The 53,935-nt window shown below is 32.6% G+C and overlaps 1 protein-coding gene across 2 annotated transcripts; it reads left to right on the top strand.

The window, feature by feature from the left end:
* The first annotated feature begins 20,939 nt into the window (after window positions 1-20,939).
* Window positions 20,940-26,741, top strand: LOC129902739 (uncharacterized). Of its 2 annotated transcripts, none has more exons than XM_055978119.1 (5): window positions 20,940-21,079; window positions 23,366-23,653; window positions 23,824-23,920; window positions 25,133-25,241; window positions 26,492-26,741. In XM_055978119.1, exons 1-5 carry the CDS (start codon window positions 21,056-21,058, stop codon window positions 26,568-26,570), a joined length of 597 nt encoding a protein of 198 aa, XP_055834094.1. In that variant the 5' UTR covers window positions 20,940-21,055; the 3' UTR covers window positions 26,571-26,741. The 2 variants fall into 2 exon arrangements, with proteins under 2 accessions (XP_055834094.1, XP_055834103.1); XM_055978128.1 differs by having other exon boundaries at window positions 20,959-21,079; window positions 23,332-23,653.
* The last annotated feature ends 27,194 nt before the right edge of the window (window positions 26,742-53,935 follow it).

Genomic DNA, 53,935 nt, shown 5'->3' with positions numbered 1-53,935 from the left:
CAAAATCATCAAAATTGCATTCTAAGGTTTTTTACCTAAAGTTTTGATCGAAGTGAACTATTCAAATTTCAAAAACTCCAAAACATAGAAACTTCCATAAAAATCAAACAAACGACCATGTGACTGAAATATCAGTCCTAGCAAGTCATAAATGACTTGCGATCATTATAGGAAAGTTCTAAATGCCAAATATTAAAAAAAATAGAAAAACTGACCAAGAGGGTCATTACATGAATCTAGTCTCCAGAGGTTCAAACAGTTTGTGATACCGACCACCGTACAAAAGTTATGGCCATTTTATTAGAGACTGCATGTGTGGAATTTTTTACAACAACTTTAGCTTTTTCGTATTATTATATAATAAGAGGGAGTTTCTGCTGCTTGCTTGAGCACTTTGAGAGTATTTTTATAATTTATCGATAGTTCTTTCATTTTAATTTGTTAGTATTATTTTTTAGTTTTTTATATATATTTAAAAACTATGTAAAAAACAGTATAAATCATGATAATTGACAATTTAAAATATTTAAAATATATATATAAAAATTTGATTGATTCGTGAATTTATTTTATCGGTGTCACATAGACTAGGACAAAAAAGTAACATGTAACTAGTTAATTTGGAAACTACATAAAAATTATTGTAAATCTCAATAATTAACAACATTTGATTGACTCTTGAAATTCTATATGTGCTACATACATTTAGACCAAGGGAGTAATATATATTATTTGAAAATTACGTAAAAAAAATACTATAAATCACAATAATTAACAATTTTCGAGTACTAAAGCAGGCAACAGGTCAACATGACTGCTTGAGCACTTTTTTCTTCCATTTTAATTTATTTTTCTTTTTTTTTAGTTTTTTATATATATAAAAACTGTGTAAAAAATATTATAAATCATGATTATTGACAATTTAAAATATTTTTATAACAAAAAATATAAAAAAAAAATTAATTGATTCTTGAAATTAATCTTTTGGTGTCACATAAAGTTGCACAAAAGAACTAACATGTATTATTTAATTGAAAAACTACGTAAAAAGTATTGTAAATCTCTATAATTAACAACATTTGATTGATTCTTGAAATTTTATTTGTGCTACATACATTGGGACAAAAAGAGTAATATATATTATTTGAAAATTACGTAAAAATATTATACATCACAATAATCAACATATTAAAATATTTAAAAGATATATAAAAAGTTCAATTGACCCTTGAATCAGTGCCGCATTAATAAGGGTAAATGAGTAACATATATTATTTAAAAATAACTTAAAAGTAATATAGATCACGATAATTAAAATTAAAAGACATATAAAAAATTAAGTTGATTATAAAAAATTATGTTGATTTTCAAAATTTTATCAGTGCCACATAAATTGGGACAAAGGGAGTAACATATATTATTCAAAAATTACTTAAAAAATTACTATAAATTACAATAATTAACAACTTAAATATCTAAAGAACATATTAAAATTTAATTGACTCTCTAAATTTTATCTATGTCATATAAATTGAAAAAGAAAAATAGATATTGGGCCCGTACTAGCACGGACACGTGTGTCTAGTTCTCCTTATAAATACCAGATTTTGTAATATATATTCATTCTTCATAGTTTTGGAGATTTGGGAGCTCGATTTTGAAGTGTTTTGACTTAGATATATATCTCCACACTTCGAGTAAGTGATTACAACTTGAGTCTATAATTATTTCATAAATCTAACTTTACATTTTAGCATAAAATCAAAGATGAAAGTTGAGGATTTTCAGATATAGATCAAGAATCACCCAAATTGAGTTTTGATATTCAAATGGACTCCAAAGGAAATTCTAAGCATAGATTTGGACACGTGTGGTTATGAATACCATGTATTTAAGTCTTAGAATATCTAGATATCTTATTTGTGAATTATTGTTTATTTATTTGATAAGATTGCTTACGAATTGATGAAATTTTGATAGTTTTCACAATTTATGAAGTTTTTATGTTTATAAAAAAATGCAACTTAAAAATTCAACTTACGACAAAATTTAACTTCATATCAATTTAATTTCAATTCATGATTTCATATTGTATGTTCAAACGGGCCTAATATTATATCCCAAGTGGTAAATCAAAAAAAAAGAAAGTAAATTTTACCTAAATCTGATTCTTGTCAATTACACTATATCCCTATTTTTAAAAAAATTATCCTAAATCCCTTTTTTTTTGGTCACGTACGTCTTGATACATCACGTAAAGTGATGTATCAGAGGATAAGAGAGAGTATGAATTTTTATAATTTTTTTAAATAATATTATTTTTTAGAGATTATAGTAAAATAAGTTATATATTTAGATTAAAAAAAAATTAAAAATGAATATAATCACTTGACAGGTTGAGGTGACAAGGAGCCCGTTTGGATGGGCTTAAAAAAATAACTTTTATGTATGAAGTGTTTTTAGAATTTTGAAGTGCTGAAAGTTATTTTTATAAATAAGCAGTTGAGTGTTTGGATAAAAGTGCTTAAATGAGGAAAATAATGTGAATTTTAGGGTTAAAAGAATAAAAAGTGTAGTTTGGAAATTTAGTTAAAATATTAAGGATATAAAAGTAATTTTCATGGTCAAAGAAAATGACTTTAAGCACTTAGAAAAAAAAAGTTAGGAATCCTAACTTTTTATTTTTGACTGACTTTAAAAACTTTATGGCTTAAAATTAGCATTAGGAAAACACGTTCAAAAGTTAAAAAGGGACTTTAAGTTGGTTTAACGGGCTCAAGATGTTGGTCCTTTGGGCCATATTTTGGTTTGTGTACCCACTCTGTTGCAGCTGTATTATTCAAGTGGATTGGAAATCACACGTAGTACCTTTTGTGCTTTGATCTGCTGGTATCACCAAAAAGTTCAATAAATAGATGTATCAGTTAGTTCTAACTATCTTGTTTCATAAAAATTATTTAATTATAATTTTTTACACAAAAAATATCAAATTTTGAGTATATTAACACAAAAAATCACATAACTTAAATATACTAACTTTTCGATGAATAACTCATTTTTTGCTCTTTTTTAAAAATCTAATAAATAAAAAACTAATTTAAAAAATTCGAAATCCAAAACTCAAGGACAAAAAAATTGAGTAAAAAATCATCAAGAATATTAGAAAAAGGCACCATACAAATTAGGCGCTCAATTTGCAAAGGAATTGGGCATAATGCTAGATGTCATTATAAACACGGAAAATGGTTTAAAATATCCTTAAATTATGTGAAATGAACAAAAATATTCTCCATTTATAGTTTGGTCCAAAATTGCTCCTGTTGTCAATAGTTTAGTACAAAAATGTCCTTATTATTACTTAATAGTCAAAAATGCTCATTTTCCAAATATATATATATATTGAACACACAATTTTCCTAATAATAACTTTCTATTAGCAAATCATTTATACTACTTCTATTCGGAAATAAATTATAATATAAAAATATTTCATAGTTTATTAAAATTATTTTTTATTGTTATCTAAATAAAAATTAATAATGGGTTTATGATCGTATATATATGATATAAATTATCCGTTAACATGGTACATACAATTATTCTATTTTAATTGATAAAATGAGATTAAGAAGAAAAAAAATTATTTCCTACATTTTTATCAGTTAAAATGGTTTTACAAGAAAAAAAAACAAGAATAGAGTTCTTGAAAATATTTTTTTACTTAGAACAAGATGTGTTTAAAATGAAAAGAAATAATATATTTATTCAAAAAGGATATTTTTGAGACATTTAGTAATAATAGATGACTTTCTGAACCAAACTATTGACGGCAAAAATATTTTTGGATCATAATATTGACGGTAAGGACATTTTTGGATCAAACTATAAACGGATGACATTTTTATTCTTTTCACATAGTTTAAAAGCCTTTTTGGACTATAATATTGACGACAAAGATATTTTTAAATTAAATAATAAACAAATAATATTTTTATTCATTTCACGTAATTTAAGGACATTTTAACCATTTTCCCTTATACATATGCAAAAACAACTTCCTCTAGCTTTTCAAACCAAGAATTGCCTTTTCAAAATTTAAACCAAGAATTTACTCCAAATCAAAATCAACGAGAACTTGAAGGTGACACTTGGGAGCACTATTAAAATCGACGGATTCCGTCTATCTTTCAATGATTTATTTGATTTTTTTAAAAAAAAAATCAATGGATGTTCATCGGTTATATTTTCAGTAAAATGTGCGAAAATTATAAAAAGATTTTTAAGAAAATCAATTGAGTTCCTCATTTTGTTATTTTACAAAAATCGAGGTACTTCATCATTTTTTAATTGCACTATTGCAATTGGGGAATATAAATAAAGATAATAGAAGTATTTCATCAAACAACATGAATGATCTACTGGGAGAATTATTTATTGTCATAATAAATATCTGATTTAGTTCAAAGTTGGTATTTTTTAAAATATATATTTCTGAAAAATCACGGATTCCATCGATTTTTTTGATAATTAATAGACTTGGTTACCTTGAAGAACTACCTAGCATTGTTTTGAACCAAAAATGACAAAATGGTAGGGAAAAGGGAAGAATATGAAAAAGGTTCTTCACTTTCTTCATATGGATTTTGGGTTGAATTGGAGCTTTTAAATTGAATTTTGATTTATTAGATTTTTTAAGTAAAAAAATAAAAAATGAGTTATTCATCAGAAAGTTAGTATTTTTCAAGTTATGTGAGTTTCGCGTTAATATACTCAAAGTTTAATATTTTTGTATTAAAAATAATAATTAAATGATTTTTATATTTAAAAAATATTAGTAATTACCTGACCATCATCAATTAGTTGAAGCCAATTTCAATGGGATTCAGTAGTAATGTCACACTAATTTATTTATTTCCTTTTAGCTCCATCTGACTAACAATGCAGTTTTAACTGCCTTTTGATAAAAACTAATTTGGTGACTTCTTACAAGAAATTATTTCCCTTAAATAGCCATTTTCGACTCATTTTCTGCCTTCTGACCACTTCATTTATTATGTAAAGGGTTGTAATAAAACCCTACTCTTTAGGCATCTCCGACCCAAATACTAAATTTTACATCAAATTTGGTATTGTGTAAATCAACTTTAATCACTGCACCAAATTTTACATCAAAAGATATTTTTTTTCGCTCTTCATTATTATATTATTATTTATTATCTTTTATTTCATTTATATTTTCTTATTTCATAAAAACAATTTTTTTCTAAAACATTCACTATATATAATTTTTATATTGTTTTAAATCATAGTCGTTTAATATAAAATTGAGGGAAATAGCGGTTTTAATCTTTGTGTTATTGCATAATTCCAGTTTTAGTCTCTGTGTTATTTAACTATGCATATTTAACCTTCAATTATTTGAAGTGTACGATTTTGGTAATTGGAGTTAACAAAAGTTAATTATTTAACAAAATGGATATTTTAAAATATATAAAATAATATAAATTGAAGGGTTGGTGATTCTAAATGCTTGAAGAATTATGGGGAAAAAAAATTAAATTCAATAAAAATTAAATGTTAAATTTTTTAAAGAGTGAAAGTTGTTAGAACACCATTGATAGTCATAAAGAATCTGTCCATCTACTAAACCCTCAAATGTAATCATATTTGACCTTAATTAGTAACCATTGAAAAAGAGAGGAAGAACGAGTCGCTAAAGAATAAAACAGTGCATAGAACATTTGAATAAAATAGAGCTAATGAATAAAATATAATTTTAATTTTATATACATAATTCTTTAAGCATTTAAAATCACCAACCATTTATTTTATTTTATTTTATATATTATCAAATAATCATTTTGTTAAACAGTTAACTTTTGTTAACTTCAAGGACCAAAACCGCATATTTCAAATAATTGAAAGTTAAATGTGCATAGTCAAATAATATTGTGACTACAACTGTAATTATGCAATAACACAGAAATTAAAACCTCTATTTTATCTATAAAATTCTTTTATATCATAATTTTTTAAATAATATAAATTGCTAGCAAATATTACATATTATACATAATAATGGATAACACAAATAAAAGTGAAATCATTAACGAAATATAATTAAATAAATATTACACGATTGAAAATTTTATTCTAAGTTCTACGTGAATATTCAACTTTTTAGATCACTACGGTGCTCCCGTAAATGCTCTATTAATGCATATTTTTCCACCAATTTATATTTTTGCATATTTAATTTTTGTGAAGGTTGATTGTAATTATATCCAATTCAAATTATAGTAGAATTAACATAAATTTAATTTTTTTTAAAAATTTAAGTAAAGGAAAATAATTTATAAGAATATTACGTAAAAATAATAAAATGTTTTAATTAAAACATATAATTTATATAATATTTAGTTAAACGTATTGTATAATAAAATAATGATAAAATATTAAAGTACAATTGGTGTGATGAATAGTTTAACACCAAATTTGATGTAACACTATTCACACACCAAATTTGGTGTAGGCCGGAGTAATTTTACACCAAATATAGCGTTTAATGTAAAATTTGGAGTGAGTTGGAGATGGTCTTACATTTAAAAAAATATTAAAAGAGTCATTTGATAGCCGGTTAAAACTCAACCTAATATATGAATAACAAACCAATATATGAATAGCTTGTGTTAATTTTATACATTGTTTGATTTGTAAATAAAATAAAATTATTTATGTATTAATTTTATACAATATTTGGTTGGTAGGTTTCAAATATTGTATAAAAGTTATTTGTGTATTAATTTTATATGGTATTTATTTGTGTTTTAGTAATTCTACATAATTAATACTCACATAATTTATAAAAAAATCTATTTATAATTTTATGCGAGATAAAAGATGGAATAAATTATGTGGATATTAGTTATAGGTGGATTAAAATTACATATTTACTCCTATCATTGCTTGCACAACGAAAAACATTTTAAGTAATTGCGGAAAAGTCGGTACCAACTTCTGGAACGAAAATTCGTGCCCATAAAAGGAATTCGGCAGGAACTATTACTCCTATCAATTTACTTTTAAGGGTAGATTGATTTACAACAAATTAAATAATTATTGCATGTAAAAAAAAAAAAACTACCAATTATTTTGTTTGGATTTATTGTCTTATTAGTTGCTTTATTACTTTTAGTTTCTTTATTTAATTTTTTGTAATTATTTTCTTTGGCGGTAAGATAGTGGCTGTTAATTGTTTTCTTGTTAATTATAGGTAATTTCTTTGCGACCCACTACCAATACATGTATTAATTTAATTTTAGTTATTTATTATTTACTTAAATTACTTAATTGTTTAATTCTATTCAATACAAATAACTTAGTTGCTTTTAGTTATTTGTTGTTTACTTTATTATTTTTAGTTATTGGTATTTCTTTAATTTTAATGTATTATTTAGATAGTTTTTTTTAATGAGTATAATAAATATTAGCTCACTAAATAATTTTGGAATTAAAAAATAAAAATTAGCTTACTAATATATTATAATCTCTACATAACTAATGTTTAACTAATATCTACATAATTAAACCTTCCATAACTAAATCATGCATAACTAATAACTGTATAACTAAATCTTACATAACTAAATCCTACATAACTAAATCTTATTCTTATCTGACTTCTTTCTTATTTGCTTTTACTGAGCCGAGGGTCTCTCGGAAACAGCCGTCCTACCTTGGTAGGAGTCAGGTCTGCGTACACTATACCCTCCCCAGACCCCACGTTGTGGAATTTCACTGGATCATTATTGTTGTTGTATTTCTATTATTTATTTTTCATACTATTCTAGATTGATTTATTTTTAAGCAAAGAATTTATCAAAAATAATTTATCCACGGACTATACTTTCTAAGGTAAAGATAAAGTCTTCATAATACTCCTTTTTTTCAAATCTTTCTTTATGGACTTACGTGGAGTATCTTATTGTTGATGGTCGTAATAAAACAATTTTGATATGAGTGTAGTAGAGATCGCTGAAAATTATATAGATACAGTCCTAGATTTCCCAACTTTAGGCTAGTTATAAAAAGCATTTGTATAGCAGCCCAAGTCTAAAAAAACATTTAAAATTGTTATAAAATAAACTAACTTAATAAAATAAGGAGGAGAGAACAAAAGAAAGAGAGGAGCAGAAGAGAGAAACGGTATTTGTGTATGTTTTCATTGTAAATCTTGGCTATTTTATAACCATGAGAAAAAGGACAATTAGTTGGCAACTTGCCTAGTGGAACATCCACTTTGGCCAACTTTCAGAACACTCCCCCTTGGATGTTCACATGTAAAAAAAAAATTACAAGAAACAATATACATAGTTATCCTGAATACCCATAAATGTTGTGTCTCGTTTAAACCTTAATAGGAAAAACCCAGTGAAAAAAAGTCTAGTGAAGAAAAAAGAGTACACACATCTGGTAATACGCCTTGATTGCTGCCTCATTAAAAACCTTATCAAGAAAACCCAGTAGGACAAAACTTTGGCTAAGGAAAAAAGAGTATAGCGCGTATTTTACTCCCCCTGATGAAGACATCATTTAATATCTCAAAGATGACACATTCCAATCTTGTATCTCAATTTCTCAAAGGTTAAAGTTGGGAATGCCTTGGTGAACATATCTGCTAAATTATCACTTGAATGAATTTGTTGAACATCTATTTCACCTTTCTTTTGAAGATCATGGGTAAAGAAGAATTTTGGTGAAATATGTTTTGTTTTGTCTCCTTTGATGTATCCTCCCTTTAATTGAGCTATACAGTAAACCTTTTGTTTACTATGACATGTGATTCAACAGTACCAATATGTAACACCCCCAAAAATTTTTACTAAGATTCGGACCGTTCTTCGTGTACGTATAGGATCGTACTAGACGATTGTAAAGTGCATGCATGAGTTAGGATCAATTCCTAAGAAATTGGAGAGTGTCGGATGTGATTTAGGGTCATAAGGGATCCGTAAAACCAAGTCAAGTCCAAAGAACTCGTCTTGGCTAAGTTTCCAAATGAGTTTGTATAAGGGTCGACTTCCAACGACCTTATCTTTTTGAATATAACGAACTGGGTGGCCCATGACCTATTAAATTAAAGGTCTTTGAGTCTTATTTCCAACTCCACTAAGATTGCATTTTTTGGAGTTCAGAGTCAAAAGTTATGACTATCTTACGACGGACTAGTGCTGCAGGAATTTCAAGCCTGGACCATAACTGAGGAAAACCTGGGGCTTGGCGCCGCAGTGGCGCGATGCGCCACTATAGCGCCAGGAACAAGCCTCAGTTGTTTGGTCCTTGGCGCGACGCGCCACTATTAGATGTGCAGGGTTTATAAGCTCATTTTCCAGAACTCAGAAAATTTAGGCTTGGCGCTGCAAGGGCGCGACGCGCCACTATAGCGCCAGGAACAAGCCTCAGTAATTTGGTCCTTGGCGCGATGCGCCACTATTAGATGTGCAGGGTTTTAAGCTTATATTTGACTGGCGCTGCAGTGGCGCGGTGCGTCACTATAGCGCCAGGAGGGTTTTAGCGCATTTTTCTAGATTTTTGAGGATTGCAAATTGGATATTTTCCCTAATTATATATACACTGATTTGGTCACATTTTGGACCATTCCTTTTCAGTCCATTGCCTCTCCCAAAAATCTCTAATCCTCATCCTCTCTTCTTCCTCAATCCATCTCCAACAAAGATTGCCTTCAAGAATTTCTAAGATTCAAGCTTTCCATTGAAGACCTAACATCAAGGTTCCATCAAAGTCTTCACCAAGGTATGTAAGGCTACTTAAAGCATGGGTTGAGACCATCCATGTGCCCTACACCTTCTTTGAGGTTAAATGTTCATAAGAATGGAGTTCCTTGATAGGCTTATGTCCAAATGAGTCTTTTCATCTATTAACTTAATTTTTGTTATGTTGATGTTGTTGAGTCAAGAAATTGCTAAATTCTTCATGTTAGTATGAGTTGATTGATATGAGTTGTTAAATATACTTTGTTGATTTTCTTGAATATGTTGATTACTTTAAATATGTTAACTTTCTTAAATATGTTGATTTTCTTAAATTGTCTAATTAGAACCTTGGAGTCATGATGAGTCCCGGAAAGATTTACTAAATGAATAGAGGAATGATTAGATAGGATTGTATGATGTTATAAATGCATATTTAAACTACTCTTGAAAAATACGATTGAGATTGATCGGATAGTATGATTGGAAGAGGTTCAATTGTGATAGAATTGATGATTTGACAAGGTTCCAAATGAGACTTGTCGATATGATTTGATTGAGTTGATTGGATGGAGTTTTATGAGCATTGAGTCTTGGGAGGAGTATCGAGCACCGAATTGGGTAAGAGTAAGTAATAACTCGAATCCAATAACTACGTCACCAAACGTAGGAGGGAATTGAACCGTTAAAGTCGGATGCTTCCCAAATTATTGTCCTGACATGATAGGACTTGGTTGGATTTGGATCCATGATTGGTTGATTCGTTCATATCTTGGCAAGGTATGAACGGACGTGGCAACAACGTCGGCTTGTTGTACTATCACTGGCTCATAAGTGATGGTTGTCGGATAAGAGAAACTCCCATATAGGTCTTGATAGTACTCTGAGTCGGATTGGGTTGAATTGTATGTGATTGGTCCCGTCTAAACCATATTCTTGTTTAGACTTAGGACACTTGATTGAGTTGTTCTTTCTCTTGAGTTGAGATTTCTAGTTGATTTGATTCTTCCTTGATATTTGTTTCATTCGACCATTTTACATACTTGCACATTCCATGTACTGACGTCATTTGGCCTGCATCATTTTATGATACAGAGACAGGTACTAGAGATCATCACCGACGCACCATTGACGATCTTTTCACTTCCATCTAGTTGGTGAGTCCTCTCAATTTTCGGAGGATACCTAGATTATCTTTATAGCTTTGTTTTGTTCATTTATTTTGATTGTTGGTAGCCATGGACTTGTCATTGGCACCTCCTAGATTGTTGATAGAAGCTTCATAGACTAGAGCGTGAAAGTGTTGAATTGTTCATTTTGACTAGTTTTATTCTAGTTAGTTATTGATTGGATATGTGTTTGGCCTTTGGCCCTAAATTATGAATAGTATCCTTATGATTGAGTCTTCCGCTGATAGAACATGACTAAATGAAAGTGTGACTGACCAAGTGATTCGCTTGAAGGCCAAAAATGGCTTTCGAGTGCCCGCCACGTCTAGGGTACCCTCTCGGGGCATGACGCAATATTTGTATGGTACAATCCAGAAGAAAGTGCAGGTAATTTTTCGCGCACAATTGTTTTTTCGGTATTTATTGTAGTAATATAAATCTCTGGCAGAAATGCAAGGTAAGGCTGCGTACAACAGACCCTTGTGGTCGGGCCCTTCTCCGGACCCTGCGCATAGCGGGAGCTTAAGTGCACCGGGCTGCCCTTTATTGTAGTAATATAAATGTATTCAACCTTTCCTTCTTTCGCAATCTCAATATGATAGCCATTTTGACGAATAACTTTGAAACTTAATAAATATTTTTCTTTGAGACTTACTACAATACAATTCATTATCAATTACCAATATCGTTACTCCAGGTAGTAATAAGGCCGCTCTTTCAAAGCCTTCAATCAATTTTGTATTATCGGATATTGTATTGACATAGACCCTTTTTATAATCAAATGACAGAAATATTTCTTTTCTTTTAATATAGTGTGTGTTGTAGCACTATCCAAAATGCACATATCTCCATTACTTATCTTGGATCCAATTGAAGACTGAGAAATTTATTTATCTTCATAAAATAAAAATACATTATAAGAGATAAAATAAGTAACAATATTGCTAGAAAAACACAAGTCCTCTTTTTTTTTCCTTTTAAATAGATAAACGTAAAAATATGATAATCAAAAGTACATAAAACGACAACATATTGTAAATCATATAATGAAATTAAACATCAATTACAATCTCTAAAGAATTCTTCAACCTCCAAATGAGTAATATCATTGAGGTCATTAAAATCGTTATTCTTCAAAGCCAGATTTGCTTCAATATTATCATTATGCGAATGTCTTACCTCAACATTATTTTTAAACGCCAAATGTGACTCTATCCGAGCATTAAAAAAAGAGGCACCACCTCTATATGCCTTTCTTTTGAAGGAATTTTGATAAAGTCTTACAAAATGCTCAAGCGTCTAACATTCATTTTTTCAGTGGTCTTTCATGCCACAACGATGACAGTTACTTCTTGAAGGGCCACTTTGAGAACTCATATTGTTCTCCCTTTTATGTTAACCACCACCACGGCGATTATTATATCATCTTCTGCTATTGTCATATCCACACACATTATTGTGACCTTGATTTTTATTTTGTTTTCTTTCAGACTGGCCATGTGCTCCTACCACATTTTCTTTAGGTAACAGAGCAGTTTCAGTGGGCCGGACTTCATGATTTTTCATTAAAAAAACATTATGTTGCTCAACCACTAGAAAACATGATATCAATTCAGAGAATTTTTGAAAATCTTTTTTACGGTATTGCTACTGTAATATCATAGTAGAGGCATGGAAAGTAATTAGTGTCTTTTCCAACATATCCTTATCATTTAGTTTCCCCATTTAATTTTAATTGGGAAGTATTCTAAATACAACAGAATTATACTCAATTACAGTTTTAAAATCTTGAAATCGTAAGTGCATTCACTCATAACGAGCCCTTGGCAATACCGTTGACCTGTGGTGGTCATACCTCCCTTTTAAACCTTTCCACAATTCAAGTGAATCTTTCACTATCAAGTATTTATCACGACCCAACTCCGTAGGCCGTGACTAGTACCCGAGTTGGGCACTCGTGTACATATCTGTTAGACATCATCAAACTGAAACCAAACACAATATGGAGGCTTTGTGAAAATAAGACGTCATCTCAAGCGTTACATACATGTATCAGGGTAACCTGTCTCCTGAGGAATCACAATCAATTAAAACCTTATAATAAATGAGCCGACAAGGCTGTCACTACATATAAATCCCAAAATACAAGTCATATATGCATAACCGAACACATATACACAACCTACATATATGTCTACAGACCTCTAAGAGTATAAACAGTATCATATGGCGGGATAGGGCCCCGCCGTACCCCTGAATTAAACATATATATACATAAAAAATGGGTTTATACCAAAAGTCTAGGCTCCGAGACAAAGAAGCATTCCAAGATAGATGAATAAGAATCCTAGGCTGGCGAATCACCGAAGCTAGTACCTGTACCTGCGGGCATGAAGCGCATCCCCCCAAGGAAGAGAGTCAGTACAAGATATGTACTAGTATGTAAAGCATGAAATACAATAGGACAGATCATAACTGAAGTAGAAAGCCCAGGAGACAAGTATGATATTCAAGAACTCACTATACCTGTGCCTTACGAGCAAATCATGCATATCATTATCATATACCGTATCCAGACCATTATGGGATTCGGTGTCATAATCGTATCATCATATACATATACTATACTATACTCGGCCCTCTAATAAGGGACTTGGTGAATAAAGTTGTGTGCACGTATACCATACCCGACCCATCGTGAGACTCAATGCCATAACCATATCATTGCATCATCATATCACCATATAGCGTACTCAACCCTCTGGTGAAGGACTCGATGAAGATGTAATAAAGTTGTGTACAATAACATACCTAGCCCGGAATTCGATGAAAAAGGTAATAACAGTATGCACGAGTAGAATATCATGAGCAACCATATACAATTAGACCATCGTCTGAGACTCAATAGAATAATCAAAATGAACCATCATTTGAAAATCAAGATATTAGTCATCTCAGATACCTTTTGAATGTCACTATGGACCATATCAAATGGAGCCTCAGGAATCATAGAAATGTATCAAAATAATGCAAAACAACTTATGGAATTAGAGACATTTATCATCGTAGAGTCTTTAGGAATAAGGGCTTATACATCCAACTACTATTCAACATATAGAAGGCTCGAGGGTAGTAGCTCAACTACTTTAAGAGTTTTAACATCCAGAAGTGAATAAGGATCATGAATCATGTTCAGAACTTATGAATGGAATTACCCCCAAAGCTAATATCATTCATCACTTACTTCTAAGACATGCCAAAAGAAAGAAGAGATAGGCTTTACATACCTTCAGTGCTTATTCACAACACAACACGCATATGCTGCCCAATAGTGTCTCAACCTATATTAAGATTTCAAGAACTATGGTTAAGATATGGGAAGGTTTCAAAATGCACTCCAACATTAGCAGCTCATTTTTAGAAAATTAGGCGACATTTTCCTTATATTCAAATCAACTACATAACAACTAAGTCAACATCAACAACCATACATTCAAGTGTTATATTAAAGTTAGCCAAGGAAAGATTCAAGAATATTCCGAAACAGCCCGCACACTATTCCAAATCAACCCACACATTATGAAGTTCCATAATCCTTTAACATAACGACCACGACGTAATCAAGTTACTCTTAATAATCTACACCCACAACACTTCCTCGGATGACCATACAATAGTCCAACAATTACAACAACACTATAGCTTTAACTACTCTTAGTCCTTTAATTCAACAAGAACAACAACACAACAACCCAGATCGTTCTCAACACAATACAATTATAACTTTAAATATCAAATTCCTTCACTTTCATCATATAACCAATGGCAACAACAACCCCAACATTAATCGAAATTAATCCATCATCTTTAGATTAGAACAACCCCAATAATTATAACCATATAATGTATAATCGTAACCACACTTAATTTTTCAATTCAGCACAAACAACCATATGTTATAATTACAACTCCAACTTGAAATATCAAATTCTTCCATTTTCATTATATAACTCATGACAACAACAACCAAACGTTAATTAAAATTGATTCACCATTTCCAAATAAAACAGCTCTTACACGGCTTTAACAACATTCTAACGCCAACATACATAGTTTCATACCTCCAATTCACGTTTACACATTCACAACACGTCCAAATTCATCCTAAAACGTATAGAAAATGATTAATTCTTACCTTAACAACTTGGGTTCTCAACTTGGCTGAAACGTGTGGATTGCACGTTAGGTATTCTTGTTGCCCCAATGATTAATTCACGTTGTTAATTATCTTCAATTGATTGAAAATACCTTATAAAAGTAGTGTGCAGATCGGAATTTGGGAGTTTGCTTGTGCAACCATGGTCGTGAGTTGCCATGGCTTGAACTCTCTTTCTTTTTCTCTATATTTTCCTCAAAGAAGAATGAGCTAAAATGAGTTCATAGACTTTAATTTTTTCATTATATATACAACCCCTAAGAGTGACACATGTCCAACCTTGACATGTGTTCCATGGTCACCCATGGCAGCCCCTAAGAGTGACACGTGTCAAGCTTTGACATGTGTCCATTGTGGACGTGTGTCCTATTATCATCCACCCTCCAATCACATTCTGCCACGTGTATTGGTGGAGCCCACTTAGTGGTCTAATTAACTTAATTAATTCCTAATCCCCATTTAATAATCTAATCTAGACTAAATAAAATCTATAACCAATTTGTGTATTAATTAAAATCGGAAATAAAAATCTCTATATCGCATCCCGAAATAATATTGTCCATTACTTTAAGAAAGTAGGTGCATCACCTCCTTAATTTCTGCCACAAATTCGTAAGTAGTTGCATCACCTACTTGCCATTTTTTTTATTTAAATGCAGTCCACACATTCTAAGTAGGTGCATCACCTACTTGTTCTTTTTAGTAGGTTAGCAATTAGTCTTACCTAAAGAACCTGTGTGTTCCTTGCTACTTAAGCTAGACGTGTACTCAAGTAGCTTAATTATGTAAGACATCCAAACCAGTAGCTTAAGCAAGTAGGTCGATTACTGTGATAAATTATTTAGCCTCGAACCCCTTTCAAATTCTTCCAAACCTATTTCAAACCATCACCACTTCACATATAACTAGTATATGCAAGATATGGGGCGTTACATCCTCCCTTCCTTAGGATCATTTGATGACTTCATGGATAACATGGATCACATGGCAGCTTTAGAGAAGCTTAAAAACGTTTTGATGTACAAAAGTACTGAATATAACAGTATTCAACCTTCAGGCTTTCATCTAGATGATGACGAAGGAAAATCACAGCTTTCGCTTTATCGTGACTTAATGCTTTATTTCCTTCGATTATAACATCATCAAGACCCTTAACGGTAAGGTGGATTTCAGCATCAAGTACCCATGATAAATAATTTTTGATAGAAATATCAAGTGCCACAAACTCCAATTGAGATATAAATTAATTTAGAAATAACAAAGACAACTAAAATTAAATTTCTTTAGTAGATATACCTGATATCGAAGTTAATTTTTTTAGAAAAAAATTAAAGTCTCATACTAATAATGTGTTATAAAATAAACTAACTTAACAAAATACGGAAGATGTTTTCATTGTAAATCTTGGCTTATAACAATGAGAAAAGGGACAATTAATTGGCAACTTGTCTAATAAAATATCCACTTTGGCCAACTTTGAGAACAAAAATAAAATTATCATAATATGCCTAGAAAAAGTCCAAAAAGCATAAAGTGTTTGTCATGTCCAAAGGGAAGTATAATATTTTAAAGTATTCACGTGAAATATTTTAATCATGTGGGCCATTTTGGAATCAAAGAAAAAGAAAGTCACAGGCAGAGAGAGGTGGAACAGTTAAAGAACCCCGTGACTTGCCCATAAGCCACCAGAAGATGTGATTTTGATGGGAAAATTTGTCTCTTTCCCACATTTCAGCAGCATGCAACTAAACTCAACCAGAAGGAACTCATAACCAATATCGGTTCTCATAGAATAATCATTCATTTTTTATTAAAAATTTTGAATTTGAGTTTTTTTAAATATAAAATTATTTTTATTAGGGAATATTTTACTCCCTCAATGTGGGACTTTTTGGTGCGAAGCCAAATTTAGAGTTTATTTGAATAAGCTTATTCTAAGTACTTTTTAAGTTAAAATAATTTTTAAGCTCTTTTATGGTATTTGGGTAAAATGAAGAAAATGCTTTTGAACACTCATTTAAAGATAAAACAGCTTTAAAAAAAAGCTAAAAGTAAAAAACTGGGATTTCCAATTTTTTAAAAAAGCTTATTTAAACAGGCTCTTAATTGGACTCTAATGTGAATATTTGAATATTTTTTATTTGAATATTAAATACAATATATTATTATTATTATTATTATTCATTTTTTAAAATATAATATTCATTTTTTAAAAGAAGATCTTTTGTTACTCTTTCTTATCCTTGATTCCAAATATTTCTCTCAATTTAAATATTTAACTTATAAGAAAAATATGATTGTATTTAATAAATCAAGGATAAGAAAGAGTAACAAAAGATCTTCTTTTAAAAAATGAATATTATATTTTAAAAAATGAATAATAATAATAATAATAATAATAATAATAATAATAATAATAATAATAATAGTAATAATAATAATAGTAGTAGTAGTAGTAATAGTAGTAGTAGAAGAAAGATAACTAACAAACAAACAAAATAGAAAGAATAAAGAAAAGAAAATAAATGAGGAAAAAAAAGGGGAGGAGGTGGGAGCGTAGGGGAAAAAATAGAATTATTATACTTATTTCAAATTTTAGCTTATAAAAAAAATGCATTTTATTTTAAAAATTAAGAATAAAGAAGAGTAATTAAAAAATCTTCCATTAAAAAATTAATATAATATGTGAATTTAAACAAAAAAAATAAAAAGAATAAAGAAAAGAAAATAAATGAGGAAAAAAGGGGGGGGGGGGGGGAGGGGACATAGGGAAAAAATAGAATTATTATACTGATTTCAAATTTTAGCTTATAAAAAAAATATGCATTTTATTTTAAAAATTAAGGATAAAGAGGAGTAATTAAAAAAATTTCCATTAAAAAATTAAAATAATATGTGAATTGAATCTAAATAAAATTTGAGTTAAAATAGAGTTTTAGCTTCTTAACCTTTCTTATACATACTCCTATAATTATATATAATATTAAGCTTTCTTCTCTTTTTTTTTATTGATCAATAATTTTATTCAATAATATATTTACTGCATTCTTCATATCCTTCATTTTCTAGAAACTCTGTATGTTTTAATATTTTAATTTTTATATGCAGATGAGTGATAGTCGTATTACAAGCTAATGTTTTTGCTATTATATACAGGTTTGAATTGAAGTAAGTAATTTGTTTTGTTCATATTTTATTTGTTTGTGTTTTGATAACTTTCTATCGAAAATTTTAGTCAAACATTTTAGCTTTTTAAATGCTAACTCTCGTTATTATTTTTATATTATTATTTTATTAAAATAAGTGTTCATATATTTTTTTATTTTGGTGTGTGATGATCTATTTATTTAATCAGATGTTGCAAGAGATTTTGAATGAAGACAAGAAGATTGAGAAACTGGTAATTCAATAACTTTTGATCATGTGAAAAGTTTTTTTATTTATTATCTATTGACCTATTTAAGGTGTTTTTTGTCAAAACATCTACATAACCGATTTTCTATCTATTTTATTGATTAACAATGAATTTTTTATAGCCTATTCTACCCACACGTTGCATATGTAAGTAGTTTTTTTTTTTAAACTGAATTAATATGAGTGAAGTGTTTTAAAAAAATATATTTAACAGTACATAATTTGAAACTATATAATAAGTTTGTATTTAAATTCAAATTTTTTGAATTTTGATATTCTTATAAGATATATAGATCATTTTAAAACTTACCACTAATTTGAATTTATGTTTGAGTTATATGTTTGTAATAGATACTAAGTTGGTTAGAATTCTCCTAAAATTATAAAGAAAAAAAGTAAATTCCTCAATTTATCAGAAAAATAGTGTAGTTATCTCCAAAATAATGAATTCAATGAGCATTAAAATATAAGAATTTAAGTAACTTAAATTTAAACTCAACAATTTATATATTAAAATAAAAAAAATAAGAAAACTCAACTACTTATTACGTGTAACACACACACAAAAAAAACATTCAAAGTCAAACTAGCAAAAACTAATTAAAATATAGTAGAAAAAATATACGTAAGGAGGGGGTGGGGGTGAGGGGAAGATAATACTTTAAAAATATAATGAAGTAATTAGATAATACACATATTAATTGTCGATAAATTTTAAATTGAAAAAATATGAATAACAAAATAAAAATTCAAATTTTTTAGAAATTCAGGAGTAAACAAAATAACTAGATTTGATTGATATTAACAAGAAGTACTTGATAATTATATATTAACAATTTAAAACATGGTTCGTTGTTTCTATTTATATAGGTTTATTATGGGGCATAGGGGGTGGGGGATGAGGTGGGACATGGGAAGAGAGGGAGTATTTAACATGTCCGAACAAGACATCACAATCAAAAAAATTTAAAAATTATATTTTAATATTATCTGCGCATCACACGGAACGGGTATGTATACTAGCTCTTTTTGAAAATACTTCCTCCAATAATGCATATATAATATATATAAATAAAATAGAAGACATTATATATATATATATATATATATATATATATATATATATATATATTCTATCTTCTTTTTATTTTGTGGAATTATAATTAATGCTGCACCAAACTCCAACTTGGCAGGGGCAAAGAAATATACATGTAAAAATAATAATACCCCAGCTACAAATAATTTAAAATTAACGGATTTATATTGAATATATTATTAGTGTAATAAATGGTTTTAAATGACTTGCTAGGGTGTGGCAATCCATTTTGACATGTTAATCACAGGTAAAAGGATTATTTAACAACATTACATTTAAATACACTATTCCGATACTTCTAGAATATGTAAAAAATAATTAAAATTCCATTTAAAAGTTTGTTTACATAATTTATTATAACAAAGTTAACTTATAAATGAATTATTTTTAAAAAGTTAGAAGGTTATTTTAAAAAGACACGAGGGAATATATTTTATGTAATTACTACTACTATTTAGAAGTACTCCCTTCGTTTTAATACCTCAAAATATTTAAAAATCATATAAATTTTTTGATTGTCTCTCAAAATTCTATTAACGATACATAAATTAAGACAAAGGGAGTAATATATATTATTTGAACGTATATATTATTATAATGAACAACTTAAAATATTTTAAAAATATATTAAAAAATTTGACTAACTCTTTAAATTTCATCTATGTACTCTCTCCGTTCACTTTTACTTATCATATTTGGACTCGACACATTCATTAAGAAAACAATGTTTGATATGGTTATTTTACTATATTACCCCTATAAATTGATGTTAGTACTAGATCTTGTAAAAATAATATGAAAAATAAGTAATTAATGTTAAGAGTAAAACATAAAAAAATAATAAAAATTTATTTTTAAAATAATGAAAGTAAAAATGAACAAATAGGATAGTTATTCAATAGTATAAAAGTTAGTATTTGGTACTTACTCCTAAAAATAGTTATCCCAAAATATTTATCAATTGAAATAATCAAAAAAAAATTCATTATATTTTTCTAATTTTACACTTAGCATTAATTATTTTAGAATTAAAAATTACATAAAAATTAAAAAATTAATAAAAAATACATTAATCAAATAACACTCCTAATGCAAAACCTTTGCGAATGAAAATGAATAGAAATGTGATTAGAGGAGGTGAGAAGGGTAATGTTGTCCAAATCCAAGCTCGCATAGATGTTTGTCGTGATCATCAATGTCGTGATCAGGAGCTTTCCTGGCATATTACCCCACCCCCTCTTCTTCCTGTAACGTTCCATATTCACTCCCCCTCTCCCCCCAAACAAACTACCCCGCCTTCTCTCTCTCTCTCCCTCTCTCCAGATTTATACATACCGTAATGCAGTTGGAGAAATTGAGCACTCCAAATCTGTTTTTTGGTTTGTAAAAATGGCGGTGAATTCGACCCAACAGGTGAGGTTTCGGTGGAAGATATAATGAGTTTTCTTAAATAGTACTCTATCTGTTTTTTTTTAATCAATTGAGCTTATTGTTCAGTTAATTAGGCTGCATTATCTTTGGAATTTTTATGCAATTTATCTCTTTCAAATCTGTAATCTGAGTCCTTTTGCGGACAGTTAACTCTCATTTCTGAAGAAATTACGAAGATAAGATTGAGAACGGTTGCCATATTTGAGTCAATTGAACTCTCCTTGATGTAAAGTTCAGTTAGGTAGGCTGCATTGTGCTGTTGGAGTTCTCACCCATTTGGCTCCCTTGGTGAACTCGAACTCACAATCTTCGGGTTTGAAGTGAGGGTTACTTAATATCCGAGGAACTTCCTCTTGTCAATAGTGCTGTTCTCGTTGTTTTCTGGCTCAATTTTTTATTATCGTTGGAATTTTGATACAGTTTATCTGTTTGAAATCTGTAATCTGAGTCAATTGTGTGTTTTGTGGTATGATTAATTTTTTGTTAAGGAATTTTGATTTCCCTGATGCAATTAATCTGCTTGTAAACTCAAAAACTAAGTTCATTGCTGTTTCTGTTTGCACAGTGGGTTAAATGCTTTATACCTGTGATTTCTGTACAACTTATGAAGACATGAGTTTTTTTTGCAACTAGTACAAATAGTAATGTGACAATTCGATCTAATTGAGATGTTCTCCTTTATTTTATTTTGTGTAGATTAAGTTGCATTTTGAATGTTTTCGTAGCTTTGTGTTTCAGAGACTTACTTATTTTTCTGTTGTAATTCATTCGATCTACTAGTCAATTTGTTAGACTGAGTTTACTTCAGTGCGTTTTATGAATTTTAACTTCTATGTGCATGTAGTGCCAAATTGTTCTTCATGGTCATTGTGGTTGCTATTTTATTTTTTTTCTAAACGAATTTATTGAGATACAGTTGGAGATATGAAAGCTTATTAATGGAGCAAGTGTTGGTGGTTAACTCATAAATGTTGTACAATTGCATTTTAGAGTAGATGTGTCTTTTAAAGGAACCTTTATTTTCCAGTCATAAAGAGGTACTTTTTCTCTTGTTTCATCAGCAAAGTGGTGGTCATAAGTGGAGACCAGTTACTATTCACTAAACTACATTAAACATCAAAAACACTTTGCACACTATCTGAGATTATTCAGCTTTTAGTATTTAATCTAGGCTTGGGTGGTTTTCTTGCACCAATTGAGTTTTGAAAACGTTAAAATTCATGGTCATTGTCTCTTAGACATTCTTTTTTTATATTGTCACCATTTAATGTGAACTGGCGATTAAGCTAAAATGGAGGTCCTACATTGTGATGCTTTTGTCATTGCTGAAAGTAGGGACCAATGAACAAATTATTTGATTGGTAAATCCTTTGATGCGGTGTGGAAGATTTAATTTGTTTTGTATCTTGTGCTTGTAATAGAGTGTGTTCTTGAAGTTCAGATTTTCATTCTAAGAGATTAACAAGGGTAGCAGCAGACTTATCATAGCGGTCTGTTTCTTAACAAGAACCGTCTACTTAGTAAATCCCCATATTTTCTAGTTGAACATAGAATGCCCATTTTGTTTCTTATTGGTGTTGGAAGTGAGGTTAGTAAAATTTTTATAGAGTTGATTTATAACCACAATTAAAGGCCTCTTGGTGATGGTTCAGTTCTTAAGATCACATCTAGATTTTGCATAACAATTGAAACTGTATCTCGGTTTTGCTTCCGTGAGTTCATATGATGACCTTGTTACCCATATCATTTAGAAGTATGACGTTTGTTGTCACATTTTCTCTTAACGAGTTGAGCTGTATGCACTTCGAGCTAGTCAGTGTAAGGTAAACTTTTTAAAGTGCCAAGGATAAATTGTCCTGTCTTACGTGCGGCTTAAACCTCTTAATACTAAGATATCATGTTATAAAGTCCTTTGTCCAAACAATAAGAAGTACCATGTTACATCATTTAATGGAGAAAAACATAAAGTAGAATGCACCTTGTACTTTTTGTAGCTGTAGGATTTTGCTACCATATTTTATGTGCTACTATTATCTACCTTTAGGCAATAGGTAATATTTCTTATGCTTCTCCTATCTTTTTATGCTCACTTTCCTAATCACCAAAATTGTCTATTTAGAAAAAAATTCTCCAATCTCTTATTTTTCGAATAATGACTACTTATTTGTGTGCTACTTCATAATCATATGTGCCTCACTATTCATTTAATTATCTCTTCAAATTCTTTTATTCAGGGCGTTGAGGTAACTTTAACTATTTCTTTTTCAGCAAAGCCAAGATTCACTTAATGTTGTTAAATTACCCGATGAAGGAACCCCAGGTCCTCTGTGTGAATCACATTTAGATATGGTGAACCTATCAAATCTAAATCTTGTGAAAACTCCAATTCCAATGGATTCCCAAGCAAATGGCGGAAACCATGCCAACCTGAAGAATGATAGCGCAGATGTTTATGGCTCATATTGTTTTGCCATAGATATTGACAAAGGAAAAATTGAGGCACCTAAGTCCACTGAGGAAATGAGTGGGAATGTTAAGACGGATGATTGTATATCTGTAAGTGCCTTTTATGAATTTAATAATTTTAACATCATCACATGGGAGGAGTTTACATTTTTCATTTCTAGAGGGTTCTTACGGTGCTTTTTCTATTTGGATTTAGTTTGTCCTCTAATTAGGATTTTGTCAATGTAATGCTGAACATTAACAAATTAATTGCATTTCAGAGTATGTTTCAGAGAGAAATTTCATCACTGATGGGAGGAAAGTTCATGCAACTCTTGATGAATAACAACATTGAGTTGCCCAAATTTGCTTGCAAAGGTAGACACTGTTCTGCAATCAATTACTCTGTTGTGCATTTTCCAAATGAATTTTGTTTTAGATGATACCTGTTCTTTTCCCTCTGCAGTTTTCCTTATCATGTTCTGAAGTACATTTTCTCAAATTCACTAAAGTCAATTGGATGCTTCTAATGAGCTTGAATCCTGCCAGAGGATCTTCGCATATTTTCACTCAGATAGATATTTATTTGACTAATGTTTCAGAAATAGTCAAAAACAGAAACTATTTCTTCAGGGAAGGATGACAGATCTGGTTGCTCTTTGGTGAAATAACTGAGACTTGAAATAGTCTCCGATACTCATGATTATATCCACATGCTAGTTAAGACAGTAGAAGATTTCTCTAACAATTAACTCCTTTTATTAATCTTCTTCAGTTTCCAACTATCAATCCTCTTTTTTTTTTTTTTTTTTTTATAAGAACATCACGACTGGCGACATGAAGTACACAATGACACAGAACTATGCTGTATTATGGTGTCAATGATATTCCGCTTCAGTGATGTGATAGCTGAAACTTCCACACTAACCTACTCCCAAATCTGTCAAACACCTAATTTTTGCCCTTTCCCGTGGTATCAACTATCAACTTGTGCATACTTTGAAATCCAGTTGCTAAAGTTCTTCTTTTTGCAGTTGTATTGGGGAAACCCTGTAAAACCTTGTCACCCAATTAATTACATTACAGTTTCAATATCTAAAAGTGAAATATAATCGGCTTACCATGTGCATGAAGTGCTCCCCATGTCTGTTCTTGTTATTTCCTGAAGGGTTCTCTACAAATGAGAATGTTTGATGCTGTTCCTAGACCAAAAACTTGTCATTTCTAAGCTATTAATCAAAATATATGTTTTACCATGGTATATTATCAGATGTACTTACTGGTCAAAAGAAAATTGTCAAATATACTTGATACAAAAGTTAGCCTTTGCAAGTTGCAATTGCTTTGATTAGTCAGATTCAGTAGATATCACTGATCATCCTATCTTCTATTGTAGTTGAGTTGTTGATAGTTTCCTTGTAATAAAAGAGCAAATAAAGGTTCAATAAATTTCTATGTAGCTGAAAAGGTCTTTCACCTCCTATTAGGACCAGATTTATCTCTGATTCCTGAAGAGCTACCTATTGTACAGTTTGAGCTTAAGTTGTACAATGAGAGGAAAAGTTCACAAGTGTATTGTTTTAATGACAGATAAATGTTTGACCGAGAAGGTATATGATATACCTAGCAACAGATTGAGAAAATACAAGCGCTCTGCATCTTTTAATTCAAGAAGAGTTGTTCTCCTTTTCTCATTCCTGTAAGTTTAATCTCTGAAACCGTTCTTTATTTGTTATGCTTCTTTCCTTTTCGGTGTTATGAACATTACATTCATTAACAATATTATATTCATTTCTCGTAATCCGTTAAGTCAATGCAGTTTGTGGATGTAATTATTGAGGGCAGAAATGTTTCACTAAGCTAATGGTTTTTTGAAAACTATGGAATTGTATTGCTTGTCATCCCTTGATGTTGAACATTGTACGTTACAACTGACTGTACATGGTATAGATTGTAACATGGTTTCTCAATGAAAAAAATGGAACTTACAAGTTCTATGCTATCTTTTATCAAATACACTGCATGCACCCATGTCCTTTTTTTCTAGTTTGAGATGGAAAATATTTATTAGGATTCAGTAATGTTAGAAGCTGCATTGATTTCTAATACCTAGAGATGATTCTACTTGGAAAAAAGCTTAGAAAATGCACCGATTACTTATTTATCCTTTTGTGAAAGAAAGTATGGATGAGAAAAGAATGAATACAGAGTATCCAAAAGGGTGGCCCAGTGGTTTGGGCTTGGGACCTCCATGTTGGAGGTCTCAAGTTCGAAACCCCTTGCCAGCGAAAGCAAGGGTTTGCCTTCTGGGTTGAGCTCGTCGCACCGGGCTTGCCTAGTGCGGATTACCTCTCATGTGTGGTTTGCGAGCTATTGCATAGGAGCGGGGGTTTTACCCTGTGTGCACCCAAAGGGTAACATGAATACAGAGTAGGTCCTTATCACAGTCTCTATTGAAGATTCATTATGATGGTTAAATATTCTTGAAGGAGAAAATATAGATGTTATGGCTATGGGGCACAAAAGTATAAGCGTAATTTATCTGTAAGGATGAGGTAATTGGAAATTAGCCATGTGATTAGAAATGTTGATTCATTCAAGTTGGTGTTTGTCTTCTTGGAGGAACCAAATATCCATATAAGAATGAAAGGGAGCCTAAGAAGAAATGTAAGACAACTTTTATATATATATGAAAAGATCGTTATATTGGCAGTCTTGTTAATATAACAACTTATCTATCCCTACACGATTGATGGTTTTACATGTTGGCTATTTTGCAGCGACATCCTTTTTAAATTAAGTGTGAACTAGTATGTTGAAGATATTCATGCTGCTTCATGACTTCTTTTGCTCCATATTATACATATTTCTTCTGGCTTCAGTTGCTATTGCTTTAGTTATCGCTTCTATATAGCTCTAGCAATTGAGTAAAGTCTCTTCCTTTTTCAGGTCGTGCATGGGGACTATCATACTCATTTATCTTACTCTAAGAGTTAGAATGAGTGGTGATTGGGCTGCTAATGTTTAGTATCTACTTCTCTTGTCTTCCCCATCATTTGTGAAAAGAGTGCTAGTTGTATACTTTTGAATGAGTATCTTTCTTGATTGTATTTTATGTAAACGTTCAATGAGTAGGAATCTTTCTTCATTTGTACATAAAGTTAGCAGTTAGTATTCAAGCTGATCAATTTGATGTGTATTGGTTTCTTATTTACTTTTTATTTTAGTGTAATTTCCCCAAGATGAGAGTAAGCATCATCACCCCAAAATTCTTTACTGGAAGTGTGGTTTCCGCGTTGAAGATTTTAACAATTTAGAAGAAACAAAATTGAAATGGTAAACTTTCATCATAAAAGTCAGCACCAGAGAATGGGCAAAAAGTAGAAAATATAAACATCTTCAATGGTTTCCTAGTTGTACTAGCTGACTGTCAAAAAACTCATATGATGTAAGAAATTTAGCATGCACAACCTCCTCCTTGCTGCTTTGTGTGAGATGTATTTCTTGTTCACCATATATTCTGATTTTGTTGATGATAGCTTCTCCATCCAGCAGCTATTTTTTAAAGGGAAAAAAACGTAGGTATACATTTTAAAGAAAATAATAACACCTATATGACAATAGTTTGACTTTTTTTCAATATAGTAATAGAATCTTTATCAAAATAAAATAATCACAAAAAAATATAATAAAAAAATTAAATTACTGCAGTAATTATTGTGTAGATTTAAATACCTTAAATTACTGCCAGAATGTGTATATACATACCTCGATATTGAAGCTAGCTTTAGCACTTGTTTCTACTCCTGGTTCATAAAGCAAATCATTGTTGTGTTTTTCGGAATAAATGAAATTAATAGAAAGAATGATCTCCCACTAACTACGTTTTCACATTTTCAAAGTATCCTCTATAAATAAATTAGAGTTAGAACAAAATACTATGTTCTTGCATTATTTCTTGACTAATGAATTCATCCGCGCTTTGCACGATGATATAAAAATCTTATTAAAAGTAGATTTATTCAAAGAGAATAAATAATTTTTAATAAAATGTATCTTAAGAAGTTATATTCACAGTTTACATAATTACCAATCAATTTTATGATAAAGAAAATACACTCTCTCCGTTTTAATTTGTTTATCTAATTTTGAAACTGAATGAATATGTACTTTTATCTTAAATTCTTTTCATTATTGATAAGTAAATAAAATAAAGACATCAATCTCTTCATATTAGCTTATAGACATGTTTCTATTAAAAGAATATCCTTTTGATAATATATTATTATTTCATATTAGCTGAAAGACATGTTTCTATTAAGAAAAAGTACTTTTATAAATATTAAAAAATGGAACAATAAAAAAAGATATGAATAAAAGAATATCCTTTTGATTATATATTATTTTTTTCATATTAGTTAAAAGACATGTTTCTATTAAGAAAAAGTACTTTTATAAATATTAAAAAATGGAACAATAAAAAAAGATATGAATAAACTATGTGTTTGTTAGTTTGAAAAATCTCCACATAGTACACCTAAAATAATAGATATTACAAAAAAAATTACAATCTCATATAGGCAAAGTAAAAACAATTAAGAAAATTTATTGATACAGTAATTGTAGTAAATGAGACTCCATAGCATTCTCCTGCATTAATAAAAATAGAAAATCATACTTTGAGACATTTAAGATTATTCTTTTAGGCATATGAAAATTATTAAGTAAAAATTGAGACTTTATTTTTATAATAAGGCCTAAAAAGCTAAGTAGATTTTCCCTTTTTTATTTTTCTCGTTGGTGGGAGGTGAAAGGGGAAAGACCGTTCCCTTTCCTTATAAAGCATGTTAGAAGAAAAATTTTAATATACATTTTTTTATATTTAATTTAATATATGTAGAATAAATATGAGAAGCTGGTCTAGCGCAATTCAAAAATTAATTGCTGGCATCAAATCAGTAAAAACTTAAAGCATTTGCATTTTATTGTTAACTACAATTGATAAATTAAAGTTAATTAAAATTTAAGAAATACATCTCCTGAAGTCAAATAATAGATATGAGAACAAATAATTTTTTTTATTATTGGAGGAAATGGTCCTTTTAGGGGCTTCAATTATATTTGTAAATATTTTAAATTAAATAAAAAAGCGGAAAAGACATCATAAACTTTTTTTTTTGAAAAAAAAAGGGAAGGCAAATGAAGGAATATTGAGAAGATGTAGTATAGCAATAATGAGGAAAAAGAAAATATAAATGTACCTATTTTTCTGAAGTTTTTTAAAGCACAATTTTTTTAAAAGAAAAAAACGGAAAACAAAGAAGGCAAAAGGAGAAATTTTGGAAAGATATAAATAGTGTAGTAATAATGAGGAAAGAGAAAATTTAAGTGTGCATAATTTTTTTTTTGAAAAAAGAAAACGATAACAAAAAGGCAAAAGGAGAAGTTTTGGAAAGATATAAATAGTGTAGTAATAATGGGGAATTTTTTTTAACCCAAACTTTCTCTTAATTAGAAGAATTTTTTAAGTAATATATCTTACCATTTGATTAATTTTTCATTATTTTACATCAATTTCAAAAAATTAAATATGAAGCAAATTAAGACTACATATGGAACAATTAAAATGAACTGAAAATAAAAAATAATAATAAAAAATACAACCAATTGTAAAATTCAAAGTGTGGGCATTATATTATCTTAAGATTAGATATGGAACAAATTAAATGAATCACTAACGGAAAATTAAAATTTAATTTCAATCATATTATATGGAATGCTTTCTTTCCTTTCTTTTTCTTGATAATTTTCTTTTCTTTTCATTTTCCATTTTCTTCCGCGACTCTAGTCTCTATATATTGCTTACTCTTAGCCTATCATTTATTTTAATTTTATTTTATTTCCTTCTTGTTTTATGAAAAGTTTAGGGGTGAGCATTCGGTAATTCAGTTCGATTTTGGTTTTTTATTTTGATTTTTTCAGTTTTTTCGGTTTTCGGATTATTTGCATCGAAAACCAAACCAAATTAGTTCGCTTCGATTTTTGTAAATTTAGTTCGGTTCAATTTCAGTTTAATAATTTCAATTTTTCAGTTTAGGACATGTTTAATGGGCTAAATTTTATTTGTATATTGGACTATTTCTTAAGGTTAAAAAATAGCGTAAATGCATGAGAAATAGAAGAGTACTTGTGCTAACCTAACAAATACATGTCCTGCTATGTAAATTATAAAAAGGCAAATATTTTTTTCTCAGGTTCATTTTAGTTGACATCTGCTCTCATAGATCATCTCAAATATGTTGGAGCTAATTTTGATGATAAATATGCAGGTACCATCAAACCATCAAAAAGGAAAAAAGAACAACACAAGGGCTGAGAGGAAGGAAAGAATCAATCCAAGGGGATCTGCAAATTCATTAGAAGGAAAGAGATCAATCCAAGGAGATTTGCAAATCCATCAACACTTCTTAATTCAAGGAAGACAACATTAAAAGGAAAAGAGAAAATCTCTGCAAATCTGGTAAGGGGAATCAAACCCTTATCTTGCGGAAGGAAAGAAAAATATCACGGAATATCAAGAAGAATTTTGAAGATACTTCAATGGCTAGATATACAAAGTCAAGCTAGACTTTGTCCTTATTCTTGGAAAGAAGGATTCACCATCCTTTCAAGGATCAAATCCTTTGGATTGCATAAGTCAGCCACACACTCTATAAATCTAAGATCAGCGGCTGACACAAACATACAACTATCCATCCATTCTACAAACTTAGTTTTACTTTATCAAACATTGTCATTTCTTTATGAATTATTATGTAATCAATAAGAGAAGAGAGTTTACCTGAGTGGTGAGGCATTCTATCATAAGATAGTAAAAAAGAAAGAGAACAAAAAAAGAATTGAGTGTAGATCTAGGATCTACTTTGTTTACCCTTTGTAACCCATTTACAAAGCTTAGTAGAACACCCTTGCAACTCAAGGGGACTGGACTAAGATCCACATTGGATACCAACCAGTATAAAAATATCTGAATTCACTTCTTCTTTATGATCTTTAATTTTCTCTTTACTATTTTGTTGATATAGTTAACTGCTTTACTTGCAAATCGACTAAAAAAAATAAAAAAAAATTAATTCACCCCCTCTTGCACTTTTAATTGGTATCAGAGCTTGGCCTCATTAATTTATCTGCCTTACAACATGTGAGAAAAGATTATGGCTCAACAAACTATTGATGCTTTATTTCAAGAAGGAACATCTCAAATTAGACCTCCCTACTTCAATGGTAAGCATTTTTCTCATTGAAAAATAAAGATGGAAACCTTCATAAAATCCTACGATATGAAAGTATGAAAGGTAATCAAACTTGGAGACTTTTCCGTTCCAATGAACACTACTGAAGGACAAGCTACTACAACTCCAGATCTGATGGATTATACTGATGAACAAATGTAAGTCATTCAGATAAACTTCAAAGCAAAAAATATTCTCTACAATGCTATAAGTGGAGAAGAGTATAAAAAATATCTTGCTATGAGACTGCAAAAGAAGTTTGGGACAAATTAAAGGTCCTCTATGGGGGAAATGATAAAGTCAAAGAAACTATAGTCAATCTATTGGTTTATGAATATGAACTGTTTCACATAAAGGAAGGTGAAATCATTGAAAACATGTTTGCTCGACTAAGCAAGATCACGGGTAGTTAAGCAAATGGAAAATTATATCCCCTCATTGAACACATAAGAAGAATTCTTAGAAGTTTATCACTACAATGGCATGCTAAAGTGGTTGCACTTGAAAGTATGAATTTGAAGAATCTTTCTTACGATGAATTAAAAGGAGATCTCATTGCATTTGAGAAAATCCATCTGAACAAGCGAGTACAAGAAGATGACAAGAAGAAAATAGTTACTTTCAATGCAATTGAAGAGAACAATGAAGATGAAAAAGATATTGGAGAAGATGAAATTGCCCTTATCACTAAGTCAGTAATGGAAACTTTCAGGAGATCCAGAAATCAAAGAAGAGGAAAGAAAAATTTCTCTAAAGGTATACAAATTACTGAATACAACAGAAATGATGGTAAATGCTACAACTGTGGTAAGTACGGACATATTGCTAGTGAATGTCCTGAGGCTAGAAGAAGATACTCTCAAAGTAAATCCAAAGCTCTCAACAATTGGAGTAATGAAGAAAACTCAGAATTTGAACACAATGATTTAGGAAATATTTGCTTTATGGCCTTTGGAGAATCGAGCAAGGTAAGAGCTGAAACTTGTCAAAACTGTTTTGAATTAAAAAATTTGCTAGATCAAACTATTTCTAATCTAAATAGAACCTTTGAGAATGTTAGATCTATTCTAAAATAAAAGAAAAAATTAGAAGTAAATCTGAAAGTTTGCTCAATTGAAACAGACATTCTTCAAGAAGAAAATCTTAATCTAATGACTCAAATAAATGATCTTTAGAATTCTTTAAAACAAAGTTCAGTTAGATCTTACCAGCCGACTAATACTCTTAAGTCTTCTGAATCTCAAAATGAATATTTTAATTTCTCTGAGTCAGATATATACCATCCCATATCTTGTCATTAGTATGGTAAATCTGGTCACAAATATTTCAACTGTATATTTCGTTACTCAAACTCCCCCAAATCGGTTTGGAAACTCAAATCTTTTTCTAACCAAGTTTCTAAAGTACAAAAGAAAATTTAGGTACCAAAAAGAAAGTAATATACATGTTTTGCAAGAACACCACTCGAAATCAAAAGAAAAATAGTATTTGAATAGTGTGTGTCCAAACCATATGACAGACAACAAAAATTTGTTCAAATTAATTGTAGATTTTAACGGTGGAAAGATTCATTTTAGAGATAATTCTACTGAAATAGTTATTGGTATATGTAGTATTTCATTCAATGAATCCTGTGATATTACTAATGTTTATCTTTTGAAAGGTTTGAAATACAACTTGTTAAGCATAAATCATCTATGCGACTCGAATTTGGAAGTTAGATTCAAAAAAACAGGATGCCTAATTGAAGACAACTCTGGCAAAACCATTCTCCCGGGAAGTAGAGATAAAAATGTATACATTCTTGATTCTGTAAAAGAAAGTTCAGAACATATTTATTTGGCATCTATTTCTGAAGATTCATGGATATGACATAAAAAACTTAGTTATGTTAGTATGTGATTGATTGAAAAACTTGCTAGACATGAACTTATTTTGGGACTTCATAAGCTGGATTACTCAAAGGATCACATATGTGATGTTTGTCAAATGGGTAAGCAAACCAAAAATTTATTTGTTTTTCTAAGGATGTTGTATCCACTTCAAAATTTCTCCAACTACTTCACATGAACCTATTTGGACCAACAAGAACTGCAAGCATAAGAGGAAAAAGGTACGCTTTTATAATTATTGATGATTACTCTTGTTTTACACGGATTATGTTTCTATCTAACAAAGATGATACTTTGAAATTTTTTGAGATTTTCTGTGAGAAGGTTCAAAGAGACAAAGGCTATTATATCACTTCAATCAGAATTGACCATGGAGGAGAATTCAAAAATAAGGCATTCGATAAATACTACAATAAATAGGGATACTCTCATAATTTTTCATCCCCAAGTTTCCTTTAACAAAATGGAGTGCTTGAATGAAAAAAATAGGACTCTTCAAGATATGGCAAGAACTATGATTTTTGAACACTCTCTTCTCTATCATTTTTGGAAAGAAGTAGTAAGTACAACTTGTCATATATTGAATCGATATTTAATCAGATCCATCATGAAAAAGACTCTATATGAACTTTGGAACGTTAAGAGACCCAATATTGCATATTTTCATTTATTTGGATGTAAATGCTTTGTTCTTAATAATGGAAAAGATAATCTTGGTAAGTTTGATCCACGAAGCAATGAAGGTATTTTTTGGATATTCTAACAGTAGTAGATCTTATATAATTTTCAATAAAAGAACCTCTATTATTGAAGAATCTATTCATGTTATCTTTGATGGTTTTAATCGAATTTTTGAGAATAGTATATACAGATGATGATGATGTTCAAAACATTCAAAATACCTCCATCTCTTCCAAAGAAATCAACTGCTCAGAATGGTTGACTGATAGTCAAGAAAATCAGTTCACAGTCAAAGCAATTTCAAATGAATGAAAAAGTGAATCTGACTATCCAAAGTTCATTATCAGAGATCCAAACGAAGGCATGAAAATAAGAGCTTATAGAAAGAAAAGACAAATATTGCTATAATATCTCAACTTGAACCAAAAAAGGTCGATAAAACAATGAAAGACAGCCATTGGGTACAACCAATGCAAGAAGAGCTAGACTAGTTCAAGAAAAATGAAGTATGGACTTTGGTTCCAAATCCTGAAAATACTTCAATCATTGGCACTAAATGAATTTTCAGAAACAAGTTAAATGAAGTTGGAGAAGTTGTGTGAAATAAATTCAGATTAGTAGCTCAAGGATATTCTCAACAAAAAGGAGTCGACTATGATGAAACTTTCGCTCCTATAGCAAGGTTAGAATCTATACATAGATTTCTTGCATATGTAACATTCAAAGGTTTTAAACTGTTTCAAATTTATGTTAAAAGTATTTTTTAAATGGTTTTATTGAAGAAGAAGTATTTGTCAAACAAGCTTCAGATTTTGAAAATCCTGAATTTTCTTACCATATTTTAAAATTATCTAAAGCCGTGTATGGTCTGAAATAAGCCCCTCGTGCTTGGTACGAACGGTTAAACTCTTTTTTCACCTTCCATGAATTCTCTAGCGTAAAAATAGAGGCTACTCTCTTTATCAAACGGTCTCCTCTAAGAAATTTGATTATTCAAATCTATGTGGATGATATTATTTTTGGTAGTACTAATGTTGTGTTGTGCAAGGAATTTACTAACTTACTGCAAAATGAATTCAGAATGAGTATGATGGGAGAGCTCACATTCTTTTTGGGATTACAAATTCAACAATCTGATAAAGGAATATTCATTAGCCAAAGTAAGTACACAAAAAAACTCATTCATAAATTTGGAATGAGCAATGCAAAATCGATAGGACTCCAATGAGCCCTACACGTTCTCTGGATATGGACAATGAAGGTAAGCCTGTAGATGAAACTAAATATCGAGGTATGATTAGATCTCTTTTAGATTTAACAGCTAGTCGACCATACATTATGTTTAGTGTATGTAAATGTGCAAGATTTTAGTCAGCTCCTAAAGAGTCTCATTTAACTGTTGTGAAAAGAATTATTAGATATCTTGAGGGAACCATTTCCCTTGGTATTTGGTATGCTCAATCTTCTGACTTTAATTTAAAATATTTTTCAGATGCTGATTTTGCAGGTGATAAAATTGATCGAAAAAGCACTAGTGGATCTTGTCAATTTCCTTAAAATTCTCTAATTTTCTAGAATAGTAAAAGGCAAAATTGTGTCTCTATCTCTACTACTGAGGCTGAGTACATTGCTATTGATTTATGCTGTGCACAATTACTCTAGATAACTCATCAATTAGCAGATTATGATATCTCTAGTAAACCTGCTCAAATTTTGTGTGATAATTCTAGTGCTATCTGTTTGTCAAAAAAATTTGTGCATTATTCTAGAGCTAAGATTATTGACATTAAGTATCATTTTATTAGAGATCATATTTTAAAAGGAGATGTTGAAATATCTTTTGTTAGTACTAATTGTCAATTAGCTGATGTTCTTACAAAACCTATTCTTCAAGAAGGATTCTATTTTCTTCGAAAATCCTTGAGAATATTTGATTGATTTTCTTACCTTTTGTGTGCATGCAACTATTTATTTATTCCGACAGCTTCTCCCCTTTTTAGGTAATTATTACTAACTCTTTTCCTTCCCTGACTTCTTGTCACTTCAATCTCCTCGTTCCCCTCACATTGTTTACTTTTCCACTCTTGCTCTTCATCTTCCTCTTTTCTTGTTTAAATCCCCCTTTCATCCCCTGTCCTAATCATCTCCATCAATGGTTAAAACCTTCAAAACCTCTTCTTTTCTCTCGAAAAAGCTCGAAAAGGGAGTTGTTTATTCTTTCATTCCAGTCGATTCTGATACTTCTGAGTATCAATCCCTCTCTGGTTCCTCAGAATCCTCTCATCCTCCTAACCACTTTATTGAAGAGAATCAGGTGGCGATATGAAGAAAAAGGTAAAGTTCGATATTGATAGTTGTGTAGATATTAAAAGTGATTTTTGGGGTCCCTCTGATGAATCTTTCTTTCACTCTTTCAAGTCAAATACTGTGGTGCATGGTCGCATTGTTGATCTAAGTCTCTTATCCTCTCTCAATTGTCCCATTAAAGAATTCTTTGATTTTCAAATTTGGGGAAATATTTTCTCCTCTAAGACGAATACTGTGTATAAACCCCTTGTCTGTCTCTTATATTTTAACATTAGGTCTTCTAAGCCTGGAGAGTTGAAAACTATAGTGCTTGGTAAGAGAATCTTTCTTGACTGTGACACCTTTGATGCTGTTTTTGAAATTCCTTGTTCTAGTATCTCTGCTCCCTTTAAATATTCCTGGCCCTTAGATCTTGGTGTGTCGTTTGAAGAAGAAAAAAATGTCATCGCATTGGATTCCACTATCAATCTTCCATCTTAGTTAGGCCCTAAAGATGTCTCTTTTAAAATCAGAGTAGTTGCTCACATCACTGCAACAACTCTTTTTCCCCAGTGTATGTTCACACTCCACTCCTACCACGCGTGATACTCTCATCACTTATTGCCTTTTGTTCAAACATCATATCAAGCTCTCTTCGTTTATCCTTAACTTTATATTGGACTCAACTTCTGACTCTTTCATCCTTCCATATGACATGCTGATCACTCTTATCCTCCATGCTAATCACATATGTCTTGATGACTTCCCTCCCATCTTGGTTAAAAAATGCTATAACTCCAAAGTCTTTGGCCGTATGGGGTATGTCAAAACTTGTGACTCTTGGCTGCTCAAGTCTGATTTTGATGGAAATTGTGTCCTTCGTCTTCTATGGTCAAAATTCCTCCATCAGACATTCCTTCATCTTCCAATCCTCTTTCTCCTGCTTCATTTGATCCTAATATACCGGAGGACATTCTTGCTAAGCTGAATACAATGGATGGGAAATTTGAATCTCTTCAGGATCTTCTTCTTGCATCTCACTTTTAGATGGATAACCTCAAAGAGGTCACCAAAGAGACTAGTGCTGATGTGGCCAAGTTACGTCTCAAGTTAGACCATGTCATTTTTTATATCGGAAAAAGACTGTCTAATATTAATTTCCTTCTCAAAGACCCTAACAGATTTAATACTTAAAAATTCAGAGAAAAAGGTACGAGATTCTTATTTTTACTTTGAGAAGGTGTTAAGCAATCAAAATGGCCGCTAACACGCGGTTATCCGACGATTTGAAAACTTTGATTCTGACTAACTTTGGGAAAATGTATTCAACATTAATCAAGTCATTAAACAATTTGAAAGAAATATAAATTTTAAAACATTTAGGATAATTTATAAGAGGAATAGACTTGGTATCAAAATTATTAAATAAAGGAGGGATAATTTAAATAAATCATTTAAATAAAACAAATGATCATAAAAATGGTCTCTGTTCAGGTGCCCCGGTGCGGAGGTGTGAGAGGTTGGCCATGGATGGGTACAGAAGAGGTAGGGGTAGACCAAAAAAGTATTGGGGAGAAGTGATTAGACAGGACATAGCGCAGTTACAGCTTACGGAGGACATGACCTTAGATAGGAGGGTGTGGAGGACCCACATTCGAGTAGAAGGCTAGTACATAGTCTCGTTATCGTTCCCTATTCGTAGCCGCAATAGTGCATTACGATTTTTTGTGCTCTGATTTCTGTTATTTTTGTTATTATATATTATTTTCTATACTTTGATTACCCTATTGTATTTGTGACACTTGCGTTATTTGTTACCCCATAGCACTTTGAATTTCTTAAACTTATCTGACCGTTTGTTATGTTGTTATGTTATGTTTTTATTGAGCCGAGGGTTTTCCGGAAACAGCCGTCCTACCTTGGTAGGAGAAAGGTCTGCGTACACTCTACCCTCTCCAGACCCCACATTGTGGGATTTTACTGGGTTGTTGTTGTTGTTGTTCAAGGGATTTAATTAAGTTAAACTAAATAATTAATGTTAGAATTAATACATGATAAATAAATATCATCAATTAATTAAATAAGAGTAAAGACAAGCGAAAATAATAGAAATTAGTGATACCTAAAAAGAATTATTTTAGTATTTTTAAAATATTAAACTACCCCAAATATATATACAAACGATATTTAAAAATAGACGAAATAAAAATATTTATGTACTCATATTGTTCGGATCAACGCCGATTTCTAATCGGAAGAAAAAATATAGTGTTTTGTCATTTTTATACTCGGGTTGACTTTCATCATTTTTGAAGGGCCTATCTTGTCACGCCCCGGGAGGGTACCCTAGACGAGACCGGCACTCGAAAGCCATTTCTGACCTTCAAGCGAACCACCTAATTCAGTCACACTATCATTCAATTACATTCACTCAAAGGAGGGTTCAATCATAACATACTATTTACAATATGGGGGCCGAAGGCCAAACATTATCAACTCAATAAAACAAGTATAATAGGACTCCTCAAGATAACAGTCCAACCTCCCCACACTCTAGTCTATGAAGCCTCTATCAAAGTCTAGGAGGTGCCAATGACAAGACCATGGCTACCAACAATCAAAATAAGGCGACAAAATGAAACTATACAGGGAGCTCAAGATCCTCCGGAAACTAGGAGGATTCACCAAGTAGCTGGAAGTGTGTGGATAATCAATGGTGCGCCGGTTGATGATATCTGGTATCTGTCTCTGCATCATGAAATGATGCAGGCCAAATAGCGTCAGTACGTGGAATGTACGAGTATGTAAAATGGCTGGATGAAACAAACATCAAGAAAACATCAATATCAACTCAGGATCTCAACTCATATATATACATAACAACTCACTCAAGTGTCCTAAGTCTAATAAGAAATGGTTTAGACGGGACCAATCACAAGCCACTCAACTCAACTGACTCAGAGTACTATCAAGACCTAAATGAGAGTTTCTCTTATCCGACAACCATCACCTATGAGCCAGTTATAGTACAACAATCAAACGTTGTTGCCACATCCGTCCATACCTTGCCAGGGCATGAACGCCTCCCTAATCATGGATACCATCGATTAGTCAAGTCCTATCATTTCAGGACAATAAAATAGAAAACATCCGACTTTAACGGTTCGATCCCACGGGAAGCATCCGACTTTAACGGTTCCATCCCTACCTACGTTGGCGGCGTAGTTTCTGGAGTTCGAGTATGGACTATACTCTTACCTGTTTTGGTTCTCGATACTCCTCCCATGACTCCATACTCATAAGACTCCCTCCAATCATCTCAAACAAGCCCTCACAGCTAGTTTCATGTAGGACATTGCCAAATCATCAACTCTATTCTTATTTCAACTCAATTAAGTCATAATGGCAAGTCCCATTTAGGACCTCGTCCACTCGTCAATTCTATCATCCAATCAACTCAATCAAGCCTCATTTAGATAAGCATTTATAACCTCTCCTTAGGACTCATCACAACTCTAAGACTTTAACCCAACAATTCAAGTAGAATAGCACATTCAAGAAAATTGACTTATGCAACATAATCACATGGTTAAAGAGATCAACAAAACATAATAACAAGTCATCTCCATCAACTCATACTAACATGAAGGTTTTAGGAACTTCTTAGCTCAACAACATCAATACCAATAAAGTCAAATTAATAGGAGACAAAACTCATTCAAACATAAACCATACCAAGAAACTCCATTCTCATGGACCTCTAACCTCAAAGCAAGAGTAGGGCACATGGGTTGAATCAACCCATGTTTTGGATAGCCTTACATACCTTAGTTAAGACTTGGATAAAACCTTGATGTCGGGTCTTCAATGGAGAACTCGAATCTTAGAGCTCTTGGAGGCAATTCCTTGTTAGAAATGGAAAAGAAGAAAAAGAGAGAGAGAGACTCCTAGGGCTTTTAGAGTGAGAGAGGGGGCTGAAAATATATTCCCAAATTGGTCAAGGATGATACATATATAATTTAGGATAATTCCCAAATTGCCCCTTCTCAAAAGTTCTGAAAAATAGGCTAAAACGCTCCTAGAGCGATAGTGGCGCATCACGCCATTGCAGCGCCAGGTCGATTACGCCTAAAACTGTACATCTGTTAATGGCGCGCCGCGCCAAGGACCAAACTACTGAGGCACATTCTTGGCGCGATAGTGGCGCGATAGTGGCGCGTCGCGCCCTTACAGCGCCAAGGCCATATTTTCTGGGTTTTGGAAATTTTGCTTGAAAAACCCTACACATCTCATAGTTGCGCGCCGTGCCAAGGACCAAACTACTAAGGCATGTTCCTGGCGCATCGCACCACTGTGGCGCCAAGCCCAGTTTTCTAGTAATTGCAACCCAGGCTTGAAATCCTTGCCGTGCTAGTTTGTCTTAGGATCGCCATATCTTTTGACTCCAAACTTCAAAATTTAGATTCTTGGTGGCGTTGGAAAGAAGACTCGATGAAATTTAATTTAATAGGTCGTGGGCCACCCAGATTGTCGTCCTTCAAAAGATAGGGTTGTTAGAAGTCAACCTCTTATGCGAACTCCTCCTCAAACTTAGCCACGACGAATCTTTTGGATTTGATTTGGTACTAGGGGTCCTTCATGACCCCACATCACCTCTAACGCTGCTCAATTTCTCAAAGACTTATCTTAACTCATGCAATTGCTCTATAATACTCGAGTTCGACCCTACCCAAATACAAGAAAGGGTCCGAATCTTAGGGAAAGTTTTGAGGGGTATTACATTATCTCCCTCTTGGGATCATTCGTCCTCGAATAATGAGTAACCCAGAATGGACTCGGGGTACAAATCACAATCAAAATTTTAGCCATTCAACCAATCAAATTCTCAAACAATTACCAATAAAACTCAAAATACACAAACGAATTCAAGTCAAGGAAATGGACATTACCTTCAACATTCTCATCGGTAGGCATGAATAGATGTGGATATTTAGATTTCATGGCTTTCTCCGCTTCCCATGTGGCTTCCTCAACAAATTGGTTTCTCCACAGGACTTTAACTAAGGCGATCTCTTTGTTCCTCAATTTGCGGATTTGGTGATCAAGAATTTGGACCGGAACCTCTTCATAAGATAAGCTATCCTTAACTCCAATACTATTAATAGGGACTACCAATGAGGGATCGCCTAAGCACTTCTTCAACATTGAAACGTGGAATATCGGATGAATAGAGGCTAGCTCTGAAGGTAACTCCAACTCATAAGCAACACTCCCAATATGCCTTAAAATCTGGTAAGGACCAATATATCGAGGACTAAGCTTCCCCTTCTTTCCAAACCTCATGACACCCTTCATGGGTGACATTTTCAATTATACCCAATCACCCACCTCAAACTCCAAGTCTATCCTCCTCACATCGGTGTAAGATTTTTGGCGGCTTTGGGCTGTCTTTAGCCTATCTTGAATAACTCTCACCTTTTCTATGGCTTGGTGAACAAAATCAGGCCCAATCAACTCGACTTCACCCAACTCAAACTACTCAATAGGTGATCTACACCTCCTCCTATACAAAGCTTCATAAGAAGCCATTTGAATGCTTGCATGATAGCTGTTATTATATGCAAACTCTATGAGAGGTAAGTGATCATCCCAATTTCCTTTGAAGTCAAGCACACATGCCCTCAACATATATTCCAATGTCTGGATGGTGCGCTCTGCTTGGCCATCTGTCTGGGGATGAAAGGTTGTACTCAAATTCACTTTCGAACCCAGTCCCTTCTGAAAGAATTTCCAAAATTGGGAAGTAAATTGAGCTCCTCTGTCTGAGATGATAGACATGGGAACCCCATGCAATCTAACAATTTCTTGGATGTTTAACCATGCATAATCCTCTGCGGTATCCGTAGTCTTAACCGCCAAGAAGTGAGCCGATTTTGTCATTCTATCGATAATTACCCAAATCGAATCATGTTTCTTCCGGGACTTCGGCAACCCTGTAATAAAGTCCATGTTAATCATCTCCCACTTCCATTCTAGAATCTCTATGTTTTGGGCTAAACCACATGGCCTTTGATGCTCGACTTTCACCTATTGGCAGTTCGGGCACTTGAAAACAAATTCCGCAATATTTCTCTTCATCCCACTCCACCAATAGACTTCCCTTAAGTCGTGATACATTTTTGTAGAGCCGGGATGAATAGAGTATCTGGAACTATGCGCTTCAGCCATAATCCTTCCTCGAGTACCATCGATATCTAACACACACAATTTGTTTTGGTACCTCAACATACCATCTCCCCCTTTGGTGAAAACCATCACCCCTTGTTTGTGAACAACTTCCTTCAATCGAAGAAGAACGGGATCCTAATCTTGTTTCTCCTTTACCTCTGCCACGAGTGAGGACGTAGACCCATCCCGAACATTTACTCCGCCTTTATTGTTCTCTTCTAGTCGAACTCCTAATTGGGCTAATCTATGTACCTCCTTCCCCAACATCCTCCTTCCCTCCTCCACAGGGGCAGTGCTACCCATAGACAACCTACTAAGAGCATCATCAACAATATTAGCTTTACCTGGATGGTAGAGGATGCTCATGTCATAGTTCTTGAGTATCTCGATCCATCTCTTTTGCCTCAAGTTGAGTTCCTTCTGACTAAAAACATATTGTAAGCTCTTGTTATCGGTGAATACATCAACATGCACTACATACAAGTAGTGGCGCCAGATTTTAAGCGCAAATACCACAGCTGCCAGCTCAAGGTCATGAGTTGGGTAATTCCTCTCATGAACCTTAAGCTGTCTTGAAGTATAGGCTATCACCTTGCCCCTTTGCATCAACACACAACCCAAACCAATTCTGGATACATCACAGTAGACCACAAATCTCTCTGTTCCATCGGGCAAGGTCAGGACAGGAGCAGTGGTTAGCTTGGCCTTTAGTTTCTGGAAACTCTCCTCACAAGTATCGGACCATTGGAACTTAGCCTTTTTTTGGGTCAGCTTAGTCAATGATGATGATATGGATGAGAATCCCTCTACAAACCTTCGATAATAGCCGACCAAACCCAAGAAGCTCCTTATTTCTATCGGGGATGTGTGTCTGGGCCAATTCTTCACAGCTTCAATCTTCTGAGCGTCAACCTGAATACCATCTCCAGATATGATGTGGCCTAAGAAAGCCACTGATGCAAGCCAAAATTCACATTTGGAGAACCTTACATACAATACCTGCTCTCTCAAAGTTTGTAAGACGACTCTAAGATGGTGGGCGTGCTCCTCTTCATTCTTGGAGTAGACCAGAATATCATCTATGAATACAATCACAAACATATCAAGATATGGTTTAAACACTCGGTTCATAAGATCCATAAAAGCTGCGGGGGCATTAGTCAACCCAAAGGACATGACCAAAAATTCAAAGTGGCCATAACGAGTCTAAAAAGCGATCTTCAGAATATCACACTCCCTCACCTTCAACTGATGGTAGCCGGATCTCAGGTCTAACTTTGAAAAACAAGTGGCACCCTGAAGTTGGTCAAATAAGTCATCTATTCTAGGGAGAAGGTACTTATTCTTTATGGTGACCTTGTTTATCTGCCTGTAATCGATGCACATTCTAAGGGACCCATCTTTCTTTCGCACAAATAGGATGGGAGCACCCCATGGTGAGACGTTCGGCCTAATGAATCCCTTATCTAACAAGTCCTTCAACCGCTCCTTCAACTTTTTCAACTCAGCCGGAGCCATCCTATATGGATGGATTGAGGTAGGCTGGGTATCATGGAGAACATCAATCCCAAAGTCGATCTCCCTATCAGGAGGGACTCCAGGCAGATCTTCAGGAAAGATGTCGGGAAACTTATTAACAATTGAGACCGACTTAATAGATAGGGGCTCAATATTGTCATCTTTTACTCAGATAATGTGATAGATACACCCTTTTGAGATTAGCTTCCTGGACCTAAGGTAAGAAATAAACTTACCCTTAGGCATTACAGAACTACCCTTTCACTCCATGACAGCTTCGTTCGGGAATTTGAACTTAACAATTCGAGTCCTACAATCAATAGAGGCATAACAGATATAAAGCCAATCCATGCCAAGGATCACATCAAAATCGACCATGTCCAACTCAATTAAGTCGGCCAAGGTGTCCCTGTGATGGATTGACACAGTGCAATCTCTATAGACTTTCTCAACTAAGACAGGATCACCGACAGGAGTAGCTACGCAAAAAGGCTCACGGAGATATTCAGGAACTTTATTGAATTTACTAGCTACATAAAGAGTCACAAACGATAGGGTGGCACCCGGATCTATCAATACATAAAAATTAAGAGAAAAGACTCGTATCATACCCGTTACGACATTTGGAGAGTTCTTCTGATCTTGACGACTACCCATGGCATATAGGCGGTTTGTACCTCCACTCGTACCTGAAGTGGTGCCCCTCTGATTACCTCTAGCCGGTGGTGCAGTGGCAGAAAGCTGGAATCTATTTCCCCCTATTGGACACTCCCTCTAGAAATGGTCTATTTGGCCGCATTTATAACAACCAACCCTTCCCGCTCTGCATTCTCCCAAGTGGAGCCTACCACACTTTCCGCATGGTGGCTTCCCTCTAGAGCCTTAACTTACACTGGCCTAGGATTGAGAACCCTGGGGTCTAAGATTTTGGCGACTCTGTCCGTGCCGATCATACCTGTTCTGCGGCATAGGTGCACTGGCGGTGGATGAGGCATAGTTGGAAGGCCTCTTCTGGAAGAAGGACCTGTTGCCCTTGATTTACTTCTATTCATTCTCCTGCCCCACTGATTTTGCCTTCTTGCTCAGATGCTCCTCTCTGTCTTTCCTCTTCTCTTCCTCCACTTGTTGAGCATACACCATCAATCTGGAAATATCTATGTCAGAGATCAACAATGCTGCCTTGCACTCCTTCTTCACATGTCTCCCCAATCTAGAGATGAACTTTCTCATCTTCGACCTCATATCTGGGATCATTTTTGGAGCATACCTGGATAATTGGATGAATTTCAGGCTATACTCCTTAACAGTAATGCCTTCTTGTTTCATATTTACAAACTCCTCCACTTTCGCTTCCCTCAATTCTCGGGGAAAGAAATGGTCAATAAAGGCTCCCTCAAATTCATCCCACATAGCAGGTTCAGCATCCTCACCTCTACCTTGTTCCCTTGGTTATATCAGATGTTTTCCATATCCTTGAGCTGGTAGGACACCAACTCAACCCCCTCAATCTCCGTAGCATGCATAGCTTTCAGGATTTTCCACATCTCATCAATAAAAATTTGGGGGTCTTCATCAACCTTAGAACCTATGAATGCCGGCGGATTCATCCTCAAAACGTCTCTAATTCTAGTGGCAGCAGACTACTCTTGGGAACTAGAGCTAAGAGTCGGCGAACTCTGGTTACCATTCCGGGCAGCCATTAATTGCGTGAGCATTGCAATCCTCCCACAAAATTCTGCCTCTAATGTGGGTGCAGGTAGTAGGCACTTGAGGTGCCTCCGAGTATCTCGCATGCTGGCCTCTAGCCCTTGCTAGGCGTACCTCTGATTGGGGCATCTCGGTATTATCAATATTTCTCTGGCTAGCTGTGTGTTTAGGAGGCATTATCTGTAACGTATAAATGCACAAATTATAAGGGAAGTTTCATAGAGTTTAACTCCATCGCACGAATTTAGAGTATGAAAGAAGGGAAACAATTCCTAATGTCCCATAGCCTCCTACTTATAAGTGTGGTGCACAACACATTCATAAGCAAGACTCTACTAGACACGGCTTCATAGACTCCCTAAGACTCTTGAACTCTGTGCTCTGATACTATGTTTGTCATGCCCCGGGAGGGTACCCTAGACGTGACCGACACTCGAAAGCCATTTTTGACCTTCAAGCGAACCACCTGATTCAGTCACACTATCATTCAATCATATTCACTCAAAAGAGGGTTCAATCATAACATACTATTCACAATATCGGGGCCGAAGGCCAAACATTATCAACTCAATAAAACAAGTATAATAAGGCTCCTCAAGGTAACAGTCCAACCTCCCCACACTCTAGTCTATGAAGCCTCTATCAAAGTCTAGAAGGTGCCAATGACAAGCCCATGACTACCAACAATCAAAATAAGGCGACAAAACAAAAATATACAGAGAGCTCAAAATCCTCCGGAAACTAAGAGGACTCACCAAGTAGCTGGAAGTGTGTGGATAATCAATGGTGCGCCGGTTGATGATCTCTGATACCTGTCTCTACATCATGAAATGATGTAGGCCAAATGGCGTCAGTACGTGGAATGTACGAGTATGTAAAATGGCCGGATGAAACAAACATCAAGAAAACATCAATATCAACTCAGGATCTCAACTCATATATATACATAACAACTCACTCAAGTGTCCTAAGTCTAATAAGAAATGGTTTAGACGGGACCAATCATAAGCCACTCAACTCAACTGACTCAGAGTACTATCAAGACCTAAATGGGAGTTTCTCTTATCCGAAAACCATCACCTATGAGCCAATGATAGTACAACAATCAGACGTTATTGCAACGTCCGTCCATACCTTGCTAGGGCATGAACGCCTCCCTAATCATGGATGCCATCGATTAGTCAAGTCCTATCATTTAAGCACAATAAAATAGAAAACATTCGACTTTAACGGTTCGATCCCATGGGAAGCATCCAACTTTAATGGTTCTATCCCTACCTACGTTGGCGGCGTAGTTTCTGGGGTTCGAGTATGGACTATACTCTTACCCGCTTTGGTGCTCGATACTCCTCCCATGACTCCATGCTCATAAGACTCCCTCCAATCATCTCAAACAAGCCCTCACATCTAGTTTCATGTGGGACATTGCCAACTCATCAACTCTATTCTCATTTTAACTCAATTAAGTCATAATGGCAAGTCCTATTTAGGACCTCATCCACTCGTCAATTCTATCATCCAATCAACTCAATCAAGCCTCATTTAGATAAGCATTTATAACCTCTCCTTAGGACTCATCACAACACTAAGGCTTTAACCCAACAATTTAAGTAGAATAGCACATTCAAGAAAATTGACTTATGCAATATAATCACATGGTTAAAGAGATCAACAAAACATAATAACAAGTCATCTCCGTCAACTCATACTAACATGAAGGTTTTAGGAACTTCTTAGCTCAACAACATCAACACCAACAAAGTCAAATTAATAGGAGACAAAACTCATTCAAACATAAACCATACCAAGAAACTCCATTTTCATAGACCTCTAACCTCAAAGCAAGAGTAGGGCACATGGGTTGACTCAACCTATATTTTGGATAGCCTTACATACCTTAGTGAAGATTTGGAGAAAACCTTGATGTCGGGTCTTCAATGGAGAACTCAAATGTTAGAGCTCTTGGAGGCAATTCCTTGTTAGAAATGGAAAAGAAGAAGAAGAGAGGGAGAGACTCCTAGGGCTTTTAAAGTGAGAGAGGGGGCTGAAAATATATTCCCAAATTGGTCAAGGATGATACATATATAATTTGGAATAATTCCCAAATTGCCCCTTCTCAAAAGTTCTGAAAAATAGGCTAAAATGCTCCTAGCGCGATAGTGGCGCATCGCTAGGTCGATTACGCCTAAAACCTGCATATCTGTTAGTGGCGCCGCACCAAGGACCAAACTACTGAGGCACATTCTTGGCGCGATAGTGGCGCGTCGCGCCCTTACAGCGCCAAGGCCATATTTTCTAGGTTCTGGAAATTTGGTTTGAAAAACCCTGCACATCTCGTAGTGGTGCGCCGCACCAAGGACCAAACTACTGAGGCATATTCCTGGCGCGAAAGTAGCTCGTTGCGCCACTGTGGCGCCAAGCCTAGTTTTCCATCAATTGCAACCCAGGCCTGAAATCCCTGCCGTGCTAGTTTGTCTTAGGATCGCCATATCTTTTGATTCTGAACTTCAAAATTTACATTCTTGGTGGCGTTGGAAAGAAGACTCGATGACCTTTAATTTAATAGGTCGTGGGCTACCCAGATTGTCGTCCTTCAAAAGATAGGGTTGTTAGAAGTCAACCCCTTATGCGAACTCCTCCTCAAACTTAGCCACGACGAATCTTTTGGATTTGATTTGGTCCTAGGGGTCCTTCATGACCCCACATCACCTCTAACGCTGCTCAATTTCTCAAAGACTCGTCTTAACTCATGCAAATGCTCCACAATACTCAAGTTCGACCCTACTCGAATACAAGAAGGGTCTGAATCTTAGGGAAAATTTTGAGGGGTGTTACATATCTACTCCTACCTCTCCTAGCTTTATTTATTATTATAATCCTAAAGTGATCTAAAAGAAATAATAAAAACTAACGTCCTAAAAGGTGTCTAACGTCCAACTTAATATCTAAGAGGCATTGGACGTACTAATAGGGTAGGTTTTAGACTAAAGAAAATATAGGCATCCTAATTAGAGACATCGTCAAACAAAACAGATAGGATGAACAGTTAGCATATAGAATCTCAAGTAAGACTGTAGATTAATTAATTAGCATGCTTGAAAACACAGATAAATAGTGGAAAGTCATAAAAAATTCCATGTGTGCGTACACAATCTAACGTATGTATCATAAATATAAAAACTTGAATAACATGGGGGAGGGGGGATTTCATTGTTTAGAAATATGAGGACAATTTTAATTACTAAGGTGATTGTAATAAAAGAATACATGCTTGACAATTTTAGTTATTAACTAATAGTGTTTATAAAATCCTATTAACATGAATTTTAGTTAGTAGCATGCTGGAAATTTATTAAAATACTATAGATATGTTTTCTGAATATTGTGTTGAAAATTTATTAAAAGACTACACATGCTTTCTAAATAAAAAATAATATATTGAAAACTTATTGAATTCTATAGGCATGACTACTATATAAAAAATAATATCATGAGAGCATTCTAGACAGCCTTAATTATTAACCGAAGACTTTAGTAAAATCATATGGACATGATTTCTAATTAATAACATGCTGAAATTAAGAGATTTTATGAATATAATCTTCATTCACATGATGTACCAAAATATTAATTTAAGCCTACATACACGATTTCTATACCCCAATAACATGTTTTCTTGTTAGAAATTATTTATCAATCATTATAGGCATGTGTTCTATAAATAGTAAATAACGTCACCGGTATTAGGCATGATTCCCACATAAAATAATATTCTTATATTTTTTTACATCTAAATGACATGCTGAAATTGTTATTAAATCCTATAGACATGAATTCTATAAAACGTAGAGATATTCGTTAAGTTCTATAGACATGATTTCTAGCTAGTTTTAGCATGCTAAAAGAATGTTAAATAATTTCTAGGAAATGACATGTTGAAAATATTCATGAAGATAATAGGCATGATTTCTATGTGAATTGATATACTGAAAAATATATGAAAAAACCCATGGACATGATTTCTATAACATAGTATGATCAAAATATAATTGAATTAAATAGGCATGATTTCTATATAATTTTAACATGATGAAAATATTTATAGTCCTATAGGCATAATTTTCTAGATGATATAATATGCTCAAAATAAATTCAAATCCTATAGGCATAATAACATTCTGAAAATATTTATTAACAAACCTATAGGTATTGTATCTATTAAAGTAACCTACTAAATATTTATTAAATCGTAGACATAATTTTTGTATAAATTAATATGATAAAAATATTAAACGAGTCATGTAGATGTAATTTTAATTAATATGCTGAAAATATTAAGCCTAAACCATGACATATGATTCAATTAACATGCTAAAAATTATTTATCAAAGGCGCATGAACATGATATTTAATAACAGAGTGGTTAGTAGTTTGAACAAAATATATGAGAGTTGGGCAAGTTATTTAATACATATTAATAAGTAAAAATATTAAAATTAGAAGATTGATTAAAATGCATCAAGTTTACCGATATTTGTTTCTGTGACAAACATATTTGTGTTAAAATTAAACCTAAGCATCGGTAAAAGCATAACTTTAATAATTAAAATTAACTAACTCCATCCGGCATATTTATCTAGCGCGCACACACACATAAAATTATGTCAAAGTAAAATAAATACAAGTAGCATGTAGATTTCCCCTCCTCCTTAGACAGTCCCCAAATATTTATTATTATAAAGAGTATAGTTTACAAGAATATTACAAATCAGATAATAAGCAAATAAAATAATACACATGAACAAATGTAAAGCGAAAAGCGGCATCCCAATTTTCCATGTTCAGATGATTCTTCATGACTTTGAAATTTGAAGTTCAAATCTGCTGAATCATAAAGAAGAATACAAGCAATACACAAATACTATAGAGATATATCATGATTATATAATTTTTTATCTCAGCAAATCAATCAAATAAAATAAGAATACATTTAAAATAATAGACTCACACTTATAAAGAAAAGTTTGAGACTAACCTGGATGCTTCAGTTAGGAAAAATAAGCAAATTAAATCTGAATTGCGATGCCAAGAAGTTGAAAAAGAATATTAAAGTATGTAAGAAATCCTTTTTTATTGTTTTTGTTTTCATTTGAGGTATAAGAAATGTAAAGCAAAAAGATATTTTCTCTTTCTTTCTCTTTTCTCTCTATATGTTCTCTCTGTTTTTCTTTGTCCCCAAAAAATAAAGATGGGCTATTAATTTATACTTATGAAAAATAAGTGATCGTGTCCAGAAAATCAACAAAATAGTTGGAAAAAGGTTTTAATTCAAACCTTGCCAGATAAGTCAGTGAAAGGGCCATTAATTTCCAAAAGATAGCAAGATTTTCAAAGTGTTTGTCAACAAAATTCAACAACATCTATTTTTTCAAAGATTTATTCCAAATTTATTCAAAAAAGATGTCTCAAAAGTCAAATAGTAATACAAAAAGGACCCACTGTCAATAATTGTATAGAAAAGAAAATAATCGATTATAAGCAAATATAAAATAACACTTACCATAAAATAAATAATTGAGGATCCAAAGAAATTAGGGTTAGAGTTGTTCAAATTTCACTATTAACAAATATCAATATCAATTATTTATACTATGAAAAGAAAATTTGATCAAGGAATATTACGTCTTACCATAATTATTTTCTAAAATCAAGTAATTAGATGATAAATAAAATTACGCTGCAATTAAGCTAAATACACAAATTTTTATAATTTTAACAGACCACTAAATCAATTAAGAGAGTGAAATGTGATAAGATCCATGAATAATTAGTGTGCCTAAATCAGTGAGAAGTTAAAAATTAGTAGAGCACATAAAAATCTTTGAATCATAAATTTGGGAAAATCAAAACATATTCAAAGCTAAAGACGAGATGGTAATCAAACTAAAAGAAACAAACCCGGACGGATCTGTGAAGATCCATTTTTAACAAAACAAAACTTGAAGTTTCCGATCGATTCAGATAGACCAAAAAGATCGCCGTCACTGACTGAGCTACTACTTGGTGGCTAGATAGTTCACTGGTGGAGGCGTGGTGGTTTCAGGTGCTTGAGAGGAGAGGGTTGGCGGCTGTGGTGGTTTTTCCAGCGGAGCTCGCTGTTGTTGTTGATGTTGTTGCCAGAGTGCGAGCTTTGCTCGCTGGAGAAGAAAGGATGTTAGTCTAGTGGTTTGTTTGGCTAGATTTCAATGGTAAGGGAGAAGGAGCAGTGGCTGGATGGTGTTGCTGCCACTATTTTTGATGTTGCCGGTTGACTTGAGGAGAGGGAGAAGGAACAACAGCTGGATGGTGTTGCTTGCAGGTGGTTGCTGTTGTCTTTTCTGGACAACAGCTCGCACGACGAAAGGGGTGCTTGAGAGGGATGCAATGGGGAGGAGAGCAACGATGACTGCTTGTTCGCCGGAGACAGAGGTGGTGAAATGGACAGCAATGAAAAGATAGAGAGAGCAATGGAAGTGGGTGTGCGATTGTTGAGAGAGGGCTCGTCTCGTCGGCGAAACTTCGCCGGAGATGGAGCGTACGAGAAAGAAGAGTATAGTGGGCGGCGGATCCTTCTTCTCTCTTGAGAAGATGATGAAAAATCAAGTTAGGGTAGGGTTTGAATAATTAGAAGGCAAATTGACTTGGGAGGCCCTTATACTTGGTTTCATTTGTAAGTTGGACGCTTACACTTACGACTTTGCCAATTGAACCCTTAAACTCACTGAAACACAATATTTTAAACCCCTTTCTCATCTGATGTGTACAAGTGTAGTACACTTGTTTTACACATGGAATTCCATACCATTTTTAGTGACACATAAAATATTAAATGTTAAAAAAAAGTATACTTTTCTAAATTTTGAAAATGTTGAACACTTCATATTTTCTCCCAAATTAAGAGCCAAATTCATGCTAAATAGATCAAATTCTTGACTATTTGACTGAAATCTTACATTACAAGTTCACCAATACAAACCCAACAAATCGTCATCACAATTTTGAATTAATTTCATAAATTCACAAAACTCATTTATTGTTCTTCAAGCTTCCTCAAGTTTATCAATGAAGTTTTTCAATACTCAATATCACCCTTCACAGTATACAAACAAGATTCAAAGATACTTACAAAATTAAAAATTTCAAGGTTGAACATGTGGCGGAACAAAAAATGGTCAAGGAAGGTATTGATTGTAGCAAAAAAAGAAATTTTTGAAAAAGCATTTAGAGATAGAGATAAAAAGTTTGGTTGGGGGAGGAAGGGGGGTGATGTTAAGAAGATGAAGAAGAAGGGGGTGGGTATGATGGGTGGATCCATAGAAGAAGAAAAGGAGGGATGGGAAGAAGAGAGTTAGGGGTGTAAGCGTGTGCAGGAGGGGTGGAAGTAGGAAGTTTTGTTTTTAATTACAGATTTTTTTCAGTTTTTATTTTAATTTTAATAATTTTTTAATGTAAAATACTTAATTTCACTCTCTTTAAAACGCGTGTGATGATGCATTTTTCCAACTCAGCAACATCAGTACCACGTAAGTTCAATCAATGGTCAGAGAGGTTTAAAATATTGTGTTTTGGTGAGTTGAAGAGTTCAATTGATAAACTTGTAAGTATAAAGATCCAACTTACAAACGGAGCAAAGTATAATGGTCTTTCAGGTCATAAGGGTTGTAATCTTAGCCGTTCATCAATTTTGATGGCGGTTGAGATTGAATCTTGATATTTGTTAAAGATGAGATGAATGGATGTGATTAAAAGACGGATTTAAGATTTGAATTTGGGTAATATTGAATTTAATTTAGGCTAAAATTAAAATGAATTGGAAGTGGATTGATTAGAATTGAATAAATTGGATAGAAAAGATTATGATTTAAATAATTTGAAAGATAATTAAATAAATTGACATCTAATTAATAACCAATATATATAGGTAGATCATGAATCATATCAAATAATAATTTTATATATAAAGTAAACACCTATGTACGTATCATGTCATTATATATATAATTGTAATGACCCATTAGATCGTTTTGAGAACTAAAAATTTTTATTTTATAAAAGACTCATTCTGTAAATTTTTAATAGGTATTTGGACCATTCGATAACCATAGTTATTTAGTTGAGGGGTAAATTTAAATAACTAATTTAATTAGTGGGCTAAGTTGATAATTTATTTAACACTCTATACCAATTATTAAAGGAAAATGATAGGTTTTATTAATTTTGATACATAATTAAGTAGAAAAGAAATGAAAGAACAGAGAGAAAACTTACCGGCACAACGCGAGTGATTCAGGTACATCACAACCTAGCCCAAATCTTTGTTTTACTGAATAATGATAACAATGAAACTTAAGGAAGTAATCGTTAGAGGTTATATATTATTATATACAGATAATGACTTTGCAGGAGGCATAATGTTGGTTTCTTAATTAAAGCATAATGTTGGTTTCTTATACAGTAACACTACGGTCAACTGTAAAACGTGGCTTCGCTCTTTATTTCCACATAATTATTGCATGATAATTTAAATTTTGATGTATTGAGATAGATAATTAAATATTAGGTGTATTGTATTACCTAAATACCATTAGAGTTATGATATTGGAGGAATTAAGACTTAACCCTAGACTTGAGTTTTAGGGAATTGATAATAGAGTTGGGTTTGTTGTGGGTCTAGGTTAAATATATAAATAATATTGGTGTCTACGGACTAGTTTACTTATAAATATTATACATTTGACAGATTGAAAATG

This window comes from Solanum dulcamara, chromosome 1 (assembly GCF_947179165.1).
Source record: "Solanum dulcamara chromosome 1, daSolDulc1.2, whole genome shotgun sequence".
In the NCBI taxonomy this organism is placed as follows: domain Eukaryota; kingdom Viridiplantae; phylum Streptophyta; class Magnoliopsida; order Solanales; family Solanaceae; genus Solanum; species Solanum dulcamara.
The sequence above is the reverse complement of the archived record's forward strand: the minus strand, read 5'-3'. Positions and strand labels throughout refer to the sequence as shown.

What these genes read in the sequence shown, in the direction of transcription:
- LOC129902739 (XM_055978119.1), top strand. Translation starts at nt 21,056, where the DNA reads ATGGCGGTGAATTCGACCCAACAG. An exon ending in CGGTGAATTCGACCCAACAG is followed by an intron (nt 21,080 to 23,365) that starts GTGAGGTTTCGG and finishes TTTCTTTTTCAG; the next exon opens with CAAAGCCAAGATTCACTTAA. An exon ending in AGACGGATGATTGTATATCT is followed by an intron (nt 23,654 to 23,823) that starts GTAAGTGCCTTT and finishes ATTGCATTTCAG; the next exon opens with AGTATGTTTCAGAGAGAAAT.